The 71,430-nt window shown below is 40.7% G+C and overlaps 2 protein-coding genes and 2 long non-coding RNA genes across 6 annotated transcripts in view; 2 read left to right on the top strand and 2 right to left on the bottom strand.

Annotated features, from left to right (window-relative positions):
- Positions 1–1,091, top strand: part of LOC146768457 (uncharacterized) — a 7,889-nt gene extending 6,798 nt beyond the window's left edge. The window contains exon 2 of the long non-coding RNA XR_014953452.1: positions 904–1,091. This is a non-coding gene — a long non-coding RNA (uncharacterized LOC146768457). The remainder of the gene's footprint in view (positions 1–903) is intronic.
- A 14,145-nt stretch (positions 1,092–15,236) lies between these two features.
- Positions 15,237–26,044, bottom strand: MAL2 (mal, T cell differentiation protein 2). 2 transcript variants are annotated; one of them, XM_085573964.1, is made up of 5 exons: positions 25,811–26,035; positions 23,575–23,745; positions 19,415–19,573; positions 18,596–18,681; positions 15,237–17,094 (listed from the first exon to the last, which is right to left on the bottom strand). In XM_085573964.1, the coding sequence occupies exons 1-4, from the start codon at positions 25,943–25,945 to the stop codon at positions 18,640–18,642; spliced, it is 507 nt and encodes a 168-aa protein (XP_085430090.1). In that variant the 5' UTR covers positions 25,946–26,035; the 3' UTR covers positions 15,237–17,094; positions 18,596–18,639. The 2 variants fall into 2 exon arrangements, with proteins under 2 accessions (XP_085430090.1, XP_021402077.1); XM_021546402.4 differs by lacking the exon at positions 18,596–18,681 and having other exon boundaries at positions 25,811–26,044.
- Positions 25,693–54,201, top strand: LOC116183263 (uncharacterized). The gene is made up of 4 exons (XR_014953451.1): positions 25,693–25,841; positions 32,180–32,321; positions 33,040–33,227; positions 52,807–54,201. It is a non-coding gene; the product is annotated as an uncharacterized LOC116183263 (long non-coding RNA).
- Positions 37,776–59,728, bottom strand: COLEC10 (collectin subfamily member 10). 2 transcript variants are annotated; one of them, XM_021546399.4, is made up of 6 exons: positions 59,097–59,728; positions 47,241–47,312; positions 45,820–45,891; positions 43,730–43,783; positions 42,694–42,789; positions 37,776–41,244 (listed from the first exon to the last, which is right to left on the bottom strand). In XM_021546399.4, exons 1-6 carry the CDS (start codon positions 59,242–59,244, stop codon positions 40,853–40,855), a joined length of 834 nt encoding a protein of 277 aa, XP_021402074.2. In that variant the 5' UTR covers positions 59,245–59,728; the 3' UTR covers positions 37,776–40,852. The 2 variants fall into 2 exon arrangements, with proteins under 2 accessions (XP_021402074.2, XP_085430088.1); XM_085573962.1 differs by lacking the exon at positions 59,097–59,728 and adding an exon at positions 48,757–48,837 and having other exon boundaries at positions 38,787–41,244.
- Between the last annotated feature and the right edge of the window lie 11,702 nt (positions 59,729–71,430).

Here is a 71,430-nt window from a genome sequence, read left to right as displayed (position 1 = left end):
AGTCTCCCAAACATCCTGGCTAAAAGCAGATGGTTGTTACTGGAAATTTGCTTGATTATGATGCTGGCACTAGGCTTCTGCAGACTTGAGGATTTATATAGATTTAGCTATAACTATAAAATGAGTGTTATACCTGCTGCATCTTTAAAGCCCTTCACATAACTACTTCAATTTTCTTGTCTCCTCTGCAAGTTAATGGTCAGGGCATCTGTGCAATACCTGAATTTAAGCACTTTTTTCTAGGCAGCTCTCCCAGTGGCTGTTAGCCAGCCCTGACCACTCAGCAGGCCTTCCTCTTGGGCAGGACCCCAGGGACAGCTGGCAATGGCTCCACCACAACTTATTTCCTCTTCCAGCCACATCAAGCATCTGGCTCCCACTGTGGAGCTTGTGTACCTAGTGCTTAACCACATCCAGGATAAAGTGCTAAATATTTGTGATACGTAGATAATGAATATAAATGTAGGCAGGAAGGACTGTTAGCAAACCTTCCTTTAGACTAGTGGAAAAAAAAGGGTAAGAGCAAGTGGGAGATTTTCCTAGAGCTTGTATCACAAAGCCAGCAAGTGTTTTACATAAATTACTAATAAAGAACTCATTATAGATGCTGGAGATATTTAAAAAAAAAAGAATGTGGTAGATTCCAATGTTTCCATTTTTTAGAGTTAAATACTGCAGGAATGCTTAGAGTTTTATCTCCTTCTGTATTTTAGCAGGATATACTGCATGTGCAATGAACAGAGGTTTGCATTCCTTGTAAGGAGGTATTAAATTTTTTGAAAAAAATTATTCTCAGGAAAATAACTATGCGGTTTTATGGAAAACGTGTTTTTCTTTACATGTAGTAAACTAGATTCATTAGAAGCAGTTGACATGACCTATTTTTCCCACCATATTTTTCAGTTCTTGAGACTCCAGGTTTTGACCATCAAAGGGCAGGAAAATGTGCCAAACTTCCACTGTTAAGGACATCAGCTGTTGAAGTCCCCCTGCCTGAAGCAGTTGAGGAGCTCCAGTCCAAGTGTCTGATCCTTGCCCAGGGAGTTGCTGCTCCTTCCAGAACTCCATGGGAAGCCATAGGAAACTAAAGGTTTGTCATCACTTCTGATCTTAGACTTGCATTTCAGATAATTTAAACCTGTGTCAGATTGTTGTTTAGGAAATTAGAATTATCTCCATAAGAAACTGAAAACAGTGATGCATACACCCTATTAAAAATGGCAGGGGAAAAGGAGTTGCTAACTATTTTAAAGAAAAGTAACCATAAAAATATAGTAGGTAACCATACAAATAGTCTCGATTTTTTTTATGGCGTTCTTGTTTCCCAATAAATAAACTAAGCCTTAATGCATATGTAATACATTTTACTAGAATGCAAGTGTGCTTGGAAAAGTATAAACCATTTGCTGAAGGAAACTGGAACTTCCTGTGAAATGGAAACAATTTCAGAGCAAAATATTAAGATCATTCTTTTATTATATTCATTGGCCCTAAACTACTTATTTATGGACAGTCAGAAAAGATGGGAAAGGTCTTAGACATATCCCAGCCACAGTATGTATATTTCCATTATTGATGCTAAACCCCAAGGTATTTTAAAGAGGACTGGTGCCTTCAGCTCACCTTCTGCTTTCAATAAAAATACAATTTTCATAGAAAAACTAATAATGGCTTCCTGTCTTTCCTCCAGATTTGGATTTTGCTGTAGACTTTGGTATTAGAGTGGGCACAAGGTACAAAGTAAGGCTTTCTAATGATTGCTTTTATGCCTAGCCATATATATATGTATATACACACAGACACAGAAAGTACCATATCCTCTTTAAAGGTTAGGAGAACATTCTATGAGTTATTGATGTGGTGGAGATACACTACATGCATTGTGTATGTTCTCCAGGCCTATGAAAGTCATGGAAAGTTTCAGGCCTATGGAAAGACTTTGGTGTTCCTTGGGGAGAACCGGATCAGGCTCTACATGATTAAAGAAATTGATTAAATATTTCTGTTGCCCTAACTCACTGGATGTCAGCAATACAGAGAATATTATTGAGTGTTTTTCTTTGGTAAATTTCATTTCTTCATTGGACATTTAACACAAAGCTTCTGAGTGTTGCAGTTACTGCAAGAGATTAAATGATTATATCTGAAAAAAATCATCTGATCAAAATTCAGGAGAAAGAAATATTATCATCAGTGACAAAATCTGAACTTGACCAGAAAAAGGGAGGAAAATCCCTCAGTGGTACAGATTTGGAAAAACTAAGATAAATACCCTTTGAAAGCTACTTGAAAAATACTCAAAGAAGGATTAATAAATTGAAAATAAGGTGAGTTGCTAAGCATTCTACGGGAGACAGCAGCACTTAGGGGTGGGTGATTTCCATTAATATCTACACTCAAATGTGCATCCAACAGTCCCTGGACTCTGCAGAGAGGAACTTTCTGTGATGCATTTCAAGGCAGTACAAATATAATTGGTGTTGCAGACAGGCAGCCACTGGGACAGTCACTGGGACACTGGAAGTAAAGGGAAGAAGAGGAAGAGGTGCAGGCTTTTGAGCCCAGCACTTGATGGAGAGCAAATTTTGGTGGGGGATAGTTTGCTGCTGTTCTTTATTTCAGCTGTGAGTTTAGTCTTCTGAGTGCATACTTGAACCTTATTAACTGTTTCTCATTCTAAGGGAAATGACCCTTGGTGGGTTCAAATATTGGCTAAGCACTCAGATTTTAAAAAAACATTGTATAAACTGCTTAGGAACATTAATAGGATGGAGGATTGAACCTTACTGAAAAATAAACTGTAAATTATAGCCTCTTGTCATTAACCTATTTTCTTGGATGATTTTCTTCATAGGATCCACTAAAGGCATTAGCTAATGCCAAGTACTTCATCTGAGGTTATTGGACACTGTGTCTTGCTGTCACTTTTCTTGGAAGCCACTTGGTGTGGTTTCTCTGCCACATTACCCATGTATAACACATCTGGCACCTTTCTCACCATCCCTCTAGAATATTGCTCTTGACCAAATAGCAAATCCTGGCCCTGTTCCAGGTCAGACTCAGCCAGTAAGGGGGACAGCCACATATGCTGTGATGATGCACTGGGAGAGTCACTGCTGCTCTGCAGAATGGGCTCAGTTTGTGTGAAACTGCTCTGGTGTGTGAGCAAATGGCCTCTGTAAGTCTTAAGTCTTGTCAGCCAAGCTAAGGAGCCATGAAATACAAGGTGATTTCAGCAAAAGCCAAATGGGGATGGAATAACGCTGGAACTGGGACTTGGTTTTGTTCTGACTTGTGTACAAAGCTGTTGGTCTAAGCCCCAGCATGAGCACTTGGCTAGGAAATTGTACAAAAATTACTTGCCAGAGGCTTGCAGTTTATGCCTGTATACATTTCTGTGCCAAGCCAACCTGTACTTGGCACTTCATGGGAAGACTACTCACAAAGGTGTGCCTGTAGCCTTCCTGAGATGCCAGTGCTGGAGCCTTTTCCATTGGCATCCCAATTTTGCTTTAATTCTGGGACATTTAGTGCCTTGGAGCATCTCAGAGGCAAATTCATAATCAAAAATGTCTTTTTGGTATTCCACAGCAATGTGGTTTTGCATTTTAGCAAAAGTCGTGGTTTAACCCCAGGCAGCAGCCAAGCCCCAGCAGCTGCTCCTCACCCCCACCAGCAGGACTGGGTGGAGCCTTGGAAGGGTAAAAGCCAGAACATTCATGGGTTGATATAAGTATAATATAATAGGGAAAGCAAAAAACAGGTACACAAGCAAAGGAAAGGAAGGAATTCATTCATCCCTTCCCATGGGCAGGCAGGTGTTCAGCCAACCCCAGGGAAGCAGGTCTCTGTCCCACAGAACAGTGACTTGAGAAGACAAATGGCCTCACTCTGAAAATCCCCCCTTCCTTCTTCTTGCCCCAGCTTTATATGCAAAGCATAATGCCATAAATTATGGAATAGCCCTCAGGTCAGTTGGGAACAGCTGTCCTGGCTTTGTCCCCTCCCAGCCATGCTTGTGCACCCCCAGCCTCCTCTCTGGTGGAGTGAGGGGCACAAAAGGCCTTGGATCTGTGTAAGCACTGCTCAGAAATAACAAAACCATCTCTGCATTATCAACCCACTGTCCTGCAGAAATCCAAAACATAGCCCCATAGCAGCCACTGTTAGGAAAATTAATCCTAGACCAGCCAAAACCAGCACATAAGTGCTGAGCCTTAGAGCAGAAAAAATGGTTAAGAAGCTCCCTTTGGAAATATATTTTTCTAATCTTCTTTTCATCTCATGGCTTCTGATTAAGCTAGATGAGGAGATGCTTTGGAAAAGCCAGATTTGCCTGTCTCATTTCTGTCCCTAACAATACCTAAAGGCTGACTGTACAAGGTGAATTTGGCTCAAATAAAAATCACAAAAGGATTTCTGCTGGGGTCTGCAAAAGAGCAGTGAGGTTTCAGCAGGCAGAGCACAGCATTCTATGAAGATAGCTTCTTCTCATCCCCATGAGGACCTGCAGCTATAAGGGAACACTCAGACATCCTCCAAGATAGTCCTTTGGAATTTCACAGTCTGACTCCTAGTGAAACAACAAATAGAGTCCTTCTGCAGAGCAAAAGGCATGTGTGAGGTCAGTATATAGAACAGTAAGTCTTTACTAATGCAGTAAGGTGAATAAATAGTTTGTGCCATTTTTAAAAGTGCAGGACTTCTCACAGCAGTCAGCTTCTGAGTTGTGTTCTTGTTTGCCTTGGAAGAATTGTTCCCAATCATGGCTGTCTGCAGACACATCCCACACATTGTCCCACGTGGTGATGTAATTCTCTGACAGGGAGTTCTGCAACAGCTTGAGGGAGTAATTCACCTTATTTAGCACTGGTCTCTGCTCCAGGTCTTCCAGTGTAGCACAAAACCATATGAAATTCAAAAGCTAGACCAGATGCCAAAAAGAAGACCAAAATAGGGTATTTACTACTAAGCTGCACCTCAGCATCACTGCTGGGTGTGGGCACCAATGCCCTGTATGGAGCAATCTGTGCAGAGTCCTTGCAGAGGCACGGGGTGATGAGGCTGAAGCACTGTGGTGTTTGCAGCACCTGTGCTGTGGGAGCTCCCCTTGAGAGCAAAGTGAAATACTGCACAGGACTGTTCCAATTAGGAACAGAAAGGGAAGCACAGGGAGCAGGTACTGCCTTTTAGACATTTGATGGATGCTTCCTCATCTTTTGCACCCCTTTCCAGCATATTTTGTCACATGGTACCTTTAAAACAAAGTGACAAGGAGCTATGGGCATCACAGTGTCTCCTGGCCATGCACTGGGACTCTGCACCTGTCTTCTCATTCTGAATCCAGTTAGGAGACTCCAGTTTAGGCACTGACCATCCATATTTATGTATGGCAAAAGTGGTCATAATTTTGGCTTCTGTGCAGTTGGCCCTTCATGACTTAAAAAGACAATGGGATTTTTAGCCTTTCATATCCTATACATGGTTTTAAAAATGAGGCATGTGGCATGTTGCTACAGCTGATTCACTACATCTTCTTATCAAACACATTTTCTTATCTTTCCTGTTCCTCTGTGGATAAAAGTTGTGAAGGACTAGTTGAAAGCTGAACTAGTCTGCTCACTAACTGGCAGCACAGCTTTCTTTCAGCATCCTAGGGAAAGAGCAGCAGTAAATCTCGGGCCAAGCATCATATGAGGTAAGAGAATCTATCTGACATAATTTCTTTCTTAGAAACTTTCAGTGTTGAAAGTCTTTAGACTTTGGCCTTTAACCAAAATCCACAATCCTTACCACAAAATTAGAAGATATCTAAAAAAGAGGTCCCTTTCCAGGAATGACACAAACATAAATCAATACAGTGAGAGGGAAAAATCTCACACTGTTCAGGATAGATTAGACAGAATTAGACCCTCTTAGACTTGTGGAGCACTAGGGATTTGATCTTAAAGAAATTATTATTTTCTAATTAAAATTCTCAGACCTGAGTTCTGCTCTTCCCACAACTTATTATATCCCAGAAGTTATATTTTTCATATTTTTGCTTGGTTTCTTTGATACTGAATAAGATGAAACCAGAAGTCTGAAGAGGAGAAAAAACTAAGACGCTTATCTCTAAAGAAAGTCCTTTTCCCCTTTCTGCATGCAGCAAAATTTAGTAATTTACCAAAATTGCTATAAATACAACATTTTTTACCCAGGCAAATTCTAGCAATGTTGACCATCATTCTGTTTGGCTGAATTCTACCATATTGTTTTAGGCCACTGAATATAAAAGAATCTGCTCCTGCAAAAAAACATGGTGCAGCTTCAGGTCACATTTCCAGCTCATTTGCTTGTGGCTTTCACAGAGAGAGCTGTTTTTCTATTCTTTGGTGAGGTTTATTATACTGTGGGAAGAACATCAAAGGGGAGTGCTGGGCTGAGCTGTAGAGTGAGCCACAAGGGACACACTAGTAACTGGAACAGTCTAGATTTTTTCAAATGTTAAAGATAGGAAATATTTTAAATCCTTTTTTCCTCTTTCTGCTGGATGTGCTGCTCAGTACACCCTGCCCGTGTCTGGAGAGGGAGAGCTGCCAGCTCCCTCCAGGCCAGGTACCCTCCATGGGTCAGCAGCCCAGGGTGGGACATGCTGTAGCATCCTTGGGCTGGCAGCAGCAACCAGGGTGGAGATGTCCAAAATTGCTGTTGGAAGCAGGCTCACCTGAGACTACATTTGGGGACAGATGCCAGCACACTGTGGGCTGTCAGAAGAGTGGGAAATCCATCCAGGCTGATAGTGGCTATGGGTACTAGTAATGACATAAGAGTCCAAGGATTTGACCATCTTCTACAGCTACTAAGATTTTAACCTGTAGCCTGTCAGGGATATCCTATAGCCCTTTGGTAATAGATGACAAGGATATGATGGGAAAATTATATCACCTGAAGTTTACTGATGGCTGTCACCCTGTGAACAAAACACCCCTTTATTCACTGTGATACAAACTCAGCACGTGTGTGTATGCTTGATGAGAGCATGGTGTTTAAGGATCTCTTTGGCAGTGGGAGAGGTGAGTTTAAACCCCTGAGGTGAATGAACAATAAAAAGACCAGTCACTTAGGAGAGCTTTCATCACAGGAGGCTTATATGAAAAGGTGCAAAGGAAAGTGCTTCTTCTTAGACCTTGTTTTTGGTGAAATTCTTCCCCCTTTAGCTACAGGCTTTGTTTATGTGTGTTACCAGCACAATAGCATGAGCTAGAAGGTCACTTGTCTCCCTTTGGACTTACATGACATTACTGCTAAAGCCAGCAAGCTGGAAAGTGGAAAGCTTTCCAGGTCTGCCTTGCCTCCTGTTAAAGACAATCCAGGAAGTTGTGCAGCCTCTGTGCTGAGAGTTATAACCCAGAGATAATGGCATCCCGTGGTTACTTGCTACCCTTTAACAGATATTTGAATAAAGAATACTTTCTGAGGGAAGTGTGTTATTGTGAACCTCTGAAGTTCGTCCTCTCCAGCTGCTCCAATATGCTCATAGCTCTCTCAGAGAGCCATTGGTCTTATTGCCAGTTTTCCTCACCATCCTGGTGATTGCTAGGTAAAGAAAAACAAAGCATAAGGGTTCAAAAAGAACCTTATTAAAGACCAGGTTGGATGCTCAGATGATGTGAGATGGCACAGCTGAACAAGCCAAGACAGCTGCTCCACAGCAGCAGGAGAAGAGCTCCTCAGCTTCAGATCTCCAGGAAGGTGGCACATATGCTCAGGGAAAAGGGGTACTTTAAAGTGGCAAATACTTCCCTCAGTCTGAAAAGCAAACCTCAGTCTCACTTCAGAAAAGTGGCATTTAGATTGTAATTGAGAAAATTTGGTCATAACAATACAAACATTTTCCAGTGATGATCATTCAGCTGGAATTTTGTCAAAAAAAGGCAGTGTTTCTTCAGTGTCAAGGGGACTTCTTTGTGTGAAGGCTTTAAAGATGCTATGGGCAGAGTAGGAAGCATTGCCTATCATTAAAGAAACATAATACTTTCTTTTGAAAGGCTTTTTCAATTGCTTATGATTTCCCAGACTTTAAATCAATTCTCTATGCTGGTTGCTTGTTTTCTGCTGAACTGTCTGGGAAAGGCTTCATCAAAAGTAATCCAATCCTTTCAAAAAGAGTAACTGGGAAAAACTGCTTTGCCTATAGTGAAAAAATAATCCTGAATCCATATTGCCAAGCAGCTGGATGTTAACAAGGGAAAGGCAGGTACCTGACCACCTCTGAGTGATTGCCCCTCACCCAACACACAGAACTGTGGCATGTCCACAAAGAGTGTAACTCTTTGATTACCTGAAGTCCCACACCCCTTAAACAAAAGTGATGAGTCAATTAAAGCCTGACAACAGGGAAGATTAAAACATGACACAAGGACTGTGAGGAGAGGTAGGGAGGAAACATCAGCAAGGCATGTGGGACCCGAAAATGCTACAGAGAGGAGACTGAGACTGCATTAAAAGAAAATAAGAGATGGAAGAGAGGGGATGGCTGAACCAAATGGGATGAGGAACTGTGAGTGCATGTGTTTGCATGCATGAGCATGTGTGTGAAGATAGCCCAGCCCTTGCAGAATCATAGAAGAAAAGGTAATGAACTGGAGAGAAAAAACAAGCCAGGAAGTATCTAGGAGATAACATGGAAATTTCATTAATCTTTTTTCAGTTACTTCATACATATAATTAGTTTTGACAATTAGCTTCCATCTTGTCACTGCTGAAAAATGCTTTTGGAGAGTGTCTGAGGAGCAGTAAGGTAAGGTAGAACCTCCTCAGCTGATTTGGGCATCTTTATTGTACCTTCTACTGTTCCCAAAACTGTGTATAAGAGCATGACCTGATTTTACCTCTTGTTCTCCCATTGCCTTATGAAGGACCAGGAGCCAACAGTGTTATTCATTTGTACCAAATCAAACAAGTGTGTTTATACTAGAATATGTAAATTCCACCTTTTCCAAGAAATCTTAATTTACCTGCCTTGATTTTCAACTATCATCTGGCCAATGAACTCTGCATTTTGGTGATGGAGCAAGGACTGCATGTGCAGGGGAGGCTGTATCTCACAGGAGAACCTTGCCAAGGGGAAGAAGTCTCATGTTGCATATAAGACACAGCCTGTTGATCACATAATGAGCTCCTCACCCACTGTTCTGTTTCCCGTGGTGGCAAAAAGAAATGCTGTTTAGGAAGGCCACGTGAGGCTGGTTATGTCCTTTTCCCTAATAAACAGCATTCATAACTGATGTATTAGGCATAGTAGAGGGTATGCTCCTGCCTTATCTTTTTAGCAGAAAGACACATTTATTTGTCTAATCCCTTTTTGAACCTGCTAACTCTGTCAGCCTCCACAAGCTCCTGTGTTGGCAAGCTCCAGAGGTTCACTACTCACTGTGTCTGCAAATATTTTATTTCTTTTAAACTGATCTTTTGGTAGTCACCTCAAGTGTCCCCTAGATCCCATACAAGGCCCTTGTAAACAACAGTTGCATTTCTGGTTTAACCAACATGTTCATCATTTGGTAAATCATCACTCCACTGTCTCCTTCACTCCTGAGTGGAGTCCCAGTGTTGTCAGTCTTCATGAGGCAGCAGCTTCAACACCTCAGCTATTTTTTGCTGCTCTTTATAAGAACACACCACAGGGCTTTTTTGGAGTTTTGTTTGGTTGGTTTTTATGTAGCAGTAACATTACACCCTCTGTCCTGTTCCTAACAACTTTCTTACGAGTTCCAACATTTTATTGGAGTTTGTTTGCCATTGCATACTGAGCTTATGATTTCAGAGAACCATCAGTAATGGCTCAGAGGTCTTTTTCCTAATAACTCTCAGTTCCAGGTCTAATGTGGATAATTTTTTCCTAGATGCATTGCCCCAGATTTATCTATATTAAAGTTCATCTGCCACCTTTGAGCCAACTCAATTTGGTGATGTTTTCTTGGCCTGCCCAGAATTTGACTATCTAAAAAGAATCAGGCCCAAACAATGCAATGACAGTGACTCCATGGTATGAGCTTGTTCAGTTGTCATTTTATATTCATTGACCTGTTTAACTTTTATAACTCCTTAGGAAAAAGAAAACTCTCCAAAACCTCCTTAAGGCTTGAAGGCTAGCTTCTATTTCTCTAACATAGTGGAGCTACATGGATTTCAACCACAAATGATCTATAGAAGGCAATAAATCTAATTGTGTCCTGCAGGGAGAAGAGTGAAGAATACTGTCTGCAGCTACTTCTTACCATCACAAACAGGGACTTTGCATTGTATTTGTGTCCTGGGATTGTTCTTGATAAATATTAAGTTTGTAATACAACCATACCACCAGAAGTATGAAGTCACGGACAATGCGAAGTTGTTGCTATGTGTCCTTATAATAAAAAGATGAAAAAGCAAGCGTGGCTCGTTCAGAAGCATCGCCCGAGTTGCGGTGGGCAGCCGCAGGCGCCCGCTGGAGCGCGGCTCGCTCGGATGGGGCGGGCGCTCCGCAGCGCTCCCGGCGCCGCGGCTCCATCTGCCGGCAGCGGCTCGGCTCCCTCCCCTCCGGGCGTCTCCTCCGAGCAACACTCACCGCAAACTCAGAACGGAGCTCCTCCTGCTATCCTGTCAGCCAGCCTGTAACTTGATTATAAGGTAGAAGAAGCTTTTCATCTTAGGAGCTTTATGTAACATTGTACCTCATATACCCTGCCCGGCCTTGCTGACCGTAAACCATTCACAAACTGTAAGTCAAGTCCTCCAAAATAATGAGATTCTACAAGTGCTGGATTTTTATCTTGAAATCATGCTTTCTAAGCCTGCCATGGCCACAAAGGCTATTTGTCCCTTAAGAGCAGCAGCAACATATCCCAGCAGCAATTCACCCTAGCAGCAGGATCTTTAGTAGAACTCCAAAGGACACAAGGCCAAGGAATTCCTAATTCCATTTGTTTCAAAGGTCAGCTCTACTTAGTGCTGAGGAGAAATTCTGCTCTTACTTCCATTAGTGAAATTCCTCACTGGCAACTAGACCTCAAAAGAAGTTGCATTTGTATAACTAAAAGAACAATTTGGCTTCTTGTTCACCATTAAATTTTTCTCTGAGGTAACTCTGTCTTTTTTAAAAAACATTTGCTCCAGCTAAGACTCAGGGTTGTTGTTTGAAAATATCATTATTTTTATTTTTATTAATTTATTGCATTTATTTTTATTTTAGGTCAGTGGATAGATCTTGGACTTGGCCCAGAACAGCTGTCACTGCTGTGGGTAGATCAAGTCTATCTCAGATTATTCTATACAAGTATGAGGACTTGCACATTAGTTTTTTGAGTTGTCCAGCCTGTCTAGATCATGCTGCAGCTCTCTTTTTGCTTTCCAAAAATGGGTAAGAGGCAGGGAAAAAGGAAGAGGCTGTTTTAGGTCTTACAGAGGCATAGGGATGCTGGGGTGTTCATCTGGACCCAGGAGTCTGGAAATACTTCCAGGCCATGAAGTTTGTGAGTAGTAAGACCTGTGATATCATTAATGACATTATTAAGTTATGCTAAAGTATGTTTTGCACTTTCAAAATAATAATGAAAAAAGGTGGCTGTGATCCCTGTGTGGGACAAAACATGAGTCAGCAAATCTTCCACACTTCTATTTTCTATGGAAATAAACCACTTTTTGCCTCATTAGTTTGTTTGGTAAAGCTCATTGAACCCAGACCACTTGTAACAAAGTGATGTTAAAAGCCAATCATTGGTGGCACTGCAAGTAGAACTGCTCAAGAAGGCAATCAGATCACTGGGAAGTCCCAGCACCTCTGTACAGGGCAACACACTGTGGGAGGTCCCAGCTTTGCAGCAGTAGTGCAGAACCTCTAAGATCTCTTCCAAAGCCAAACTATTCTATGATGCTTTTCAAGTTATGCAGAGCTTTTCTCAGATTTGTTCTGATCTGCTGTTTCTTATGTCACAGCACTGGTCCAATGACAGAAACCACACCTTGCTGAGACGACCAGGAAAAGGTGTTTGGATGAGATTAAAATCTGCAGTAGTTCTTTTAAGATTACTAATAATGTTGCAACCATAATTGAACCCTGTAGTGTTCAGTCCTTGCTTAAGAGCTTTTCCATAGCCAGGCACAGCATCTGGACACAAGTGTATGAATATACTGTCCACACTCTCCAGAATATTTACTGCCATTTGCAACTATCCCATGGCAAGACATGTTAAAACCACACCTAGACATAACCTGGTTTGATCATGTTCCCTTGAAAGATAACATGACAGGTTAGTTGCCAAAACTTAGCTCAGGTTTCTGAACTGAAAGGTACTGTGTCCTGGCAGGTTCCAGGCAGGTAATGTTTTGCTAGCACCAAGAATTTAAGGCTCAAACATGTCATACAGTTGGAAGCATCAGAAACCACAGGTTCCTGAGGACTTTTATCCTCTCTTAAGATGCAGAGGGTAGATCAGCACCTCAAACAGGAACTCCATGTCTACTTACAATCGGATAACCAAAATTTGTTAGAACATCCAGAAACTATAATGTTGAAGTTAGGAATGCTGATTTGGCATTTTAAACCTCCCTTTGACTCAAAATCCTCCACAAACAATCATTCTACCTTTTAACCCCATGTGACTCATTGCCAGAGTAACACCACCATGACTGAGACAGGAGTGAAGTCAGGTCACACAGGAGCCACACTACAGTGCTTCCTTCCAGCCCAAAGTGGGCAGCACTGGGCAAGGCAACAAGGCACCAAGAAACTCACTTGAGAAACCAGGTTTCCTCCTCCTGCTCCACAGATCTCCTGAGAGAGGCCTCTGGCAAGCAAGTTGTTCTTCAGTGCCTCTGCATCCAGGTTTTCCACCTGTGAAATGGGAACAGCACTTGCCTTCTTTACAGGAGCACCTTGAGGATAAATACAGTAAATTCTGAGCTGGTCAGGTTATAAGGGTGTTTAAATAAACACCAAAATTGAGCAAAAGAAGGTGGGAGAAAAGAAAACAATCGTGCTGAATTCAGCTTTGTAAAAAAAATTTAAATACTTTCCATTTCTGCTTACTAATTTTAGTACATCAGATCTGCTTTTTCTTCTGTTTTGTTTTTTATTTTGTTTTGTTTTTTTCTTTCTTTCTGGTTTTATGTCTAAACAAAGACTACTGTGTCATGACCAGTTGTACAAATACAGCTAAGAAAGACAACATGCTCTCACTTTCAAGTTTTTCTTTTCGTAAGACTGAAAAGAGCAATATTCTCTTTGCATCTCAGTCTGAGAACTAATGGTTCACTGTTATCTTTGGACACAAACCTGGGGAGCCTTTCTGTGCAACTTAGCTCCTCCTGGCAGAAGAACATGAAATGCATCAGGATATTTTTGTTCAAAGACCAATTTCACAGTGTTTAGATAAAAATGGGACAAACAAGTTTTTAAAGGTTTAAGCTCTCTTATTTTTTGAAATACAGATGGTGAAATTATAAATGTCAAAATTCTTTAAGGTTATAAAGCAAATGCAAAATGGCAACAATTAGAGGAAGTTCAACAGGAGTCAGCACTGTCATCTGACTTTGGAAGTGAAAGAGACAACACAGGTCTAGTGATTATCCAGTGGTTTTTCTTCTATTTTTATGAAGGGCACAGGTTTGTGTAGTCACTGGTTCTGCCTCTATCTTTTAAAAGCTGTGCTTTACAGATGTGTTTTAAGGACACACTTTACAGTAGCACAACTTTACTCACATCAGGAATTATAACAGGTACACACAGCCAGAGAAATCATGAGAAACTGAACAGATTAATCCTGTGCATATCAATAATCCTGCAGGACCTGTGTCACTTTGGGTTATTTCCAGACATTTAGCAAGGCAGAAGCAAAGTCAGGACTTCAGTGCTGTGCCTATTTTCTGCCAAAATTCTAACAAAATTTTAGCTTTCTAACATGTGCACTTTCACTTCTCTTTAGAGAGAGAATAACTGCAATAACTGTTGCTTATCTCTGCACCCTCTGGAGGAAAGTCTCCTTCTCTATCCAAAACACCATTAAATATTTTCTAAGAATAGGAACCTGCATGGTACCTTAGATAGGGCTGCACTGCAGCTTCACATCAAAAAGAGATGTTTGATGAAAACACTATTAGGCATCTGTGGTCTTGTTCCTTTCATCTTAAATGAATGGAGATAAATTATCACCCTGTGTCCCCCCTGCCATGCCTTCCATTCTTTGGTGAGGTCTAAGGTTGTGTCCTTGAAGGTCATAGGCTTGGAGGAATTTTCTCACAAGGAAGAAAGATTTTTTAGAACCAGCTTGCACATTTTCCCTGGAATACCTATCACAAGGATTATATATTATACTCATATCAGTATTTGCACACATCCAGCAAGCACATACCATTTCTAAGTCACACCTACTTTTTTAGCTCCCAGTATAAAGCAATAAAAATTAACTATTGACTTTTTTCCTTTTTTTTTTTCCTGAAAGAACATAATTGCATATCCCAGTTTGATTGTGCATAGATCTTCCTCAAAGTACAGAAAAACTCTGTCTTTACTAACACAAAAATTCTATTCTTTCACTCCATTTTAGCTGTAAAAGTTGTTCTTCATTACTGTAGTTTTTACCTTTATCTCTTCTCTGTCCTTTGTTTGCCTTTGATACTTAAGAGGGAAAGTTCAGTCTTTTCTCACTACGCAAACAGTTTCCATGCTACGCTAACCACACTCTGCTATCTGGACTTCCACCAGTAGATTAAGAGACCTGAATAGCACTCACCAATCAAGGGTTTTACACCTCAGGTTTCAATTTGGAGGTTAGATACAAATGCCAACTAAGCTTGGACAGCTTTTTAATTGACTCCATGTGAAGGATTCATATTCTGTAGGTTTAAGTATGCAAAGCATTAAGATCTGCCCTCCACAATCTCACTGCTGCAGAGACTGCAGCTGTGGCGTGCACAGGGGTGTGCAGGGCACAGCTAGGTTGCAGGACACAGGAGAAACCAAAGCAAAGATCAGCATCTGTTTAAAACATTGAATGTTGAAACAGTGACTTTACTCTTCTCACCAATATCCACACAATGGCAAAGCAGCAGTGACACTAATTTAGAATATGTGGATCTAGCCCCAGTGCAACTATGCCTTCTCATGGAATCTTAGCCTCAATTTTGTATGTCTACTATCAGGTGAGTCAGACTACCAAGGTAGTTTTTTTGATACTTTCCAAAGACAAAATTAATAACCAGACCACTGCCATAAATATATTAAGTAACTTTAATGCTGCTTAGCATAAGTCTTTGTTTTATACTTTCATCCATATACTCCAGTGTAAATGTATTTTGTACAATATGAAATATTTTTAAAAGTATATGACTCTAGATAAAATGTTCACAAAAATTTTCAATGCAATGAGAGAATTAGGGGAAAAAAAAATCAGGCAGAGTACAAAATCTTAGAAAACAAGACATATGACAATGTCCCATTGTAGTAATTCAGGACGACCAAGTGGTTCCATAGGCAAAAGGGTGCTCCTCACTGCTCTGCCACCCACAAGAACCTGCCCTGGGTCAGCAGGGCACTGCTGAGGGTGGCTGCCCCTCAGAGATCCTTGTACCTGATGAGTTTGATAAAGTAACCTCCATGGCAGACACCCTTGTTGGCTCAAGGAGAGTGAGTAGGCCTGGGAATGAAGGAAATCCTGTCTTCCCTTATGCAACCACTGCGGGTCTCTGCAGAATAATCAGGTGCACTGGCAAGCTGTAGTGAACAAGTTGTTTTACAAATGACAGGGAGCCTTTATTGTCCCAGATTATCTTTTTGGCACTATTCACAAAAGCAAAAATTATTTACTAGCAAATTAACAAAAAGCTTCATTCACCATGTGCAAAATGACATGAGTCTCAGGGAGCAGAGCACAATGCTATAGTTTAGTTTTGCTAAATCAATTTCCTGTATATAATATTGCATGTCATCATACACCAGGAGGCTCAATTAAACTTCATTCATGTGAAAAGCAAACTCCATAGTGGACAGACCGTTTTGCATCCCACTGCTTTCAGCAAGATGTTGTATAGGCATCTGTCCAAATAAGAACACCTTTACAACATTGCAGCTTTAGAATGCAACAAATAACACACTGCAAGAATTGAGGTCAGACATTATTCACTATTTGGTAACATTCCATTCAAATGATAGTGACTCACATAATACCTAACAAATGCAGCACTTGAAGTGGCAAGAACAAAGCTGTACTCCAACAAAGTTAAACAGTGCAAAAATGCCTGTTAAACAAAAATATACCATGTATATACACACATAACAAAAATGCAGTGTTTTGTTTTGTAGTATAAATAGATCTGATTAAGCTAAATTCCTAAAACTAATAAATGACTGATTGGAAGTCCCAGTTGTCATAGTATGGAACACAGTAAGCTTTAAGGCTCAGGTGACCCTAACCAGACATAGCTAAAGAGAGTATAAAAAGATGTCACCGGATGGTTTCTTAAAATATTTTCTCTGTACATCAAAGTTAATAACATATATATACTAAGTTGAAATTTCAAAGTCAGCTTGGGCTCTGATCATGCAAAGGGCAGCACACCACACAGAACACCCGTGACTCTCCCAGGAGCCTCAAGGCTCTACCTGTGTGGAGTGCACTGCAACACTGCAAAGCCCTTAATCCCAAGTCTTAACAAGGGGGGAGCTTTTTAGCTGCCTGTGCAGTTAACATCTTGGCTTGGTTTCCATTTTCTTCCCCTTCTGGTGTAGCACTGGAGTTCTGTTTTCTTCTAATGACATATCTCTTTACCTCTAAACTCTCTAATACCTTACAAAGTACACTGTAAAAGTAATTATCAGAAATGGAAGAGATAGAAACTTTTTCTTCTGTTGAAGAAATCCTGATTAGGGGTTACTTGCATTTAAAGAAGATTTTGAGCAGAAAAAAAAAAGTCTTTTTAGAATTAAATTACAGTAAAACAGACAAGTAGCACTTAATTTGATCTGAAGTGGAACACGTGAACATTAACCTCTCTTCAGCTGTTATTTAGCCTCCATCTCCTTAATGCCAGGGCTGTGCTGCAACCATAACAAATAGCTGTTGCAAAGGCAAAAATCTAGAGGAGGAGCAGAGAAAAAAAAAAAGAAAAAAGTGAATCAAACATATTGTTCTACAATATTTTTCTATTCTAAATTAATACAGGAACACAAGTAATTCAAAAACGTACCTCTCCCAGTCAAAATGCTTAATAAGGTAAAGATAGGTTTGGGATTCTCTGAAGTTTTCTTGGGAACTTCTTTGTTATAACCCCATTTTACTACTTTTACTACCCATTTACCTCCTGTTACTACTTTTCACTTGCTTGATTCAGCAGACATTTAGAAATATAATATGAAATATAATTTCTGCATAAGTTATGGTGAAAGTAAATATGGGTATGTACTCTGTGTATTTCAGATCTCTTATCTAGACTGATCAAACATCAATCTCAGATGTTTCCAACAATGCCTTTACCTCAGCAAACATCAAAGAAGACATCCTTCTAAACAGCAGAAATCTTTTACTTGCAGAAACACAGAAATAACTCCAATCTGGCCTCCTTGACCAGACATCCAGCCATTAGAACAACTTCCCAGGCAATGCCAGGGAAGTTGCTCCTGCTTAAGAATTGAGTTGGACAGATTTGAACTGAAGGTCATGCCATAATGAAAGTAAATATGTAATGTACACTGGACAGAGGAAATGAGAAACTTAATTTCTGAAAAAAAAACATTTCTCATATTGTCCTGTGATAACAATGAAAACTGTCTTTTTAAATATACCAATTCAATCATCCTTTGCTTTAAGTTTTGAATAAATGCTATACCATAGAACCATCACCTGTTAAAATGAACATATATATTTCTAACCATGATATATAAATGTCATCTTAAAAGAAAGAATGCTAGCAACCTTTTTTTTTTTTTTGTCATGTGGCTGACAAGACTGTTTTAATGACATATTTTAAAGGTTCAAATTTTTTTTCTGTATGTTTTGACTTCCCAAATATACACTTCTGCAAAAAAATGCAAAGACTACATTTATCTCATTCACTGCTTTCCAGCTACTCTTAATTAAGATACTGGAGCAAGTTACAAAAGCATATTCTCTTCCTCTATCTTGACAGGGATTTGAGGGGCTTGAAGAACTGAATTCTCCCTTAAAAAATTTGTGTGGAAGAACCATTAGAGTGGTTTCTTGGAGTGCCCAGTATTCTGTTGCCAGACAAAATGACTGCAGTGACCATATATTCAGTAGGATCTGAACACTCTAAACTAGGACTGAAGAGGTACACTTAGGGGTAGAATTTAAGATACTTGCTTAGTATAAAGAACCTCCCTTCGTTCAGGCACAGCTGGACCACCACCTCTGTCCTTGTGCCAGATGTGCTCGAGTGTGTTACTGGGTGATGTGAGGAACTCTGGCTTTGGGACACTGACATACCCACTTCACCTCTTCAGGGCCTGGCTTGCTAAAGCTAAAGGCTCCTCCTTTCTGTTCTGCTCTTGCAGACAGAGTCTCAACCTTACACCTCTAGTCCATCTCTTTTTATGTTAAGATGAACTGAAAGTGCTTACTGTGCAAAAGTTGCTCTCAAGGACCACAAACAACCACACAGGGCTTAGAAGCTTAATAAATATATACAGTTCCTTGGTATGAAAATCTGTGGATAAAAAATTAAGAGCAGTGGTTTCAGTTTTTAAAATTAAGCCTGACACACCTCTACTCATCCCTGAAGGGTCCAGCCGGGATAAAAACTAAAGTCTGATATATTTGCCGATTCAGCTACGCACACCCACATCACTAAAAACATTGATTCAGTGATGATGCAACTACAGTGAGAAAAATGCAGTCTGGGCTTAGGCTATCAAGAAAAGCACTCTAATAATTGCAGTAAGAGACAGCAGGGTCCTGATGTAGTAAGTACACATATGAGCCTCACAAAGACCTGGTCCAAATTTTTTTATCTCCATGGCATGTTCAGGACTATCTAAATGGTATAAAAAAAGCAACTGAAATTTTCAGCACAGGTATAAATTTCATACCATATCCCTTGATAAAGGCTCAGTTGTTCTTTTTCTTCTAATAACCAAAACTGTTTTTACAAAACACCTTGTCTAAAAATTATAAGCTATAATGATCATACATTTAAAACACTACAGTGAAGAGTATGAACTCTATACTGAAGAGTAAGTAGCTATTCCATAAGCATTATCTTGTACCAATATTTTTGCATGTTTCTGGTTAGACACTACTTGCTGCTGTCAAAGGCAATTCTTTCTCTCACAGCTCCTCTTTCTATTCCAGTTTGCTGTTAAATTCCCAAGTTGAATAGCTGGCTACAAGTGCTTGCTACAGACTTCTGCTCCCCTGATACAAATATACAGAACACATACCGAGGCTGCTATGCTTATGTTATATTCACGACCACTTAGAATTGTCTCTTGTGTGGTGGAGTTGAATTTGCGGGGAAAGTAATGCAGAGACGTAGTTGCTGCTTGCAGTAGAAATGCTCCAAAATAAAAGACAAAAGTAGCTCCATGGAAAATAAAATCCTAAAAAGCAAATAACAGAATTAGTCTGGGCTCAAATACATATCTAATTCTTCTCATCTCAGTATAAAGGAAATCCAACACTGAAACATGAAACAAGAACTGATAGCACTAACTTGAGATAAGCAGTGTTGAGTCCATCTGACAGTTTAACCTCAATGTGTTTTCACAGCTTCTTGCAATTACAAGCAACTCCCTAACATTATTAGTGATAAAGAGCAGCTCTCCCTCTCCCCAGATCTTATACTCTTTCAAATTAAGAGGCACATGCTCACCTTTATATACACATGCTGACATTTTAGACTATCTTAAACTTAGTGGTGTTTACAGAAATATCCCTTTAGACAGACAAAAAAGAAGACACATACAGGCCAACTTGATCACAATTCAAGCAGTACAGAACAATCTTGCAGTCTCTTAAGTCCCTTCTCAACTATAATCAAAGCTTCAAAAATCTTCCCTCCAGGCTTAAATTTTGCTTCTCTAAATGCCCAGAAACAACTCAGCTTTGACCCAACTGAAATGTCCAATGTCCCAATACAAAGAGATTCAATAATTGAGGTATTTCCACAACTGTCTCTGACTTGGCTCTACCCAATAGTTAGTAACCTGACAGTTCTTCATGATATTGTGGAATAAAATGTCCAAGACTTGTGTGGACAGGTTTTAGGATTTACTTCAAATATACTTCTCTCCTGGGCCTCTCCAGGCAATTCCTTCCTCTATGATGAATGCTAACTGAATATAAGGTGTAAACACCTAACTTTCATTTCTGGGTTCCATTACTAACACACATATAAAAGGTCTGGTGCCTTTGCAGGCCCTAGTTCAGAGCCCAGTGTTCCATCAGCAAGATCTAAGGCATGTTCCAGTACAGTTTAAAATGTCTAAAGTATTCTTCCAACATCTCCTTCCATTACTCAGTCTGAAAAGCTGACATTTGCACTGCACTCAATTTTTGATCCACACAACATATACTTTGTGCCTATACCTGTGAAGGTCTGCAAAAGCCACAGAGACAATTTTTAAGATATATGCAAGTACATGTATGCTTTATGAGACCTGTGATATGCAGTCTAACTCCAGTACTAATGAGCTCTTTATCAACTTTAACTTCACTCGAGTGCAGTGGACTATCAGTATGCCTAGAGTGAGAACCCAGGATATGTGCCCAGCAGACAGCACTCGCCTGCACTAGAAATTACTGTGCAACATCCTTACCTGCTGCCTGCCTGAGAGCAGTGAGAATGTGCTGCACTACACACATATGGAGAAATGCATTTTCTCCATAGATGTGAGATTTTCTTTTAATTGAAAGAATCTTCTTTTCAAACTCATTACTTGTTCCATACTTGATGCAGCTAAAGCTACTTAAAGCACACACTAGTCAGTTTTGATAAGTTATGATATAAGCTGCTACTACAGTTCCCCATTCCACTTAGATCAGGACTGACTGCATACAGGAGAGTTAGGTAGGAGAATGAAGGAGATGAAAGAGGAGAGACTCTTTCATCTCCTTCATTCTCCTGCCTAACTCTCTAATTTCCTTCTTCTGGCAACAATTACAGTGAAGCACTGTAGCATCAGTAAGGTTTCACATTTACACGGTTACAGTTTCTCTTACCAAAATCCCCAAGACCTTATAGGGACCTTTTTTTGGGTTTTAGTAATTGTTATCATAGTGCCTAGCTCTCCCTTGTTCCCACACTTGTATAATCATTGAAACCTCACACAAAGTAGATGGAAAACACTATCAGAGCAGCATGATAATTTAGTTCTCATCTAATTTTGTAAATGATTGTGTTGTGAGTCAGGCTGTAAAGGGCAGTACTTGTCATACCATCTGGTTTAATACACTGATGTACTGAGCAATGGAGCTCCATAAGGTCCATCTTTTCCACTGTGTACCATCTTATTTTTTAAATATCTCTATTAATATGAACAGATATATTTTCAGTGTAAAGCATTACTAAATCCAGGACTGCAATTATAGCAATACAAATAGTTTTAGTGTTTCCAGTAATTAATTATTTATTTACAACAGAAGGTAAAAAAATCCCAACTTGTCAAGTGCTGATAAAGAATTTAGTGTCAACAACTTACAAAACATTTGGGTACCTGAAAATAGTGGTAAAGTGTCTTCTCTTATTTTTGTTGACAGGTGGAAGGGGCTGGGCTTCAGCTACCAAGTTAAAATTATTCCCTCTGCATTTATTTAAGATGTTGACTGAGTTATGACAGCTTTTTTGATAAAGTTACAGATGCAGTTTTTATAAAAGTCATGTATCCATTTCCTGATATAGAAGATTTTCCAGAAATTTATTATACACAAGGGACAAAATTAACTTTACAACAAACTGCCAGCATCAAGTAGCCAATGTGAAACACACACACAATTGTTACAAGATGAAATTTGTATAGCATTTTCAATCTATAAAAGCCTTGTCCTTACCCAGCAACTCTTAAATAGATGCATGATTGTAAACTGGCAAACAGTTTCAATGAAACCCACGACACTATTAATTTACTTCAGTTATGCTCAAGGGCTTTGTTGCATCATAATTTGTGAGGATGTTGCAGCATAAATCCCTGTAAAGGTCTATGATTGTAACTGATTATTAGCCTAATTATTGCCTGTATTGTGTTGGAAAGCTGATGCAGTATGTATGTTTATTCACTATCAAAGTGCTAAAGTTTTTTTTTAATAAAATCCAGTCCATTAGCACTGATGGGCTTTGATTTATCAGAGCTCCAAACTCATAAGCTTTATGATTTGCTTTAAAGAACTTTTGTTTTAAGGGCCTATCCATAAATTACCTGAACAGGCACAGTTCCTGATACTGAAGCCTGCAATTCCAGCTATGATCAAGGGAAGTGTCAATAGGAAAACTAAGCTGCCCAGGAGCAAAGTGGAGGTGATCAGCAGTTACAGGCAGACATACTTCAGTGGTTTAGAAGTTGCAGTCCTTTTGAAGAATTTTTTTTTTTTTTTTGAAAATTAAAAACTCTGATCACAGTTACACCCTCTCTTACTATTCACTTCCAGTTATATAAAGAGAGTGTGATATAGTCTCATGCTTAACTACTTGAGTACTAAAAACTCAAAGTAAAAAGCAGTTAATGACAACAAAGGAGCTTGTAAATTACCAGTCAATAACCTGAGTTATCCATGTGGTTGGCAAAAACTAACACAAAAAATTTCCTTTTTTAACAGGACGCTATAGTCTTTGAGATTACTGGCACAAACCATAACAATTAATTACAGCAAGATTCAGGCTCTGTCTTCAAAATTAAAAGCTCAGCAAAGAATACTTGTATCTGTAGTCTCACCAAACTCCCTCTAAGAAATATGAAGACATTAAGTCTCCTAATAAGATGTTAAGATATATCATAGTGCAGGTTATGATGTCTTTTTTAAGGTCTAACAGCCACTCACCATTGCTGCCCTAGCTTTGAGCAATTGACCCAAAGTCACCAGTAGACTTTCTTAGGAACTGGAGGGGATATTCTGGGTGCTGAAGTCCAGTCTGTGCTACCTCAGACAACCATATCACACAGCATGTTCACAAATTCATCCTTTCCTTTATAATATTTGATATATCTTTCTACATCTCATTATTCATGAGGTGTTACTACCACTTCTCTAATAGTCAGAAAGTATTTTCTGATTCCCAGTGCACAATAATTCCTGGCCATTTAAACCAATTTCTTTCCACACCTTTTAAGTTAGTGCTCTTCCTGCTGCTCATACATTTTATGTGTTCAGAGAGGACAAGTGTACTCCATTAAACAGCTTCAAAAGCTCCTTCAGCCTCCATCATAAAACAGTTTCCTCTGCCACCTCTGTAATCTTGTTCTTTCTTTTTCTGGTTTTGAATTCCTGTTTGAAAAAACTTTGTGCTAAAGCAGAAAGCCAGGTGCCAAGACTTAGGATCGACACGTCTCATTAAATAATTTTCAGTTTATAAAACAAAGGGAATCCTTAAACAAATGAAAAATCTTACCGCCTGGTTCCAGTTGACAGCAATTCTATTTGCATAACCAAAGAGGAACACAGAGAGGAAGACAATGGAGAGGAACCACGCCGTCACTGCCACAAACATTACCCATCCCTGCAGCAGTGCCAGTGGAATTTGGGTAGAGGCGACCAAAATCCAGACTATTGTTCCAAACAGCTGCAAGGAAAGGAATACAGAGAATAAACTGGACAGCTTTTACTCAGTACTTTCTGCCTAAGAACTGATATCACACATTACATATCATCAGATGACTCTTAGAAACCAAGAAGAAACACTTCAAAAGTACTCGGAGAGCCCAAGTCCTCCTCTCAGAAATGATAGGCACTAAGTGGTGAAAATACAAAGCCACTCTGAAATTCCTAAAGGTTCTTAAAATAGGCTTGAAAATGGGATTTACAAACCCAGGTGACTTGTGTCCTGCTGAAAATTTTATCCTTACTGCAATTTTGAATAAAATATAAGAAATGTGAAAACACAGTACACACACACACAAATCTCTCTCTAAATACGCAAATTAGCACAAAAAGGATGTACTTCTACTACTTTGGATTCAATTTCATAATGTTTCGCTTTGAAGTCCTAATCAGATGAGATACAGAAAGGAGATAAAAAGACACCCATTTTTTCAATATATTTGTAATACCAAGCTGAAGGAGGACAGAAAGCATAAAACAAAAGAAAAAAACCTAGAATACAGAATAAGGTGAGTTGTAAACTATGCTGTAAAGACTAGAAAAATATAGAAGTTTCCAGAATCATCATAACTTGGAGAAGAATTCAGCAGTGCCAATTTCATTTCAGCAGACTCCTCACGGCAAATGAGTGGTAGGGACACTGTGCTAGGGATGGTGATGGAGAATTTACACACTCTAAGGCTTCCCTGGCTTAATCAACTTTTGGCCTAAGGAACACAACTATTTCTTCCTGCAAATCCTGCCTCTTAATAAAAAAACATAAATAGATGACAATTATGATTCACTCCAAGTATGTTTGTTTATGACAGAAAGATTTAAATTCATAATCCAAACTGCTGAATAGTGTCAACTAAAATATATTTCCAAGCGCAAGTAACTTCTTTCCTGTTTGAATTCCACAGATTTACAAACCAGGAAGTCAGAGGTTACATTTTCAGATTCAGATAGCTTTCTTTTGTATCACAGTTGGATAAGAGATACCTTTCAAAAGATGCCTGCTACAAAATAAGTTGGTTCCTCTCTGGTGCAGCAGCACATGTGTAAAGATGCATTGCTAGTCTCAGTTCAAAGCTCCCATGGGTTTATGTATTACTGTTCAAGTTGTTCTCTAGGGTTCCTTTTTTATCTGTGAAGAACCAAACTTTCTCTAGTTTCATAAGACTGCAGGTGCAAGTCTGTTACTTGGTGACCAGAGAGTGATGGGCAGTGAGGAAACAAAAGGGATAGCAGAAAGTGTCTGTTAAACAAAAAACAGAGACACATTAAATGCTTTCAGTATTTTCAATGTGCAGACTTGCAGGGTTCCTTAAAAATAAATTTAGAACTGTACTGTAGAGACTGCTAATCTCAGCACCCACTGTTGTGCTACTTCCCTCACGCTACACCTGTCCACAACAGCTTGCCTGTCAGAGTACAATTGGTTGGCCAGCTGAACTAACCTTTTGTCCCTACTGCCTCTGGGCCTGATTTAGTGCCCGGACTTGTGTTTCGAGTTTCAGCTTGCTCCTTACTCAGGTACAATTTTAAAGCTTGTGAGGTGGGACCCAGCTCACAGTCTGGGACCCAAGTAGTATTCTGCTCTGACCGTACGGGAAAGAGTAAATTAATAAAGTCAGAGGGGTTCTACCAAGCTTTTTTGTTTTTCATCACCCATTAATCAGTGGCACCACAGAGCGCCATATCCAAGCTCAGCTCAAAGGTCCTCAGCCCTGCGTACTCCTGCGGGGTCTAACACACACGTGCCATTGAGCACGCTCGTAGGAGTTTGCAGAGGACGCGCAACAGGCGCGCAGACAGAACCTGGTGTAACTCTCCGTGGTGCCTTTTCGGGTCGGGAGCAGAGCGTGGCTCAAAGCCCCGGACAGCTGAGGGAGCCCCGCGAAGCCCATCTGCGTGCGGGCCGCGGCCGAGGGCAGCGAGCCGGGCGGGCGGAGCCCCGGCCCCGCACCTGCCCCTGCCCCGCTCACAAGATGGCAGGCGAGCGGCGCGGCAGGCCCTGGCGCTCCCCACCGCGGCCCTGCACTCACGATCTCCAGGAAGATGACGGCTCCCGAGAAGGTGCGCAGGATCTCCAGGCCGGAGGGCAGCGTGACCCGCGGAGGCGGGAAGTAGGGAGCGGGGTTGGGAGGCGGCGGCATGGACGAGGCTCCCCTGGGCAACATGCTGCTGCGGCGGCGGCGGCCGTGCCGAGCGCGGCCAGGTGGGCGAGGAGGCGGCGGTGAGGGCGGCGCAGGTGCGGGCGGGCCGGCCGCGCCTCCCCCGGCCCGGCCCGGCCCGGCCCGGCCCCGCCCCGCAGCCGCCGCGCCTCGCCCGGAGCGGGGCCGGGCCCGGGGCCGGAGCCGGGCTCGGGCCGTGTCCGGCCACTGCCTCCCGGCTTCACGGCAGCGCGGCGCTCCGCATTCACGAGTCCTGAATCAGGCCAGCCGGACTCGGGCGTGATTTCCCAATGCCGGCTTGCAAAAGGTTTTTATTTACCTTCTGGTTACGGATGTTCGGGCTTCGAAATTGAGTCGTTGCACTGTTTTATTTAAAGGCGCCTACTAGGTTATCCATTCAAAATATTGAAAACATTTCATTTGTATCTTCTTATTGCTCGGTCTGGCTCAACTGTGTACCACTGATTAAAAGTAGTAGAAAATGTTTGTAAAACTTTGGGGTAGAGAAAGGTATACATTCATGAGACTACTTATAATCCATTTATTTTCTTATGCTTCTTTATACAAGCATCTTCTCCAGATGGAGATGCCATCCAGCAGCACTTCACTTATTTCTCCCGTTGTGCCTTAGGCTGAGATGTGCTACCTCTGGAATGACCAAGACTGTTTCACCCAATGTTATCCCATTCAGTGTTCATACTCCACACATACGGCTGCGATTTTAGAGATAACATTTTAAGAAGGTTTCATGCAAGTGTATGTAGCTGCTCTGGAGATTGAACTGACTTGGGTATAAAGACCTTATTCCTTTCTTTTCGATGCATGATGTTTCTCGGGTATGCTTTTGTGATGACAAGAAATGCCACATCCTGAGATGCCTGTCTTCCCCACCCCAATCCAAGCCCTAGGTGGAGAGCAGTTGGCACCATAAAACAGGACTCATCTGTGTTTCTGCCATACCATTCCGTACACAAATAGATTTGTGATGCTTTTAAAATGCATTAATGATTGCTTGGCTTTGAAATCTTGGCATCTAAAGGAGGAAGAAGCAAAAGTTCACATTCTTTCTTGTGCTCTGTCTTCATCTCTATGCCTCTTGTAGCTGGATGCCTCTTGAACTCTTAAGTAGGAGATGCTGGATTGAATCCCCATTAGGCTGAAGAAGGCACAGCCTCCCCTCTTTTCTGAGTGCTTTACCCCATTGCCTATCCAATGATATATTATTTTTTTCCTCTAGACCTATTTGAAAAGTGAACCTTGTGTTCCATCCTTTTATCTTCAGGAAAAGACTTAAGGCTCTGGAAGTGCATGCCTACAGGACCTGTTTTGGCTGTTTTGGAAAGGAATGGGATTGATACTTGTGCATAAGTGATTAGGTGTAGGAGGTTTGTTCTTGGGATTGTTATCTGGAGACCATATGTCAAATAAAAGTCACAGTCTGGCCCTAAATCTGTTAAGACTGCCCTGCAGAGGGAGAAGTCTGAGACAGTGGAAAACAGGGCTGGTTTATGATTCAGAACAAGAAATGTGATTGTCCTTATCTTACACAAAGGAAGTACAAATAATACTTGGTCATAAACATTTCCAGTGTTATTATTTAGCTGCATAGTTAATCTGTGTGAACTCCTAGCAGTACTAGATTTTACTAATGATTACATACCATGTGCTTGTAAATCCTATTTCTTTTTACTTGCACGTTCCTTATAACACTTATTTTATTGAAATTTAGTTGGTTCTAACAAAAAAGTCCAAATTTCACTTTCACAATTAGGTATAGATCTACTGAGTAGATTTTTGGCTGTGCTTTTTCCTGAAGCCTAATTCTCTGCTTTTTCCTAAAGCTTAAATTAAGTGTCTCTTTAAATTATTTTTGCTGTGTTCAGGCAAGATGTGCTGCATGCCCTGTGGGATTGCTTTTATACTGATTCATGTACTGTTTGAATCTTTAAAGAACTGGATTTTTTAAAGAGATTAAGTTTCCATGCAAAAGCACATGTTTGTGTTTAACTGCTTTTTAATAGCATTTTTGTATAACTAATTGCATCTTGGCATGTTAGAAGGTAAAGTAATGATGCAGCTTCCAGTCCACCAAAGTGAATAGGTAGGCAGAAGTATATTGATTCATTGTGAGTAGGAAAGTCTGTCTATACAACCACAAGGAGTAAAAATTGCTCTTAAGCAGCTGTAAAAAGCTCTATTCCCTTCATGTTCTAATGCTATGGCAGTCTAATGTAAAGGAAGCATTGTCACAGAACTACTAAACCAGTTGCTGGTTTAGCAGTGTACATGTGTACATCATACTGGATATGAAAATTACACAGCAGTCACATGCAGCAAGATTCAGACTACCTTTTGTGAGGTATGGCATTGATACTTCTGGAAGAGCTGAATATTAGTAAGGATACTAGATAACAGGTGAAAGTAATGCCAATTTCAGAACTCATGGTCCTTAATGCCTTATCTATGTTATCAGAAGCATTTCAGGAAGAGATGTTATCTCATGTCCTATGTTATGGAGTGCACCAGGGTGGTCTGCCAAAATGGTCAAAGAGATGGAAAATACAAACCAAATAATTGACAGTAACCCTGTTTTCCTGTGGCTCTGTTTATGCACAAACAGATTCCCCAAGCCAGAGTGGAACTAGGCAAGGTTTTCTAGACAGGATCCGCTTCTTTCTTGTTCTGGAGGAAGTTGCCCCTAATAGTTGTCTGTGTTTCTTTTAGATTTGCAAAGCTGCTATTTCTTAATGTGGAATACAAACTCTCCTAAGTTAGTTACATATCAAAAATAGAAAGCCTGGAGTTGATCATGCAACACAGGCTTTTTGTTTATGGATGAAATAATTTAGCATGCTCCTGGAAATTTCATACAGGATTCTGATCTCACACTGGTACAAACTCTGGGGTCATTACCCCTTAGCCAGTGAAATTAAATTGGCATAAAACTGGCTTGCATAAGATGAATGATAAGGAATGCCTTTAGCATCATTTGTTGTAGTGTATTTAGTAAGTGGTAACAGAACTTCAGGATCATGGTTGGATCTATGCATATTATGAATTAGTGTGCAAATACCACCACATTGTTGAGGTTTCTTGTGAGGCAGTGCAACAGTTTTAATTTTTTTAACAAGCAGGGCCAAGTTTGTGAATGCATGTTGCCCCTTCTTGCACCAAGAGGAAAACAACTGTTGAAATTTCTCACTTAATCCAGTTAAACTGAGCTTGGGATGTGTGCTGAGGAGATGAAGATAAATGTGCCACCTGTTTGGTCCACCAGTGCCAGGGATGGCTGGTTACCAAACCAGTCCCTGGAGCAGCTTCAAGCAGTCTCAGAGCTGCTCTCAGCAGCATTTTCTGGCTGGCTCATAATGCTATGGTGGTACTTTGGACATGGCCTCTTCCTGCAGAAGTGTCTTCCGTGCCCAGAGCCATGGGATGAAAGGCATTTTCCTGTCTGCTTTGGCTCTCAGGGTGCCCTTTGAAGCAGGGAATCCTTTGCTGGCTGGTTAGGGGTGTTTGAGGATCCCTTCACACAGGCACCACACAGCTGGAGGCTGGCACAGAGCCAGGGACCCTGCTGGAGTCAGCTGGTGTTAGGGAGGTCAGGCTGAGGTTCCTCACCTGTTCTCATAACATTGTTTCCATGTTCCTAAGCTTACCAGCGGTTCATTTTTGACTTGGTGGCACTGCTGGTCTCTAGCAATACAGTATAGCATGCCAAGGGCCAATTTTCCTTTTATTTACTTTAAGAAATTCCTTTTAGCTGTGTAAGGGTGCAGCAAAAGTAAAAATGCAGAATCTCTTAATAGCAAAGAGGAAGATCCTGACCTGAGATGGTACAGGAGGCAAGGTGGGTAGAGAGGGACATGGCAGAGCAAAGCCAAGTTACCTAATGGGAAAATGTCTCAAGAAGTCAAGTGTTCTGTTCTTGGCATAGGTGAGCCAGGAAAAATGGTTTGCATGGATTGTCCTCAGAAGAGAGTGTTAAAGTCTCAGAAGTACAAACTGGGAGCATGATATTGTTGGAGATGAGGGATGAGTAAATAGCACTGATTGTTTAGGACAGAATTGCCCAGGGAAAACAGTGCACAGACTGCACAGCAGCAATACATTTTTTTATCCTGTCCCCTTCCAGCTTCATGGTATAAAAGAGGACCAGTTGAGCTGGTTGCAGGGGGGCTGAAGGAGGCTGTGCCAAGTGCTGCCTTTGCAGATGCAGCACAGACCCGTGCCTTTGGTACTGCTGGTAGCACAGGCCTCTGCTCACTCTGTCGGCACTCAAGACTTGGATGTAAGAACCTTTGCTCATAACGTGCTGGCAGCACGTAGGGCAGCAGTAGGTATCCATTGTTTTCATGAACTATCTGTGCTTTCAGGAAGTTTCCTCAGCTGCAGTTTGTTTGCCTTTTGGGGACTGGTTTTTTTATTGAGCAAAATCCTGGCTAAAAATCCAATAGAAGGCAAAGGATAATTAGGCAAAAGACAATGGTGACTTTATTTTGTGATGACTAAATTCAGGAAGTAGAAGCATGGAGACATTAAAATATGATTGTATAAAAAAGAACTGTAATGGTTTGAAATGGCATAAAAATGCTGCTGCAAAAGGACTGAGTTTATAGATTTCAAAGCACTCTGAGTTTATTTGTAATAAAAAGGATTTATCAGTGTTATAATGTATACACATAATTAGGACTTACCTGATGACTGTTAGTAGGATGTTAAAGAGCTCTTTGTATGTAAGTATAGTCATAATTAAGGGAATCATAACTTCTGTATTTTTTGTTAGTTTCAGATTGCTTAAAACAGCAGGGTCATATTCTAATTAAATCTGTTGTTACTTACAGTAACTACTGGAGTTCTAAGGCTGAGGGAGCTCTTCAGCTACTGAAACACTGGCAGACCTATAATCTTTTTACTGATTATCCATAATTTCAAAACTGTCTCCAAGCATCCAGGTGCCTCTGGTGTTCACAAAATTAATACATTTCAGTACTAGCAGAACAGTTTAAAAATAAACACAAAACTCATGAGTCAGATACACTGCCACATTCTAGCTTCTTTATGTACAGTACATGGACATTTTTACTTTTTTAAATGATAGATAGAAAACTATTATTGGGATTTTTCTTTAAGATAAGAAATGCTGATACAGCTTCTAGAAACCTTCAGGTGGTCTGAGCCATGCTTCTGCACCTTTAAACATCCTGTTGCTTCTCTCTTGTTTTTTTTTTGGGGGGGGGGTTTGGGGTGGTTTTTTTTTGTTTGTTTGTTTTGGTTTGGTTTTGTGGGGTTTTTTTGTTTGTTTTGTTTTTGGGTTTGTTTGGGGGTTTTTGGTGGGTTTTTTTTGTTTTTTTACTTAGAGTAAGCACAAATAATGTCCTCTAACCTTGAACTTTAGATTTTGAGTTTGCCCATCCTCTCTCTGCAATGATAAACTCTGTAGGACAGTCAGGTATTTTCAGGAGCTGGATGCCCCTTACAGAACATGAACCTTCCTTCTAATGCTTGATTTTCATATGTCAGGTTGAGCAGTGCTGCCTGCTTATGTGCTCAGATCCTCCAAAATCCAGTCCTGATAGTGATGGCAAGTTCCAAACAGTGACTCTTTCTGAGCCATCAGGTGCTGAAGCTACATCAGAAATTACCATAACACATGAGAATAATTACTTCATTTCAGGGAATTACTGTGAATATATTTCTGCAGGCCCATCTCAGCTATTTAGTTCCTATTGAACCTCACCTCAGATTCTTTCACAATGTTTTTGTAAGTATAAGTATTTGATTAAGTAGGTTTTGTTTCACAGGAAAGCAAATAGGTTTGGGTTTGGTTTTTTTTTTTCTTTCTTTCATAAATCCTAAACCAGTTAAACTGCATTCCTGTTGGCCTGACGTCCTTCATGAAGAAATAAGTGTTACAAACAGTATGTATGCAATTTCTGGATAGAAAACAATCTGTGGTTCTGCTGGCAGGTTTAGCTTACACATCATCAAGGAAGGTGAGGTGGTTTGTGCTATCCTCATGTTGAGTCAAACTCTGCTAAGATGTAGTTTAGACTATGAAAAATAAGTTAAAAACTATCTCACTTTCCCTCTACGATTTTTAATGTGACAGCCACATGAGTATTTTATTTCATTCACATGTGAATATTTCATTCACAGTTGCTGATGATTTCTTGTATTCATTAGTGTCTGGCTTTATCAGTGTTACAATTCACACGCATAATTCCTGACATCTTTCAGGATGGACATGCTTGTGCACATGCTTCTCCTATGTAGAGAGTGTTTTCATCCACTACAATGAATAACTCCTGACAGTGGACTTGCACATTGTTCTCAGATGTGTGGATGGGGTGAGAGAAAGGGATGATGAATTTGCTACCAGGTAAGTTTTGTAATTTATTTACAAGGCAGTAATTAAAGAATAAAACCAAACAAATTTTAAGTAGACTACCTACACCTTTAAACAAAATTATTTTTCTACCCTGGAATTTGATTTGGAATGGGACCTTATGTTCACATATCCTTTGGAGTGCTTACAGTCTGTAGCAGTGCATTTCAAAAACTTGAATAGCCTTGCCTTTTGCTGCCTACCAGTAGTTTTGTGGAGTTATTTAAGTAGTTTAAATTTTAATCCACAGGTATTTGGAAGAAGGATGAATCAGAGGTCAAAAAACACAGCTCATTAATTTTACATAATAGCAAAAGAATAAATAGGTCAGTATTCTGTGCATTACTTTACTAATAGGATAGTATAATTGCAGTGTAGTTAGTGTTTATAGGGTGCTTTGAAGATGTAATTTGTTGTACAGGACTAATATGCTCATACATCTCTACATCTAGCTATACTCAAAAAGAAATGCCTAACCTCACAAAAAGTCTTTTTGGGTTTCTGGTGCACAGTGAAAGAAACCAGGCTGGATTCAGCTGATCAAGTGCCTATGTGTATCTGACTAGACCCTCCATTACAAACAGGAAAGCAATAGCATCATTTGATGAACAATTTGTTTTGTATTTTAGTAGGTATCTGGATATAGATCATAGGAATCACTTGTGTCTGCTTTGTCCTTGGTTTTGCATAAAATGTATTTCTGCTTCTTCAGGTCCTGAGAAAGTTCTCTCTCTCCTGCAAACATGGACTTGCAGAAAGCTCTGGTATTCCTGAGCTATTGAATTGAAATTTCTTTTTGGACCTACTGAAAACATTTTAGATGTTCTCTGACAAACTTTAAAGCCTTTTCAAGACCTAGAAATTAGCTCAGAGTGGGAAATAAATCCGTCAGCTCATATGGTAAGCATCTGCTAAATCTGTATTTACATTTTTCTACAATGTTTTACTTAATCTTCTACTGATTAACTGAACATTATTGTGACTTCTTCCACCCTCCACATAGAGTGTTCCATGCACTCTGTTAATGTTGTGGGAAACTGATATAAATATTTCTGTTGTATGAAGCTGGGGATATTAACATCTCTTGCTAGACAATTACTGCTGAGAAGTTAAAAAGACAGAAAAACTTGCAGCATCTAGTAAGAGGAAAAAGATGAACAGGGGATTAATCACTGAAATCTGCTTTCAAAAACATATTACTTACATTTTTTAGGACTTGTTATGTTTAAACTATGTCCACATCAATAAAACCAAAGTAATGATAGACATCCGACTACTTTTTTAAAGTTACATTTGTTTTGCAAAACACATAAGTTATGAAAAATGTGACAAAAAAAGAGGACATATAATGAATTTGCATCATTTGAGGTCATGGCTCTGCAGATACATACATGATGTACTGCCTCATACTAATGAGAAGCTACAGTTCCTTGACTCCTCCAGCATCTGCAAGTCTGCAGATAAAGATAAAGCACAGGATTTTGGTGGGATTCAAGCACAGATATGGCACCAGGGATGCTGAGGTACAGCACTAAGGGCCTTAGGGATTCAGAACTCAAAATGCACAGGTTCACACACACTGCCCAGGCTCTGACAGCTCTGTGTGGTCAGCCACTGTGCTTCAGTAGGCTGCTGCTGCTGTCTGCAGAAGGGAGTGATGTGACTTCCTCGTCCCACCCACCTAAAAATCAATTGAAACTTTTCCACCCTATGTTGAAAGATCTGCATGGAGCAACATTTCCAGGCCAGGAGTGGGTGGGGCCTGGAGCTTTAGCTGGGCACACTGCACACAGCAGGTAGGCAAAAATTCTTTTACAATTTGCTGTTCTCCCTTGCTACAAAAGCATAGATGAAATACAGATTAAGCTACTACTTTGATCTTGCCCATTCTTTTTTCCCCATGTTGAGTAGTTTATGTATGACTTTAATAAATAATAAAAGAAGGATAAAAAAAAAGTAATAGTAATTTATGGCTTCTGTACACATGAAAACCTATTAAATCAAGACAATCTAGAGCAATGCTTTCCAAATAACCATGTTAATCCCTCCCTCTAACACATTTAGTATTTTTGTCATGACACATGGTGTCAAATTTCATCTCAATAACCATTTCAGCCAGCTGAACTACAATTCCAATGTACTTTTTAAGACTGTATGTAAAACTACATAGAGATGCCTACATATTCTTGTGGCTGTGGTCAAGAATCTGGAAATCTATTTCTCTAGGTGTTTTATTTTTTTAAAAAAAGAGTTATTAAAAGCAGTAAAAAAAGTAGAAAGAAAAAAATCTATCAGCTGAATGCCCATTTGAGACTGAAATGCTTGAGGAAAATGTATTCTAATGGGATATATTGAATCTCTGATCATTTTTATTAGAGTTAGTTTCTAAAACATTGTCTTTACCATAGATATCTGTCCTTTATATATGTTATGAGCCTCAGGAGAACAGAATGATAATGCTTGTGCTGAGTGACATTCCTCAGAATATGGAAGATCATAAATTCCTGGTTGTCCAAGAGCAGGAAGCATGCTGAAATATTCTTGCTATCTTAGGCAGCGATCTTGTTTTCACTGCACATCTACAGGTAGCTTTGCTAGGGGGTTGGTGTGGCTGAACAGGGAGCTTGGTGGAGCTCCAATATGAAAAGAAAGTATAGAGGAGATGGAAGCAGGGACAGGCTACAATGGAATAATTAGGAATAATTTAGAAATATTATCTGAGTTTGTAGAAGTAGCAGCAGACACTGATAAAATGGAGGCACTCCATTTTTTTAAACCTCCACTCCATGGAGGTTTATTTGCTGTCTCTACCATCAAACTATCCCATGCATCATCTGTGCTTAGGGATAGGGTCCAACGAGAGCTACCATAAGTGGATGAGTGTTTAGCTGGGGCTTACTTGAGAGAGTTTGACCAGAAAACACTATGGGAGCAGACAGGTCACATCCAAGGTGCCAAAAAAACCAAAATTAGATGTCTCTGCATGACTACTCTGTCACATCAGAAGGGTTATGGAAATCATGGAAGTTTCCTTAATAACTGGTAATAGGTAAATGTTGCACCATTTCCTTAGGAAGGCCAAAGACAATCTGGGGAGCTATAAACTTATCAGCATTGCTTTGGTCCCTGTGGAACTTAAAGGACTGGATCTTCTTGGAATGCATTTCTGGGCATATGAAGGAGAAGGTGATCAGAAACAATCAGCATGGATCTACCTCATGTAAATCATGTCTGACTGCCTGATTGTATTTATGATTCTATGACTGGATTTGCAGATGAGGGGAGAGAAGTGGCTATCATTTACCTCAATTTTAGCAAGGCTTTTGACATTGCCTCCAACAACATTCTTGTACCCCAGTTGAGATGGATGTTACGGTGGATAAAAACTCATTGATTTGGCTCAGAGGAGAGTGGTTAAATGAGTTGTTCTCTTCCCAGACAACTTTTTCCTGTTTACCTAGTAGAGTGCCATAGGGATCTAGAGACTGGAACAGTCCTGTTTAACATATTTACCAGGTGCTTCAAGGAGGTCATAAAATCCACTTTCCTCAGATTTGCAGATGATACCAAATTGGAAGGAACAGTGAATATGCTGTGGGCAGTGTTACCATACAGAAGAACCTAGGCAGGCTGGAGGAATTGGAGGAATGGGCCAAGAGGAACCTTATGAAACTCAGCAAGGACAAATGCAAAGTTCATGTCACCTGGGAATGCTGAGCCCTTCCATCAATACATGCTGGGGGGTGACTGGCTTTACTGCAAGGGCTCTGGAGAGTCCTGGCAGACAGCACGTGGCCTGTGCTGGAGAGAGAACAGCCAGGAGCTTGTGGGAAGGGATTATGCTCCTGCTTGGCCCCTGTCAGACCACATTGAGGCACTGTGTCCTTTTGAGCCCCTCCAATGAGAAATTTGAGCCAAGTTTAGCTGAGACTCCCCAGAATGGCTGGAGTCAGACCCATGTGAGGAGGAGATAAAGGAACTGGATTTATGCAGCCTGGAGAAGAGGTGGCTTCAGGTGAACCTGATAGCAGCCTGCTGGCACCTATGAGGGTATCTTCAAGAAGACAAAGCCAGTGGTATGTTAAATAGTGGGAGGACAAGAAACAGCAAGCATAAATTGAAACAAGAGCATTCAGCCTGGGAATAATGGAAAGAAAAATATGTGAAAAAGTTATGCTGGGATTGGGTAAAATGGTTTAGATGTCATACATTAACGGACCATAAATTGTGAATAGTCAGGCACCATTTCCTATGTTCTTGGCTCCATCCACCTAATGTATGAAAGACACTTTACCCACCACAGTGAATTTCCATTGGCTAGCAGTGGAAACCTTTGATGTAGCCCAATTTCTTAATTATAGCAAGCATATTTCTTCTGTAAAATATGGCAATAATATTTCAGTTAGTTAAGGCTCAAGCCTGTGCCCACAAGGCATGGGATAGGCACCTGTCTGCCAGGTCTCCTATGTGCAATGGGCTTTTTTATTTGGACTGGCCTAGGAGTTCAGCTTCTTGGCAGAATTTATTAACTGGGACTAGTCCTGCAGGAATGGGCTGCACAAGCACCTGCTCACACTTATGCCTGGCTGGCTGGAACATTGGACATCTCCTGTGCTGTCCCTCTTCTCTAGTTAGCAAAGGAACTGCCATCCCAAGTCTGCTGGTTTCAGCTGGCATAGCTCTCCCCAGTGTTCCAATAATACACAGTGGGTAAAAGGGTTGGTTTTGTTTATTTTTTTTCTATTTAAGAAAGGATGAAACTGGTGTGGTAGTAGAGTATGAGGATGGAAGAACTGGGCAGTCCCAGCCTTTCCATTGTAGAAATCCAGCATAAGTTCCTCACTCACTCCATCATCCAGCCATGGAGCCAGAGGACAGCCTCTGTCATTCCTTCCTGTACATGGAGCATAGTCCAAGATTACTCATAACTCATAGTCACCTATAAAAACCCTGAAGTTTCAATTTATAAGTGTACTTGCTGATTTTGAATGTCTTGGAGAGCAGCTGGTCTAATCTAAGACAGAGCTTGATCCTGCAGCAAAGTATTGCTCCACTTTCACCTTCTCCCAGCTCTGCGTTTTCTCCTAAAGAACAGGAAAATGGTCCATCTGTGATGGATGTAGCATTAAGGACACCTCTAAATTTTGTCAGCCAGTGGTCTCAGTATGGCCAGAGGGTTTCAGAACATGGACCTCCAGTCTCGTAAGCATGTTTTGTTGGTTTCTTGGGTCAGAAGTAAAGATGAAGTGTGCAGAAGTGATTGTGCCTACACACAGGGATATTACTATGCCACTTCTGCATGATTGCTAGGAACTGACTTGCTGTGATTAAGGCCAGCAACTTTGGACTTGAACTTCTAAAAGCATTATTTTTTTTCTCAAGAAGCTTTTTCTTGAATTAATCATTAATTCTTTAAAATTACCCATTAATGCTTCTAAAACCAAAGTGTTCAGCTTAATGAGTTTATTATAATAGATCCTAAAATGTGTAATTCTGCCTAGTTTTGAGGAATATTAATTCCCAGAGAGGGAATAATCCAGGCTGAGTTACATCATGCAAAGTGAACTTGTTTGCCCCAATACTCTCATAGCATAGAAGGGGAGCAATGAAAAGAAATGTGGTCCCACCCCTTTATTCACAGGTCTGAATAGTTTCCTGGAGGGTGTGTAGCAACACAGATAATTTACTGCTGGTAGCAACAGGAGGTTTCCTGGAGGAGCAAGTGTCAGAGAAACCAGATTACAAGAGTGGTTCTGAGTCACAGAGTTACCTGAGATGCTCCTGTGTTGGTCAATGCTCAGACCTGATCTTGGAGTCAAACAATCAGGCAAATGGTTCAGAGAATTTTCCTGTTCAAGGTGAGGTTGAGGACATATGATTGTTTGGTTGCCTTTGCAGAAGGGAGACTCTGAGCTGACCCTCTACATGATGGTAGCTGATGGCATGTCCAGCTCTCTGTATACCCAGAGGAGGACTGTGTGCACCTGGTGCTCAGTGACCTGCAGGGAATATTGCTGTGTGGTGCTGAGCATCTAGGATTCTCCTTAGCTTCCAGAGATCTTTCCTTAATTTTTAATGTTGGGTGGAAAGGAAAACTTACAGACTTGCATTGTAATGACCCTTAGGTTTCTCTTCATCTCCTGCTGTGAGAAAAGGCAAAACATGACTAAGCACTTGCTGTGTCTGAAGAAAAGAAAAAGCTCTGTCAGTATTCTCAAATATATGAAAATGTGATTCTTTGTGGGCATTCTGACATGGAGATCTAAGTATCTAGGCAGTGACAGCAGAGCCTTCATGTTCAGTGCTCATAATTTTTAGTAAGTCCCTCTGAACTGCATGACTAAGTTGTTCAACCACACCTGGAATCTGGGTTCTTGGGGGATAAAACCTGTTCTATAGCTTCTTCCTGTGTTACAAATGCATGGGTCATTTTAACATTAAACATCAAACGTCACTGGCTTCTGAATTAAGGATTTAATATATTCCTAGAATCACTTGTTAAACCAGCAATGCACATGGTACAGATTGTATTACATGTACCTGTTTACAGCCTACAGGAATGGTGTTGCTTCCTTTACACTGTTCTCTTTGTGCTAGACTTCTGTATGCCTATCACAGATTTTTGGGGACTTCAGACACTAGAACTACTGCATCTGTTTTTAGGTTGCCTACAAGCTGTGCAGACTTGTGTGCTTATGTACAATTAACTCCTCACATTTCAGGTCAGCCTGATGGCTTGGAAAGAGAGGTAAGTGAGATTTCTTCTGCGTAGATAATCATAGAATGGTTTGGGCCGGAAGGAGCCTTAAATATCACCTAGTTCAAACCCCCATACTGTGAGCAGGGCCTCTTTCCACTAGATCATGTAGCTCAGTGCTCCATCCCACCTGGCCTTGAACACTTCCAGGGATGGGACATTCACAATTTCTCTGGGCTCACCATCCTCACAGTATGGGATTTCTTTCTCATATGTAACCTAAATCTACTCTCCTTTAGTTAAACTCATTCCCCCTTGTCCTGTCACGACATGTCCTTGTAAGAAGTCTCTCTCCATCTTTCTTGTAGGCTCCTTTCAGGTACTGGGAGGTTGCTATTAGGTCACCCCAAAGCCTTTTTTTTTTTTTTTCCCAGGCTGAACAAAACCAAATCTCAGCATTTCCTCACAGGAGAGGTGCTTCATCCTGCCAATCATTTTGGTGGCCTCCTCTGGACTTGCTCCAACAGGTCCATAGCCTTTCTGTGACCCCAGAGCTGACAGAGCACTTACTGCAGGTGGGGTCTCACCAAAGCAGAGTAGAGGGGAAGAATCACAGGGCTTTGGATGCAGCCCAGGACTGGTTTGGCTTTCTGGCCTGTGAGTGCACATTGCTGGGTCATGCCCAGCCTCCTATCTACCAGCATCCCCAAGTCCTGCTGGGCAAGGCTGCTCTCGATCTGTTCATCCCTCACCTGGACTGATTCCAGGGGTTGCCCTAACTCAAGTGCAGCACATTGCATTTGGTCTTATTAAACCTCATAATGTTCCCATGGGCCACTTCCCTCATGGCATCCATATCCCTCTGAATGGCATCCCATCCTTCAGGTGTATCAACTGCACCACCCAGCTTGGTGCTATCTGCAAATGTGCTGAGGGCATGCTTTGTGCCTTTCTCTATATCATTAATGAAGATATTAAATAGTGCTGGTCCCACTACAGATCCCTGAGGAACATCCCTTGTCACTAATGTCCATTGGGACTCTGAACCATTGACCCTCTGGATCACCCATCCCTCTGGATGCTACCGTCTAACCAATTGTTTATCCACCTAACAGTCCACCCATTGGATCCATCTCTCCAAATTAAAAAGAATGTTATTGTAGGGGACCATGTCAAAAGCTTTACAGAAGACCAGATAAGTGCCTATCAGGCAATATAATTGTACAGAGAAATTAAGGAGAGTATAGCAACTTCTAAGTTTGAAGTTGGTCCTACTTTGCATGCAAGATTTAACCAAATTACCTCCAGAGATACCTTCCACCTCAAATTATGATTCTAACAAAAGAAGGATTTTTTTCAAGGGATATTTAAAACTTTTACTCTGAGCTCTGAAGTCATAAGGGAAATTACTGGGACTCCCTGTGCAAGTCAGAGATTAATGAAGGTCATGCTCTTTCCATCTGTGCACTTTACAAACCACATCAGTACTTCATATACCAATGATCTTACTATTTCTGGAACTGGTGAAATTATATTCACTTCTGCATCCTCTAAATTTTCCCCCAAAATTACACATAGAAATGCCAACCATAAAATGCATGTAGAAATGAAATATAGATTCACAACTGGCTGGATGCCCCCTGCAGACCTGTGCTGACTTTACAGTCAGTGATGACTAAACAGGAGTTACTCCTGCTTAGCCAAGTGATGTGAAGCTGGATTGAACCCTGACCCTGGTCTCCTCTCCCTGATTTGCTCTCCCTGCCATAAATGAATGAGGATGGGTTATAGTATATACAGCAGGTGCCAGGCACATTCTCTGGCACTTTTATTTCTTCTTCTTGAGGAATTCACAGACAAAGTAGATGGTGACTTGGCACTCAGAGTCATTCCACTCTCCTGTGCTGAGCATTTCCACACAGTCCTCGTGACCAGCTGGGTCATGTGGCTCCCCTTGCTTCCAGTTGCTGTAGTTCTGCAGTGGGCTGTTGTCTGCATACACAAACTGTCCTTCTCTTTCCATGTCATTCAGCCCAATGAAGGCTCGGAACAGGCCGCTGCTGGAGATGTAGTCAGCAATCAAGGCATTGGTTGCCTCATCTTTAGGCATGGCCAGTGATCCTCCTCTGTCCCTGCAGTGGATTAAGGCTTCTCTGTAATTCTTCTCTTCTTTCACAATGTAATAGAATTTCTCATCTGTCTCCCTGATACCTGCTATAACTTTCAAGAAGAAAAATTGCTTAATGGCATGTCAACAGATGCAGGTTATTCTATTCCAATATGACAATGAGATGATTTTTACATTAGAATTAATAAAAGGGAAGGAGGAAAAGTATTCCCACTAGTGTATTTATGATGAATGATAAAGACATGATCAGAGATTGATGTGACTAATGAGATCGTTAAGCACTTAGCACACATTAGGACAAGAACTATTCAGTCCTGATTGGTGAGTCTCCAGTTTTATTTCCTGGATGTCTAGTATTAATCAACTTAAGGCATGCTAAATTGTCAAATGGCAATGTCTAATTCTGGATCACCCTATTGCTTTGTATGTTCTTGAATATAGATTGTGAAAGAGTGCCTGGGGTAGAAACACAGGGGTATAGATATCTTTTCAGGCCCTTTCCATGTAGATGAAAATAAATGTGACTGCTGAGACATTTTAGATATGGCCTGATATTCAGAGCTACTATAGCACTGTAGCATTGACTTGAAAGAAAACTGTGGTTGCTCAGCAGCTTTAAAAGGCAGACCTCTCAACCAGTGAGTTTATAGCCTAGTGAATTAAGCAGTGCCAAGGAGCATGCCTGGGTTGCTAGAAGTTGATTGTCTCTGCTAATGGATTGCTGGAGTGGTCCTGAGCAGAGTTTGGCCCAGGAAAATTAACATTTGCCCAAACAATTCAGGAGTTACCCCAGGCACAGCTTAGAATGTAGTAGAGGGGTACTCTTTGATAATACATCATTCAGTTTCATAGTATTTTTAAAATAGATGGGTGTTGTGTGCTGGATGCCCACAATGACAAAGAACAGTCTCAGATTAATTTAATTTACTGATACAACCCTAGTTCTGGAAGCAGTGGTAGAGCTGTCTCTAAATCACTTTTATACCAGGAAACTCCCTTCCTTTCAGTGGGGCGGTTTGCACTGCCAATGCAACAGCACTGCCTGGAAACGTGCCTTCTTATACCCCATACTCTGGAGTGCTGGTCCCTTCTTACAGGAAAATTGTGCATGCACTGAGGGGAGCACTAGGAGTGCTGAGTCTGCAGCCTTTCTGGGCAGCAGAAAAAGGTTCTTATTTCTCTTCCTGCCTCTCTGGAGCTGACTGGCACAAACTTCTGCCTTATATTGCCTGACTGGCCACCAAACCTGAGCAGAATGATAGTGCAGAGGTGGTTAGCAAATCATTCCTTTTGCTTTTCATGATGTGTTCTCTTGTGCTGTTGATAACTTGTGGGATTTTTTTTCCTTTAGTCATCTGGTCCTTTTATCCTTATAGATGTAAGACTGCCTCTCCTTTTAGGTTTTCAGAGTGCCTGAAACAGAGGACCCTCTCTCTGGGTCATCTGTGGACCCTTCCATAGACCAACAATGGTAGAAGAATAGCAATGATATCTGTTATTGGAATCAAATAAATCCCATCAAAATACGTAAGGATCCTTACCATTCTTCACAAACTTGATGGATGTGTTAAGACGAGCAACGTTGATATTCAGTTGTCCAACAAATCTGCGGTACCTTCCACAGTCACAGACCGTGCCTGATGCAATACAAAGGAGGATTTACCTATTTAGAAGCATTTGGGTGGGTGTGTGCATGGAGAGTCACCTGTAGCTCTTCTGAAGACCTGGGCCCCACTTATGGAGAGCCAGTCTGCACTTCCGTTGATCAAAGTGTTTAATGTTTTGACACTCCCTTGCTAACTGGCTTAAGCAAATTAATACCAGCCCAAATAATCAATAACCTTCAAGCACTGAAGTTTCAGTTAATCCCCGCCCCCCCTTTTTTTAACTGGAATTTGGCTTGCTAGAGGTTTTGTTTTCTCAGAAAGAAAATAAGTTGCTAATGGTTTCCCATTAAGCACTAAATGGTCATTTTATATGTAATCTCTTAAAAATAAATACAAGTATACAAGTTCAAGGTGGGTAGCCATTCAAAGTTACTAGGGTACTAGGTTTCTAGTTCATCAGAGTGAAAGTCTCCTCCTGTAAGCAAATGCATTGCATTAATTTGACAACAGATTATGTTTCTATCTAAAATTACTTTTTCATCTACGTGCACCTATTAGGAAACTGTTAAAGGGCTTTGATACTTTGCTACTAAGAAACTTTCCTTTGATACTAAGAAACTTTCTTCTATTGTCCAGTTTAAATGAATTCTGTTGGCCTGTGTGTTAGTTTTTATGATACCAAATATTGCCCATGAATTTGGATGGCTTCACATATTTGTATGCTGGTATATTCATAGGAATCACTCATGTCCCTACACTATCCTTTATTTTGTTCAACAAAACATTTTCAGTCTCTTCCTTACATTTAATCTATTCTCCTTGAAACTCTATTACATTTAATCTATTCTACTTGGGCATTTCAATTTAATTCCCTTGGGCCTCAAAATTTCATGGGATTCCATACAAACCAACCCTGAAATCAAAGATCCATTGGATTTGACCATTCTGCACAGAAGAATGCATAGCATACCTGCTTTTCCTTTTTTCCCTGAAACCCCTGGTAAGCCTTTGGCTCCTTTGTCACCTGAATAAAGAAGGAAATATATTCTCAGATCTCAGACAGTGCATATGTCAGGGAAGCATATTCAAAAACCCATTAAATAATATATTAACAGTGTGCTTTTTATAGGAAGCTCTGATGGACTGTACTGTCATGCCAAGTTAAACCATGATTAATTCTGGTGCATGAAAATGAAAACCCTTTAATAGCTAACTCACTGATAACACAGGCATCTTGTGTGCTGCTGGTTCCTGATACCGCTTACTTTAAATATAAAGTGCAAAATGATCCTGAGGAGCTGAAAGCACTCAAGAAATCTTGAAAAGGTGAAATCTGGGTTCTCTGCAGGACAGAGCCCTTCCCCAGGTTCAGTAGCTCCATGGTGAGATGAGGCAGCAGATGTGCTCTAAGCCTCTGAATTCATGCATGCAAGACACTGCATGTGTGGGCAGCAGTTTGCACCTGCATGGAGGGAGGTCATTAAGGAGCAGCATTTCAGTTCAGTTTATGGAAATGTGATTTATTTGCATCCAACTGCTTTCCCTTTCTTTTGTAAATTATAAAAATGATAAAAATACTTCTCCAATGCTCTACTATAAAACTGGAGGTGCCCTGTTCTTTAAAAAAATCTCACTTGTAATTTGGATCAGGAACAGCTGGACTTTATCTGAAATTAATGTCAACTCTTTTATGAAGAGGTCAAAATATAATAATACTTGCTCTGCCTTATTGATGACTGTTTTTATGTATTTTTTACTTTATATGGTTATGGTTTTTAAAAGAATTTAGATGTTGTCTGTCATTTTAATTAGCAGTGCTTGACACTGCACACTTGCAGGCTGGATTTTCAGGCTTGCTTCATTAAGAGCTCCAATGTTTAGTCATAGATTTTAACAGTGACTTTTGCTTCTGCAAATAAAGAAAATGAGAAAAAACTGTAAGTGGACAATAAAGTGTGTATTCATATTGAGAGCTTGATTAAAAGGCTCAGAATATTGGTTTACTTTAAGATAAACAAAAGCAACTTGTGAGATTGTTCATTTTTGTCTCCTTTGGGGATTGAAGACATGTTAGGAGATAACTCTCTGAGTTTTCAGTTTCCTAGGTACTTCTGAAAATTAATCCCTCAGGTCAAAGGGATCCCTCTTCTTGCCTGATACTGAGACTGGCTGAAGGCCATGAGAGGTTTATTAAAAACAGTGGTTTGAGAAGATCTCCAGAAAGACTGTTCCACCTACTCAACAGTATATCCAAGTTGATGTGCTGGTTTGAGATCCCAGAACTCTCCTGGCAATGGTGGTGTCCCTGATCAGCTTTCAAGGCAGGTCTCCTTGTGGCAGAAGTAATATCCCTTCTTAAGTAGCTCTTTAGGAATATCAGAAAGGAATGCCTGAGCTTCTTCTTGAGATAAATAGAGCACAATTTCATGAAATTATTGTCCAGGCAGATTTGGAGTCTACCTTGATTTGCAAGTAGTTGCCATCCCTGCTTATGTGAGCACCTTCTTAAAATTCCTGAATTCGTTCCTTACCAGAGCACGGATGTCCTGTGCATTGTTTGCTTACATGACCCACAGCAGTGCAGGTGGCAAGGTGGCATCCTCAGCAGCAGCAGGACATTGGCTTAGGCCTTCAGTATCCAAATCAAAGGCACAAATTTGTCTCTTGGAATGTTCAGAGGATTTACTTCACAGGAACTGGGTTTCTCCCATTCTCTTTTATCACAGAATCATAGACTAGTTTGGGAAGTGACCTTTAAAGGTCATCTAGTTAAGCCCCCATGCAATGAGCAGAAACACCTTCAAGTAGATCCATCAAAGAGGATTGATGTTTTAAGTCATAAAATAAATTATTTTAGCCAAATTAGTTGGATATATTGCATGAAGAAAATAAAACTAGGGTATTTCAGCTCACTCTCATCACCAGTCTTCATGCATAACTTTATTTGGAGAACATTGGTTGTACCATTATCTAATATTGCTCCATATCTGGAGCTCTCATAAAGCACATATTTACCTTGAGGGAAAAAAACCCCAAGAAAATTCCCATACCAGAGCTTACCCTTTCCACCAATTGGACCAATTTTACCAAGCATTCCCTGGTCACCAACATCGCCCAATGGCCCTTTGTTTCCTAAGAGAAGAAATGAAGAGGAAATGAGTATGGATGGTTGCTGTAATTTCTTTTCTGAGGCACTGTTTAGGTCTCTACTGCTACTGTTTTTCCTCAGTGTGGCCAGTCTGCCTGTGTGGCAAAGTGAAGTGAGCACAGCCCTGAGGATATTTGGAAGAGAACAGCCACATCTCTGCTCCTGTAGGGTATGACAGTAGGTCATTGCACAGAATCTTAATAAAATTGCCTGTTCAAACATCATATTGTCTTAGACAAAATAGAAACTAAAACTGCTAGTGATGTACTTCACAGTCAAACCAGGCTGATGCCTTTTGGTTTTCTCCACCCCAGGCAAACACTTCTTAAGTCCTTACAGCTCTGCTGGGTGTCCTTCTCAAAGCAGGACTGCAAGTAGGGAGCTACTCATTTTGCTGCATGTATTTTCCCAGTCTTCAGAGCATAAAAAAACAGGTGTCCTTTTTAATTGATTAATAAATAGTGTAAGTTCTGAAATAGCTGCCTAATGATGACAGGGCAGTCTAGGGAATCTCAGTTTGCAAAAGGACTTTAACATCAATAGGATGCTTTGTAAATGGTTGATTCCCTGAATTCTTGTATCTTAGCTGATGTTTATTTTAAGGTAAGAATCAAAATCATAAGAATGCATTTAAAAACAGAAAAAGTTTTTTATTATAACAATAATAACAGAGTGATTTTAAAGTTTCTATAAAAGTAAAAACTTTACTAATTAGTCTGAATCTACAGTCAAGGAAGGAAGATCTTGGATATGCGTTGTCATTAACCTCTAAAGATAAATTAAGCTTTCAAATTAAAGTATGCAAACAAGGCTGACATGGTCACATCTGGTGCCTCCAAATGATATGCCCAGGTCACACTGTGGATATGGGACATATTTAATTGAGCCAAGTCCTGAAACATCTGCAACTCCTTGTTCTCTTCTTGGATGCTCTTTGATCAGAGAAACTTTTTATTTGTGTGTGTATGGCTTTCTTTGTCTGCAGAATACAGAAAACTGAAACCAAATTTTATTGAGCACCCTGATGTATTGCTAGGCAATAGTGCTCAAATTTCAATTTAAACTAAAGGCTAATTTCAGTAAGAGTAATATTTCTGGTTATGTATGTGATCTAGCACACTTATGACAGCCATATATATCTGTCTTAAGTATCAGTAGGAATTGGAGCAAGCTGTCTAAGTATTCTTATGTTTGCTGATCAATGTTTGACAAGATTGTGAAATCCACTGGTGAAACAGGAATGAAAACCATTAAACACCAATTATATGCATCAGTACAGTTGTGTATTATGATAATGATGTACCAGCAATAGCCAACAAACCATCATAAATACCTTTTGGTCCTTTTGGTCCAAGCTTTCCTTGTTTGCCTACTTCTCCTCTGTCTCCTTTTTCACCTTCATCCCCTTCCAAAAAAACCAAAAAATAAAACATCTTGGTAATTTCTCTCAGTGCAGTAAGTACAACTATACACACAGAAAGAAAATTTCATGGTTTGTTTTTTTTTTTTTTTTCCTACTGACTTCTTTTTATTTCACATTGAAAGCACAGTAGCCATGGGATAAATTTTCAGAAAAGAGATCAGGAATCTGATCATCATTAGGAAAAACTAAAAACTTTCCCTTTCAGAGAGGCTGTTACAACATGAAGATTATACAACAGCAATTCTTACTCCTGCACTTTAAGCATTATTAGCTATAAAGCAGATAAATAAACCAATCTTTTGGTATTGGGAAACTTGAGCACATAGGGGCAAACTGTCAAGGGAGGCAACAGATGTTTATTAATTGTTCCTAGTGATTCCATTGCTAGTGACTCTGTGTTCAGGGCTTGCAGATGTGTTTGGAATGAGAGGAATGTAAATATGTTGAAATAGATCTTGACTTAATAGACCTTGGCACTTAATATGACACAATTCTTGCCTTCATTTTTTGACAGATGGCATTTGTATGTTGATACAAGAAACTTGTTTTGCAATTACTCCAATGCTTGATTTTGAAAGGTCTTACACAGAGTATCTGTAAGAGGCAAAATCATTGCATTTATTCTGGTAGTGCAGAGATTTCTCTAAATGAGATTGAGACCATATTACACAGGTTCCTGTATAGCTCTCTATAGACACTTTCACTGTTGGAAGAGACAGTCTCTCAATGTGCAGCATATAGTGTAAAGGTGCAAGGCAGCAATTAGCCAGAAAGAAATGTTATTTCCTTCCCAAGTAGCCTACAATGTTGCTTTGTATGGAGGGAAGGCAGGAAGGAAGGAAGGCAGGAAGGCAGGAAGGCAGGAAGGAAGGAAGGAAGGAAGGAAGGAAGGAAGGAAGGGAGGAAGGAAGGGACTAAAGATGATTTTGTCATCTTCTTAGTTTGGAGCCAAATCATAAGAGGAAGATTTTTTTTTACTCCCTCCAGCAGAGGTGGGGAGGAGACACGCCACTCGCCTGCACCAAAGGGCCATCACTGAACATGGGCAGCCTTCCAGAGTCTCTCTCATTGTTCCCTGCCTGTGCTGGCAATGAGCCTTGCTGTGCAGTGGGAAGCAGTGCCACAGCCTCTTGGCTCGGCCAGGATCTCACGTGGTAGTGGCAGCCAGCTGTGTCTGTGCCTGCTGCCCAGAAGGGGGGAAGGCTGTCATTCAGTGTATGGAGAGCCAGGGGAGGGAGGTGTGTCCAGATGTCAGCCAGAGGGGTGAGGACAGAGCAGCAGTGTGTGACAAGACCAATAACCTGTCTCACCAAGGGTGGTGCCTGCAGCCCTAGCAGAAAGTGTCCAGGGAACTGAGGTGTACTGAGGGTGACTATGACCCAGGCAGCCACTTCCAGCCTCTCACAGCAATGGTTTCAATTCTTACCTGAGCCAAGCACTGCATTCGTTCCCCTCATGAACAGCCACTAGTGATTCTTCTCTCCACCAATTCACCTTGTGCCTTTTAAACCCATTTATACCTTTGACCCTTATAATAAACATCCTGTGGCAAATAGCTCAATGATTTTTTTAATGTGCTGGGGAGAAAGTACCCTCCCATGTTTGCTTTGAGACTGATCATTACATTGGTCTCACTTTTTTCTCAAAAAATACTGCCCACTCATTCCTGATTTGCCTTCTACTTCTGCAGTCAGTGGTAGCATGTCATGGGCTGGTCAGTAGAGTGATAGCAGATGAGAAGTGCTGCACATTAATTGCAGCACATAAAAGTAGTTTTAACTGTTTGTCACCTTTCCGTTCCAGTTACATGGACTGAGCTGAACCTTTATGCTGAAAAAGCCCTCCCATGCTGGGACTCTCTTGTGAAGAGCAGATTCACCCCATTGGTAAGGATGCCCTTTGGGGGGAAGGTCAGTAGCCCAAGCTGAGGAGGATAAAGGGCTGAACTTCAGTTCACATTGAAGGGAGGAAGCAGTTTGTTTAAAGGATGTTTATTTTTATTTTTACGTTTATTTAAGTTTATTTTATTTTAAGGGATGGACAAGAAGGAAACAATGTGGTCTGTGCTGGCTCACTCAGGTTCTTTTTTTTTTTTAACACCAGCTTCTGCAGGTAAAATAGGAAAAGTCTAAAAGCAGTCAGCAATATAAATTTTAAACATCTCTCTTTTCCCATGCTCTTTAAAATACTGTAAAAACCAGTGTATATTTCTAAAAGCCAAGCTCCTTAAATATTCAGCTGATGCTATGGGTCTGAGTGGGGAGCTGATGAAACCATGCCTGTTTTTACTGGGTTCCAGTCCTGCCAAGAAGGACATGGGGGTGCTGGTGGATGGGAGGCTGGACATAACCCAGCAATGTGCACTCACAGGCCAAAAAGTCAAATCTGTTCTGGACTCTATCAAAAGGAAAGTGGGGTGAGACCCCACCTGCAGTGCTGCATCCATCTCTGTGATCCTCCACAGAGGAAGGACATGGACCTGTTGGAGCAAGTCCAGAGGAGGCCACCAAGATGATTATCAGGATGGAATACCTCTCCTGAGGGAAAGACTGAGAGATTTGGTTTTGTTCAGCCTGGGAACAAAAAGGCTTTGGGATGACCTAATTGCAGCCTTCCAGTACCTGAAGGGAGCCTACAAGAAAGATGGAGAGAGACTTCTTACAAGGACATGTCGTGACAGGCCAAGGGGGAATGAGTTTAACTGAAGGAGAGTAGATTTAGGTTACATATGAGAAAGAAATCCCATACTGTGAGGATGGTGAGCCCAGAGAAATTGTGCATGCCCCATCCCTGGAAGTGTTCAATGCCAGGCAGAATGGGGCTCTGAGCAACCTGGTTTAGTGGAAAGGTGTCTTTGTTCATGGCAGGGGGGTTGGAACTAGATGATTTTTAAGGTTCCTTCCAACCCAGACCATTCTATGATTTGATGATTCTACTGACATCCAAACAGCAGAGTTAGGGAATGCACGGTTTACTTTTGCTGTTGACTTCAATGCTAACAGGAGGAAATTGTTCTTTCCAAATCCATGTGTGAAACCCTTGTGAAAGTGCAAAAGTCATTTTTCAGTAGTTCAGAAGTTCAGAAAAGTTCCCAGAGGGTGATAAAGGATTTGTGAAAGGACAGTTTCTGCAAACCCATACAGGGGGAAATATGTGTGATAACAGGAAGGAGGCAGTGCATGATCCAAAGACTGGAAAGGCTTGATGAATCTTGACTAGAAATGCAACATGGCAATATTTCACAAATGGACTGTGTTCTCTGACAAGGAAGGGAGATGGGGGAGGCTTTTCATGTCCAGTCTTTCCCTGTGCAATGGATACCTTTGTGTAAAATATGCTCTAATTCTGGGTCTGGTATAAAAGCTGTTAAGGGAGATTCTTTGGCCTGTGGAAAACAAACCATATTCCTGCTGACTTTCCAAACCTGGGCTTGTCATCCTGGCAGTTTTCCTCACCTTTTTCAGACCAGCCAGTTACATTCTCAGCAGGCTGCTCTGTAGAGTTAAAAGCACTGGAGGGACTGTTGTTTGCTGCAGAAGGACATTATACAAGTTGAGAAGCTGTGATTACTTTCTAGAGATGTTTTATTCCTGTCTCAGTTTCAACAATTTGAGCCACTGAAAGATCCAGTGACTTTTCCTGAGGGACTTTGAAGCAAGATTTTCACACCTTGAAGCTACGTTGTCCTGTATGGACCATCAGCCTGAGAGCTGACAGGATAGAGGAGTGAAAGTTGTGGAAAAGTTTGTTCAGGAGATTTCCAGAGGTCAGGGAGTGCCTCAATTTTTATTAAAACTTTATGTGATCCAAATTTTTGCTTAAGACCTCTAAAAACCTAAGAGAGAGGGAAATAAGTTCCATCACCTGTTTCATCTTGCTGTAAAGAAGCCTGCCATACTCTCTCTTACTTTTCATATCCAGGAAAATGGGAAGAACAATAATTTATAAGAGAGGGTAATCCTGCTTTTCTCCCCAGCTGCCATCTGAGAATAGGTAGGCCATTACAAAACAAGGGTAGAAACAAACAGTATTAGTTAGTGATACCATTTGATTGTTAATTTAAGACTAGATTAAGCCCAGTATCTGCTCATATAGTACGTGCCATGTCCTCCTTTAGCTGCTGTGTTCTGTGATCTCAAATTTTGGCATGAAATGTGAACTCTTGGCTTGTGCTTCCCTCTTGTGCTCTTGCTGTGATTTGCAACCAGGTAGGAGAGACTGTGAGAGGTTGGCTGCTTTGGGCAGGGGTTGAGTTAGCTTTATTTTTAGTTTTTAGTTTACCATAAGTATCCCTCCCTTTCCTCTGAGACCTCATGTGGACTATCCATCCCACCCTTTTTTTTTTTTTTTTTTTTTTTTTTTCCTTCCAGGAAAAAAATCTGTCCTGCTAGTACTCTGGACTGGGTTTTTGAGTTCTGTACTACTGTGCTTTGTGCAACATGAATTTTCTGATTCCTGACCTCATATGCTTTTTTTCTCTACCTAGATGATAGCCTCTCCTTTATGCTGCTTTGCATTTGGGGCAGTGTCAGGTTAAATTTTAACCTAATTAGAAGATTGTCACTTTAAAACAGTGGTCTCAGGGATGTCAGATAATATACTGCACTGGCATTTGAAGCCATGGGTGAAGAAGCCCTTGGAGTCATTAACTGAAGTAAGACTGTTTCTCAGCCTTGTTATTATTTCCTCAAGTTGATTGGTTTCTTGTGTGTCACACATATGAAATGCCAGGTTGCTAAAAGAAACACCTGAAGCAGTAAGTTACTAGAATCTTCCAGGTTAGGACCATGCAAGGCAGAAGAGCAGAAGCCATAAGAAGTAAGTAAAATTTGCAGCCATTAGAAGATTTTAATTGTAATTGAGAAGGAAACACAGACCTTCTGTAAACAAGCTCAGGAAAATGCTGAACATCTAATTACCAGCAGGATTTTTATGCAGTTGAAAGGGGCTCTGTCTTTTTTGGAGTTTGACTAAAAACCACTAAATAACTAAATGTTGAGAGGTTACCTTTGGTAAGAATTTAATTAGTAAGAATTTACTGACCTTCAAGCGACTTAGATTTGCCTGCTGAATATTTTGTAGGCAGTTATCTGGTTTGTATTCTTGAACTTAGGATGTTTTCAAGTTCACAGGTATTGTTCACAAATATTTAATGACTCTCCAATTTTTGTAATCAAGGGCTGACCATGGCTCTTGGAGAACCTGGATGTAATTTTGGTGGTTTCAGAGCCCACACTTATCTGCATCGGGCTGAGAACATATCTGCAGGCTGTCTGAAGGCTAAAAGTGAGAGGAGACTCTGAACTAGGCTTGTGCATGAATACCTCTCAGCATATTTGGAGCTGTCCTAAGAGACTCCCTGGGATCACTTTGTCAGGTGTGCTGGTGTGCCAGGGCCTCAGGTCAGCTCCAGTTCCCATCTCCTCAGCAAAAATACTACAGAAATGTTAATGTTCTCTCATCCTCTCTTTTGCAGGTATGTCTCCCTCCAGAATCCAGGACATGCCCATCCTTTCAAATGATAGAAACATCAATTATGCTGGGCTACAGCACAGTTGTCCTCCTACACCAGATAACTCTAAATTGAAAAAAATCCCAGTACCAGCCAAAGAGTCTTTGAAAAGCCCTGGGCCTAATGACTAATTTGCTTTCTATACAAAGACTTTGTATGGAATTTGTTACATGTGTGACACGGTTCTGCTGAGCTCCATTTTTCATGCTCTTAGTCCCATCTGAGGTGGCAGATGGACCCTCTCCACCTCCAGAGACTGCATGTGAAGAGTACAGGTAATTTCTGCCTTTCCTGGGCATTCTGCCTGTCCTTATCCAAACTAAAAGGATAAGGGGATGAGCATAATTTGGAGGCCTTGAGAACCCTACATGGACAACTGAATGCCTACCCTCCTGGAAGAACCCCACAGGATTAGCTGTGCAACTTGGGACACTGAGCAGGAAGAACCTTTGCAGCACTTGGGCATGCACAGTATCTACCGAGAGGGTTTGTCACTAGAGGGAGTCACAGACTTTAAGAAATAAGAAAACACAACCCAATTTGTATTTCCAATGTATGAGCATGTCACAGTTACGTCAATGGAAAGACTCAAAATTTCCTCTGATTTCACTTTCAGTGTCTTTTAGGTTCTTAGCAAATTTCCCGTAACAGTGTGCATTCTTGCTTTCATGCTGCATTTGGCAAGTGAGGACAGGATTTCTTGACATCAGCTGCCTATCTGACGTGATGCTCCCTTCCCTGTCCCTCCTCCTCCCCTCAGTTCCCAGCACTGTCCTGTGCCTCCCTTCCCTCTGCCTGACATTGAGCACTCTTTTCACCCTATTTTGAAGAAATTCATCTCCCTAAACAGAGGAATATGAATGAGGCAGATGCACAAATTTACTGAGTGGGCTGAAGCATTGCAGTGAAGAGCCTGGTTTGGCCAGAGCCCTGTGCTGACAATGCTGAGCTGGTGGGTTCAGTCCCTGGATGAGCCTTTCATGTAAGAGCTGGATGGAGTCAATGATCCTTGTGGGTCCCTTCCAACTCAGAATATTCTGTGAGTCTGAAATAGCTAAGCCAGCACAAGGTGAAGTGGGGACCACGTGGCCAGAGTGGAAGAAAAATAAGATGTTTGGCCTCCTTTTTTTGTCAGAAAAGCTGAGAGTTGAGTAGTATGTTCAGCTGCACTGTGAAAGTGCACCCATGGTCACCTTCCCAGGTGTCCTGCAGGAAAATGCAGGGCTCTTACATATGCACCATTCTTACACAGATTGTGTTTCTTCACCGAGGTTCAAATTAGACAATACAAGCCCTTCCCTTGTAAAATAAAAAGAATCTTCAAGGAAAAAAAAAATTCTCTAATTGCTTTTTTACCTCTAAATTTGACTTCATTAGAAATACCGTCCTCTCTTATTGCATTACATGAGGCATACCCAAGCTGTCAGTAGGTTCAGTGAACCTCTGCTGACTTGTATTTGAAAGTGTGGACCTTTGTGCATGAATGGAATATACATTATTTCTTTAATAACAGAGAAATAATTTCAATCACTCTTGATTCTCCTTTTACTTGGTCTGCCTGATTTGATTTTCCCAGCCTCTTGTGCTGCCATTCTGATATGATCTCAGAGACCCATGAATTATGGTGGCTTCTGTGAGGAGTCAGACTGCCATAGGTAAGAAATGCAGACCCACTATCTCTTGAATTTATGTATTTAAGTCCCCTGAGCCTTGTAGCTCAAGCTGATAATTTCCAGAAATTTACTGTGTGCTAAAATGAGGAATTTTAGAAGCCATTAAAAACAGAATTATGTATTGAAATTAAAGGACTCTTCAGATCAAAAATGAGTCACTAAGAGGGAAATTTAGTTATAGATTTGAACAGCTATAGGATGTGGTAAGGCATTTTATATTTTTGGAAGGCAACGTGGATAGCAGCATATCTGGTTTCTGAAAGAGTTTGAGATTTTCTAGGAGTGGAACTGCGTAAGCACAATTAAAGCTGAGAGATGGACAGCTATACTGGTGACCACAGTAAATGCTATTTTGAGGTACCAGCCAATGTCACAGAGTTTATAAGCACCATTTGTCAGAAATAATAATAAGGAAACATTTTACATCTAAATTGCTATGGGAAATTCCCGGTGCTCTTCAGATTTCATCTCATTCCAGTTTCTCAACCTGGATCTGATTCAAGACTTTCAAAGCTCTCGTGTCTGGATTTCAAAGAAAATGAACTGGAATCAGGGACAGATAGCAAGATCCAGAACTAGTCTTCTGAAGTGCTGAGATCCCATGAATCCACATGAAATGAGCTTCTGCAGTGCCAGCCCCTGCTCACATATTTAATGGGAGTTCAGAAGTCAGAGTTTTGGGTCATCCTCTGCTTATTTCCACCCTCATCTTGTTGCTTACTGATTTACTCAGAGCAGGTCAACTCCGGTCTCATCTACTTTAACAGCCCACTTAAAACTTCCTCTGCAGATCAGAGCTTGCAGTATCCAAGGGAGAGCAGGCTGGAGGAAAGGACAGAGCTGGGACACCCCTCAAAGGCAGAGTCCAGGGGGCAGAGCCTGATCCTCCTGATGCTGCCAGGGCCACAGCAGCTGGTGCCTTTGCTCTCACTGTGTTAGCTGCTGCCTCCCCACAGTCCCAGACCCTTTCCCAGCAGCAGCAACAGCCAGCCTGCTTTGCTTCCAGGCTTGGAAGGGTAGAAAATAAGCAATACGGCCATGACTAATTTTGCTAAGCCAATTGCTTGTCTGCCCTGGAAAATTCATTGTTTAATTTATGCTTTATGTCTTGGTTCTCTTTGGACTCAAGTCAATGAAGTATAAAACATGGCCATTATTGCCCCAGTTACTCAGCTGTGGATCAGTGTTAGCTGGTATAAGATGTAAGTTTTCAGAGTTCCTGTGCTACAACAGCCCAGCTAGGACCAAGTTGTTCCTGACATCTCAGGTCAAACATCAAAAATCCCTTGTTACAAACACTAAAAATATCTACTTTTTGTTTTTCTTTTTTCTTTTTTTGGGGGGGTGGGGGAGGGGAGGGCAGGGCATAAGAGGGGTAGGGGTGTTCCTAGGGTATTTCAATAGGAATCCTAGAAAATGCCTCACTCATTTCTGTTCCTAACTGCCATATAAGCCAGCTGGCTGTACACCTCAAATCTTTTTTTGAGAAGGCAGTACAAGACAGCCATTGCAGTGGGTTCTTTTTATTGAAAATAATCCCCTCTTTTTGAGAAGAGACCTGAGTGTTGCTTAGAAAATGAGATGGAGAAGAGTGACAACTTTTGTCTCTTCTTTTTATTTTTCCATTTTTCTGGAGTGCCCATTTGGCAAATTTCTTTGCATAATTCTTGGCAAACAGGCTTCAGGTTTCATTTGCTTGTCCCAGTGAGGGGAATCAGCAGGGACAGCAGTACCTGGTGAGCACCGTGTGAGCCACCAGAGGTGGGGCTGGAACCCGCGGGGTTTGCTGCACTGGGCACTGGAGCTCGGACACACTGCTGTCCTTGAGCACAACCTGCAAACCTGGCAGGATATTCACTGCATTCCCTCTCTTCCTGTGAGACTGCAGTTTTCCAGAGTATTTTCTAGCTCTTACTGTTGCACACAATAGCCTCTGGTTTTGCCTCATGCTTTCTGGGTGTTGGTGGGGCTGTCACAGGCACTTTGAAGACTTTTCTGGTAATCAGCCTGCCATTACCCTTTTTCTTTTTTCATCCCACTGCTCTTGTCATACTTCTCTTGTGACATCTCAGGTTTGAGTATAACAAAGAGATGTTTTTGAAAGGGAAGAATATGGCATGCACAAAGTAACTTGGACAAGTTACATGTGGATTGTGTAAGTGGTCTATCTTCACAACTGTTCTTGAACAGGAGATTTTCAGGGTGAGCATGCAAAGAGGTTGAGAGCTTGATCCTGTAGCAACTGTGAATGCCTGGAGGATTGAGTAATGCAGCCTCCACTAGTGCAGGCAATTAAGGGTTATAAATTCTGAACTCTCCAAACCCCCTCACTTCTCCCTCAGTGCTGTCCTCTCTGCTGTACTGTGTGATGGAAACAGCAGTATCTATCTGTGCTGCACAGGACCAGCATCCATCTCACTTGTAGCACACAGATTGGATCTAGACTATAGGAGAGTTTATGCCTTGCCCTGGGATAGGCAAGGTGGGACAGTGTAGGAAGTCTTACAGCTATTGAACTTTTAATTCCTTGCATTTCTGGTTGCTTTGGCCCATTAGACACTTCCATGTTCTCATGGAAGGAGGAAGTTGCCACAAGAGGAATCTAGCCTGTGTCGGGGCAAACAGCTGGTCAACATAGTGTGTGAGATCAGCACCTCTGTCTTCTGTGAGCACCACCATGTTTTAGCATAGCTGAGATGCTGAGCAGGTGGAAGTGCAGGGGTAAAACTTGTTCAGGATGAGTCAAAACCCATTTTTAAGAGAAGAGTGGACAAAGGGACACGAGAGATGTAGCACAGGTAATAAAAATGACAGCAGCAAAAGTCAGAAGCTTATCTGTTATCATGCTTAGAGTTTAAACAGCAAAGTTCTGCCTGTGGCTGTGGTCATAAGCTTGAGATCATGTGCTCTGAGTCATAGAGACAAAATGGATGAAGGAAAACTGACAGAAAGAGAGAGTTCTGGCATATTAGGTCAGCATGTTTCATCCTTGGCTACAAGGGATGCCTGAGAAGTAACAGAGTAGTTCATACACTCAGCCTGCTTGGTCTTTAATTGCCCAGATGACTGAAAGCTATAACAACCAGTGCCATTAAGGAGTACTTGTAACTGTCCTGGATGAGCTCAGCTCTAGTAAGAACCAAAATTAACCTTATAGGATCATATCACATAGCTTCCAAAATGTATTTGATGACCTGCAGTGGGTATGAGCTAGTAATTTGGAGATGATTTATGCTCAATACTCCTTCTACCAATCACAGATCTTGGTGATGGTGATCTAAAGCAGTAGACTGAGCTGTGCCAATAAACTGCTGGTCTCGTCTTGATGTCAGCCAGGAAGAATAGAACTGGTAATGACTAAATCCTCATTTCCTCAGTACTGCACTTACAAAGAATAATAATACCTACCCTTCAAATGCTCCCTATACAAGGTAGACCACAGAAGTCAGCTGGAGTCCCAGCTACTCTGTGTTGTCACGAGACTCCTCATTAGCCTTGTGACTTGTTAAACACAATTCTGTCAAACTTTGTTCTCCAGCCTGCCATTACTTAGATACTAACTAAGCCAACTCCCACTAGCTCCCTTGGGGATCATCATATCTCTCTGCATATGTGCTGTGGCAGCAAAAATTTAAGCTTGGATTGTAATCATAAAGAAATTAATTTCCTGATTAAAAATGGTCCTTTAAGCAACATGCATTTGAATAATCCATCATAAAAACAAATGAGTCTGTAGTAGTGCTCTTGACTTGATAACATTTTTCTGCTTTAAATTTAAATCAGCTTCATTTTTTTCCTCTCATTCTGTAGCCTATAGAAAAATACAATGAATTACTAAAAAGAAAGCAATAGTTTGAAACTGCAATAGCCATGGTGTGGAATATATATCTTAGATCTGTCACTGGAAGATAGATTTATATGTCATGGACCTAATAAGATACCCTTCAGACAATTCCACTGACGTTAGTTGTCTTACAGAAAAAGTAAGTTAATGCAGAAAATTCGGTTTCAGATATTTGCAAAGTGTTTTGAAGATAAAAGACCTATACATGCCAGAGTTGATCTAGCTCTTGTTGAAATCTGTAGCAAAGGTCCTGTTTAATTCAACAAGAGCTACTGGATTAGGTCTGATTAATGTAGCAGAGGTGTATTTACAAATAATGGCAGTTTGGTAATTTAAAATATTATATATCTCTCCCTATCTGTAGATGTAAACCAGACCATTAACAGTTCACAATAGGTACTTTTAAACAAGTCCCTCAGCTTGTATCTGTTAGCTGTTTTCATTGTGTGATGAGCACAAGAAATAGCAGATTTGTGTAGCTGAAGAAAGATGCAAAAAGACTCCTCTAACTTATATGAAAATATGTGACACTGTTCCTGAAACTAAAGCAATGAAAATTTAAATCTCCTTCTTCGTTTTCCCCAATTACAGTTACAGTTTACTAGATGTTTGTACAGTCTGCAATATTTCACATTTTTCATGCCCAGCCCATGCCACAAGCCCTCCAAGTCTCTATTGATAAAAAATCAGCTTTTATCAGTACTGGTCTCAACATTAGTAACCTGATAATTCCTCACCTTTTGGTCCAGGTAAAATTGTGTGTGTTGAGCAGACATCTGTTGTAGGTCGATTATCAACATCAAAACCAAAAATCTGAACTTGCAAGATAAAAAACACTACAAGGGTCCCATATTTTGTTAGCTGTTGTTCTTTCTTGCTTCTCATCCTTGCAGTTTCTCAGGAAATGCCTTTCGTTGTTGCAGTCTTAAGAAATGCAGCTGACTCAAAAATAAATGCTTCACTAACTGGAGCAGTGGAAAGCTTGGGAGCTACATGCAAGAACAGCTAAATAAAGTGAAGAAAGGAGTTTGACAATGCTGTAGTTATTTCTGTCCTGCACATTATCCAGGATATTTATTTAACACTGACAGCTGTTTATTCCAATTTATCTCTTATCTGAGTGAGACATTTAGCTGCTTTTGCCATGGAAAATTTCTCCAACATATGGGAATTTCTCTCTTGTAATTTTTTTTTGCCTCTCAGCACTGATTCTTCAAGCATTTCACTTTCTCAAGGGACAAAAGACTTTGGTATTGTATCCAAGTGTGTACTAATTAGCTATAGGATACATTTGGCTGGTTGTGTGCTGGAAGCGTAATGCAGACTTCATATAACATGTAGGGATAGATTTTCATAAAAGCTTTTTACCGAGGAGACTTAGTGACAACAGATGAGCTGCCAGTCCACTGTGGGTGGAAATCCCCGGTGCTATATCTCACCTTTTGGGTGTCAGGTACCCACAGCCCCCAGAGTAGCAAATTGTTGACATTATCCATGGGTGTTTTAGCCTGAAACCCACAAATGATGGGTTTAGGCATACAGATAGCTCCACAATGCTAGCCCCAAGCCCAGATCATGTTAGTAGACTGAGTACAGAAGGGACAAACTTCCGGATAGAAGACACAGAACAAGATGAGTTTGAATGACTGCATCACTTTCTCCCATATCACTCTGCCTACACACTGGGAGAGGCCATCTATCAGGACACTGGTGGAGCATAGATCCCAACAGAACATTATCTTTGGCTTGTCCAGAGGAAACTCCAGCTGGTTTGAATCCTGAGGTAACCTTCAGGTGTTCAGCTGGGTTTTGGGATCCTGAAACCAGTGTAGGAAGCCTTCTGGGTGGAGGAACAGGTTGCATGCATCCTTCCTTTTGGAAAGAGCTATGACAGATACCTACCTGTGTGCAATCCCTTCTAGAAAAAACTCTAGCTTTCTCTTCAGGGGAAGACAGTTACCAGGGATAGGAGGATGTTCAAGGTAGCCGGGCAGAAAAGAAAGGGGAGATGACTATTTGTAATATTTCCAGGAATTTTGTTAACTTCTGTTTTCTCACACAATGAGACCACTACTAAAAAAGCTGAACTAGGCTTTTGAGCGATGTAGTGTGTGAGAATGTGTTTGCTTTCCATCTTAGGAAAAAATGTATTTCTTATGTTAATAGCTTTTGAGCGGCTTTCCTCATTATTTAAGAGAGTATTTGGTTCCCTAGTCCTGTGTTTCAGCCTTTAGGCATACAGAATAAGTAGCAGTACTGATGTAAAAGCGAATACCTTTACTTAAAGTCTGAAGGAAGGGTCTGACTTCTGGATTTCATCTGTGATAATATGGTGGCCAAAGTCCCAAGAAGGGTCAAGATACTTCTCTCCCTTTTTCTTTCTAGCCTGCTCACAGACTGTCCCCCTTTCCAAAACACTTTTTTTTTCCCTTGTTAAACTGTGTACAGTGCTTTTCAGAAATAAATAGTGGTCTCTGTCAATCTAACATCCCCCCTCAAATGTGGCCTGGCTAACAGGTACACACAGCTAGAGGGGGAGGAAAGACAAAGCCAAGATTATAGTCGAGTAGAGTCATCCCAGAAATAAACTTATTCCTCTGTGATTTGCATTGGGCACTGTGCCTCTGACTTATACACTGTTAATTTGTTTTATTTAACTTTTTCTTCTCTTCACTTTCCATTTTGTGAGCAGAAGGTCAATGTAAGAGCAAGAATAGAGAGTGTAGGAGTGGGAAGCTAGTGCACTTAGTGTTGGAGGAGGCATTTTGGCAAATGTTGCCAAACTGACATGAATGATGCTATCTGTTCCATGGTACTGAGAGACTTACAGTGACTTGTTTGTTATTTATCAGGGATAAAGAGGGGTAAAGTGTAAATGAGAGAGGAAATAATTTGTTTAACTACTTCAGTTACTACCCAGGACTAAGCAGGGAACATTTTTCTGACAGTGGTGTGATCATTTACAAATGTTTTAAGTCCACTTTAGAAAATAAATCAAGACTCTACTCTTCCCCAGCCCCCACCTCCCACCCCCTCCCCACGTTCCCTGACAGTCACAAGGCCCCTGAAAGTACTGTGAAAAATTAGATTTAGTGGATCTGAAAACTTGGTAAATGAAAACACTTACTCAAAATGTATGAGATCCAAGTTTTAATTATTTCTCTGCCTAGTTCAAACTAGTGCTTGCAGTACAGCCTTAAGGTTATATTGCTTTATTACAAGGGTGTGTGCTAATCAGTTATGTCTTCCTATGTGTTGGATCAGGAATGCTGTCCTGGAGCTAGAAAATCTGCCTTAACAGGCAATCCATCAAAACTGATGTACTACCACTAAAGCCTGGGTTTTGGCAAATCAATATTTATCAAACCAGTTTCACTGAAAAATCTTCAAGCAGCTTCATTGCTGATGGAGATTTAATGAAGCAGAGTGCCTATTGTGAATGTTAATTCTCATTGAATCAGGCTTAAAAAATGACTGTAGGCAAGAAAGAAAAACAAACTAGGCCACATCATCCAGATGTAAAAGTCACAAAACAAATGCTTCCAAGGGCATGAATATTTTACAAGGAAACCCTGAAAAGGCACAAAAATATCCAGAAAGATTCTGTTCTTTGAGATGATTACTAGTCAGGTAACCTTTGTCTTGTCCATAGTCTATTTAGAGTCCAAGTAATTTCCTTGGAGATTTGCATAACCTTCATTTGCTTTCTCTTCAGATGTTAGTAGTTAAATGTAAACAGACTGTAAGGAGCACATACAACATCCTGAAATACTGTTCATCAAAAGGTGGCCAGACCTACAGCCAATTTTCATAATTTGTAGAGTCACAGATCCTGTGGTGGCCTGCAGGTTACTACATCCTGCTTGTAACCATGGGCTGATTCAGCCATAAGTGTTGAGAACCTGCTGGCATCATTTCTGACCCAAATTCAGCATTAAGGAGAACATTCCCCTTCTGTACCTTACTGTACTGAATAAACCTGGGAGCACCTGAATTTAAAAAAAAAAAAAAAAAAAAAAAAGGGTGTAATATTCCTTTGCTTTGGGATCCTAGATGGTTTCTCTTCTCATGTCAGGGGTCACGATGATTTGGAGTGTTTCATTCTGTCATACCAGGCTGTTTTGTAAAGTGCCAGTTTTGGTTTTGCCGCCATGCAATGCCTACTCAAGCCTGTAAACACAGTTTCCACCAGTTGTTGTTCTTCTGATTAAGATATAAGCAGTGACTAGATTTTGATATGCCTGAAAATAACTGACAAAAACAACCAACCTAAGGCCAAAATTGTTCAAAATCTTATGGCTTCTATGTTTAGTAAACAGAACCTGTAGGTCTCTAATGATTATAGATCATCATCCAACATCTTGTTGGATGTTTGAGAGACTTCATCAGCCTCAGCTGTATGGAAATTTGCACTCCACTGTCAGCTATTATCTCTCTGGTTTCTTGATGATGAGTTTGGCTCTCTGTTGAGCTGGGTGCCTTGAGGGATGGGTGTGGGCTTTTCTGGTCTGACACAAGAATGGCAATTTTGGAAAACCTTAGGTCTGCACTAGAGCTTACAACCCCTTCTTGGGATGCCCCTACCTCTCCTTTCCCACTCCTATTCCCCTCAGCTTTTAGCCCTTAAACAGAAAAGCTGACACAGGTTCCAGCTGTACATATCTGCTGTGAGGCAGGAGAACAGAAGAGCTGGTCAGCACTGAACTCTCATAAGGAGCTCAGGTTGCAGACCACAGATTTGGAGAGCTGCTGGATGCTTTATGAGGTGCAGCACTGAACCCTGGACCTTATCTGGTAAACAGACCTCAATGGTGTGTAACTTCTGCTCACTCAGGTTGCACTGCATTACAACTTTTTGTTCCTAACTTTTGCACTTAGCAAGAATGTCCTGGCTCACAGTGAATGTTTTATAAACACTTCTATTGTGAACACTTGGATTGAGAATGCTTCTCTATTAGCCTGCAGGCTTTCTGTTCTGCTGAAGACACCTTCGACATAATGACACCAGTCTTTCAGAGAGGTCTAAGAGATACTTATTGCTATTGTTTTCCATACAATCACTCAGAGAAGCTATCAAAAAATGTAAGGCATTCACATATGTAGTCAGAGATGTGATAGAAATGAAATATTCAATGTGGCTTGTAATTGTGTTTATTTAAGTGCAGCCTCTTCCTGTGTCAGAACAGATTTTTGCAAACAAGAGGGCAATGATTCAGTTCCAGGGGAAGACTGACAAAATAAACCCCAGCTTCTACTGACCATGCAGTGCTGAACAGTATCCTACCCTGGGAAAATATTTCCTGCTTAATTTTCATAAATATTTATGTAATTCCTTCTGGGAAACATGTCTTCTTCAGAAAACTAAACATGCTGCTCCCTGACATAAATTTAACTGTTTGTTTACACATGAGAGATTATAAGCATGTACCCAGCCTCAGATTTTTACATTCTTATCTCAGGCATTTCTGTCTTTTAGAGTTCTTTGCTTTCCTCCTACAGATCACATAATGTCTTGAGCTATGGAGCTCATTTCTGACTCTGGAATTTTAACATCACTGATGCTCTTTGGAGAGTTGTTATTTTGGGCTGCAGAAATAGGAACCAAATATAATGTTCTGCCTGGAATCACTCTTCTGTCCTGCCTAGTTATACCTTTCCCATCCTGGTTTGAGGCTCCTTTCTTAAAAAATTAAAAATCATGTAACCAATTAAACAGAGGATTGCATAGCTAATGAAATCATTTATATTTGGAAGCAGACCTGGACACACAGCTGTGAACTGAAATATCACTGGCGTGCAGTCTTTTGTGTTTGCTTTCTAAGTTTATAGTATGGATTAGTGGCAAAGCAGTGCACAAGTTGCCCCAAGAAAACAGATATACTTCCCACCATGACAAACTGAAAAAGGTTGATTCTGCTTTCTTTAACACTTCTTAAGAGAACAGAAAAGTGGCTGACATTGCAACACAAACTGACACAACCTTGTACAAAGCCATGGATTAGGGCAAACTGAGCTTTGCTTTCCAGCACTCTCTGAAACCCTTCCATGAAGTGATGAACTGTGTGGAGTGCTCTGGAAAAAGCGATGTGATGGGGACAGACATAGTCACAGGAGATGGCAGATGTTAGGCTTGCGTCCAGGAGAAAACCCTAAAATGACTAAGTGGTACATAGGTGATGTGCTGCTCTGTGGATTTTATATGAAACCTGTTTATCATGCAGAGCAACAACAAAACTTCAAACCTCAAGCTCTACCAGTCCTACTTGATCCTACTCTCCTGGTCCTAGAATTCAGTTGCTGTGTGGCATTTCTCATGTTACAGGTTAACCTTTAATTTCTCTTTGTTTCTTCCTTTTCAGTTCAAACTCTGTTGCATACCTTCTGAAGAGAGCTAGAGCCAAATAGCTTTTAGCTCTTCCTTTGGCAGTCTGCAAAATAAACTCCAACAAACCAGGAGGCAGCTACCTGCCCAGCAAGATCCAACTAAAAGGGAGGGCAGGGATATGAGGAAAATGAGAGAGCAGGAAAACAGAGGAAGCTTGAAACCTCCCTCCAAGCCCAGAGGCTCCTGGCCTTGGTCATTGCCTGAACTCTGCTACCAAATGTGTCTCAAAACATCTGTCCTACCCAGTGAACTTTATCTTATGTCCTAAGTTGTTTCCCTGCTGTTTGGGGACGCACAGTGTTGTGTAATGTGTTGTAACATTGGTTTTATGTCTGTGTGGGTGTCTTTCTGGCAAGAAAAAGAAAGTTTTGAGCCTCATTCTCCCGTCTTCCTAGTTATTGTCTGCCAGACTGTTTGCTAGTGTAAAGGAGGCAGGTGGTGGCTTATTTTTCACATGACAGTCTAACAAACCTAAAGGAAAAAACTTCACCAAGTTTGTACTCAGAAAGCCCTTTGTTTTCTTTTGTTGTTTGGTTCTTTGTTTGTTTTGTTTTTGTTTTTGTTTTTGTTTTTTGGTTTTTGTTTCTTTTTAACCTGCTAATGAATAAGTCTTTTTACAAGTTCAAGTTTTGTGTAATGAAGAAAGATTTTAAAAATGTAAGGCTTTCCTACTTAGTGATGATTACTGCTCGTACCTCTGGAGATTTTGACGTGTGATTTGGAAACTGGAAGGCTGGATTCCACTCCCCAATTCATATGCATGCCTCTGAATTGTAGATACTTGCTTAGGTGTACAATGTCATTATACCTGGGTTTTAGTTTACTAGTGCTTTAATATATAAAGTACAGTACTAGCACAGATTGGATAAAAGGACTGCTGTGATTTCCACCAATTTGAAGGAATTCACATAACTTGGAATAACTGCTGAGCCACCTCTGGCAAGGAAAAAAAATGAGCTACAGGGCTTACAAAAAGATTTCTGAGTGGTAATGACTTTGTCATTGATGGAAACTGTTGAGAACCACAGAGTTTTCTACATTTTTCCCTGAGGCAGGATTCTCCTAGACTTCACATTTTTGCTTGCCTCATTCCCACATGGAAGTGATGCCTACTTGGATGCTTTGCTTTTTAATCTACCTGCTCTCTGGCTGCAGCAATATAAGTACAGATACAGAAGAAAGTAATTCTCACAGTATCGTCACAGTAATTCTCATCACCAAAAACTGGGGTATGGTTTTGTTTAATGTATGGAATTTTATGACAGCTCTCAAAAGAATTTATGAGTTTACCAGTAAGATTAAATCAGTTCCAAAGACAGTTTCGGACTGTGTCCAACAGTATCAGTAAAACATTATGTAGCACTGTCATTTCTCCAAGTGTTTTGGAGATTCCAGCTTTATTCTTCTAAGTTTCAAGGTCACTTTCAGTCGAAGGGGCAGGAAATTGCCACTATCTGCTAGGTGCTTGCAATTTGATCAGAGCAGCACGAGTTGGGAGCCAAGAGTAGATCCTGGCAGGTTCTTGTACTGTTCTGTAGTAAAGAGGTCTTACTCCTTGGGCAGTTAAAAGCACATCCTTAAATTCTTACCAGAACTAGTTAAGAATAAACCTGAATTTATGAGCAGTTGGGTTAATGGTAAGAGATTACCTGTCATTAACTGGTCCTCGGCTTTACAGCACAGAAGAGGTTTGCCATGCAAAGCATCCACAGTGCTGCACCACAGATCAGTCGCTCTCTTTGCAAAGACCAACAATTTAATCAAAAGCAAAAAGGCTGTGAAAAGAGCAGGGAGAGCATGAATGTACAACCCATCACAAAAATCTGACTGCTCTTCTCCTTCTTCACCTCTTTTCTTTTCTGGTGCAGTGTATGTCTTGATCCCTTGGCAATGAAAATGACTTCACTGAGAGAAGGAGGCTGTTTGGCTGATACCAGCTTCATGCTGTTGATACGGTTCATTTACTGTTGAATGTGTGCTTACACTCCAGCCATGCTGTTGCATGCATATTCCTGGGCTTGGATTTGTGCCCTTCCTGCCCACAGTCAGTGTGGGCACACAATGGCTTGGCTGCCCATCCTTGTGCCCATGCAGCAGGATGGCTCAGTGCCTGCTCACAGAGGTGGGAAGACAATTTCACAAGGGTACAGATGAGCACTGGAAATAGATTTTGACTTGCATTCTGCTCAATGCTGCCTCTGCCAGTTCCCCAGCTGGAACTGGCTAATTTTCAATTGTAATTTAAAAAATCATAATTTCTAGGCTTAATCAATCTGAAAGTGAATTACTGCCAATTATCACTAGGAAGATATTCACATGTTTTATTTTAAGAAGAATTTGTGGTGGGGAATGAGTCAGTAACTGAATGCTTAGTGACAACTTCCTCAGACGTGATGACCTGCTGTCATGCTCTGCCATACAGACAGGCACATGTCCAGTGAGAGCTGCTCCATGGAGGGGCAGGCAGGCAATGGAATCAGAAACTGAATGCTGAGCTGCCCTTTTTCAAGGAAACAAAAGGCAAGAGATGAGATTATTTTGACTAGAGGCCCTGAATATCAGAGCAAACTTTATGGCTTTTTACCTCCGAAGATTTGCATCAATCAGCACTTAATAAATAGTAAGTAACAGGGAACCACAATAATAGAACAAGGAAAGAAAGGAATTATTCATCTTAAAAAGAAAGCAGGGATGAGACAGTGAGAAGTTATGATTTACGTGTTTTTCTAATTACATGAGATTAGAACCAGACTAGAAACATCTGCTGCTTTAATCTTGCTGCTCCTAGGATTCCTCAGTCCTTTCCTTGTAAGTGGAAAATTTCAAGTGAACAGGAGCTGACCTAAAGAATTGCATCAAACTGTATTCATTACTTAGGTTTTCTGTTTGTGCTGATTTAAAGATTTGTCCATTTCGATTTTCTTTGAATTAGATGAGCTCAAGGGAGCTCTCCAAAGGAATGTGTCATTGGTTTTCTGTTCGTGGTTTCTTATGTGATGCAATTCAATAAAACTTCATGTAGGCAGTCATTAATTGTCAAAACCAAAAATACCTCTAAACTCCCATCTGCAATTATCCATACTGTGCTATATTCGGGGCACGTTATGGTTTCTATCATTAAGAAGGCCTCCTTGTAATTCTCCATCATGGATAAAACATAGCCACAAAAATGATGCATATGCACAAAATATAAAGTGAAATTATGGGTTTCTATACTGAAATGGAACTGGCAATGATGCATATGCCAGACACGAATGACACACAGAACAGAACTGTTGGTAAACAGGGGGAAAACTATAAATATGCTTAAGACGAGACATCACACATTGTTTCAAGTGACAAACTTTGGACTAAAAGAAAGAAAAAGATCACAAATCTAGACAGACAGCGCTGCTAAGTTATATAGCTGCATGATTCATTCCCTAAAGAAATCAATGTCAAGATGACATTTTTCTTCAGGCAATACTGGCAACTGCTCGTAATTTGGGTAAACTTTCTCTGCCCTCTAAAAACAAACCATCAAACCAAAAGGTAACCACTGAAACAGCTACCACTCAACCAAAAAAAAAAGTGTTTTGAACTGAGCACAACATAAAACTGCATGAGTCAATCTACCGTAAACTTTCAGCAAATAGGATGTGTCACCAAGATCAACTTCAGTGTTTCCAATGAGCATAGGCTTATACAGCAGGCTTTTTAGAAACAGACTTTGCTCCAAATAGTAATTCCCTGCTTTCAATAAACCCTGACTGGGTGCAACCAGTTATTTCTTCTGATACACATAGCCAAAATAACTGACACATAAACAGAAGCCTATGGAGCTAGATTAATTACAGGGATTATGTATAGTATTCTGAGCTTTTAAAACAGAAGGGATCATTATGGTGATACAGGCTGGCTTCCTACTGTTGTGGTGGAGGAGATGTGAGAGGCAGAGAACACCTCAATACTGTGTAAGGACTGCCTAGCAGTAACTAAAACATCCCTGTCTTATCAACATTGTTTCTAGCACAAATCCAAAACACAGCCTCATATTGGCTACTGTGAAGAAAATTACCTCTATCTCAGTCAAAACCAGCACACCTATTATTGTGGCTTACCCTAGCCAGCAGCTAAACATCAGGCAGCTCCTAACTCACTCTCCCACTAGCAGGAGTGGGGAGAGAATCAGCAAAGTAAAAGCCAGAACACTCGTGGATTGAGATAAAGACAGTTTAATAGGGAAAGTGAAAGCTTTGTACAAAAGTGAAGCAAAACAAGGATCAATTCACTGCTTCCTGTGAGCAGGCAGGTGTTCAGCCTTCTCCAGGAGAGCAGGGTTAAATCATGTGCAATGGTGACTTGGAATAACAAATATCATCACACCGACATGCCCCTCTTCCTGCTTTCTCACAGCTTTGTATCCTGAGCATGATGTCATATGGTCTGGAATATCCCTTTTATTAGTTTGGGTCACCTGTGCTGGCTGTGTCTCCTCCCAGCCTCCCAGGCACCCCCAGTTTCCTTGCCACTGTGGCCATATGAAAAGCAGAAGAGGCCCTGGCTCTCTGCAAGCCCTGCTCAGGAATAACAAAAACATTTCTATATTATCAACTTTGTGCTCATCACAAATCTAAACACAACCCCACAGCAGCCACTGTTAAGAAGATTACATCAACCCCAGCCAAAACCAGCACATGTACATAACATATAAGCCTGGGAATTCATTTCACATAATGATTCCTGCTCAGATCTGCTGGTGGTGGTTGGAAGATGTATCATTTCTATATTACTACAAGTGAGTGAAAATGCAAGTACCCTGTTCTAATTCCTAGGTACCATTGTTTTGTAACCTGCTGGATCTTCTGAAATGCATATTTAGTAAAGTATATTTAATATACTCACCTGTTTAAATAAAAAAATTGTATTTGAAGAATTTTTAACTTTCTAGCAATTTTAGTCCCAAATGCCAACTAGTTCTACATCCTTTTTCCTAAAAGCTGATTTATCTCATGATATATTACAGTTAGAGAGCAGCTTTCTTCCTGAAGTTTAACCCTTACCAGTGAAGTTTTCCAGCCTACAGCAATGCTCAGTCTGTTTCCATTAGACAATAGTCCCAAGGCCCACTGCCTTGACTTTCTGCAGCATACAGTATTCTTGACAACTCCACAGCTATTTAAGTTAGAGCCTTGTCTTACTTCTGTCTTTTATTTAGAAAGGTGGCTGAGATGTTGTTCTTATCAACATAGGGTTGATAATATAGAGATTTTTTTTGTTATTGCTGAGCAGGGCATATGCAGAGCCAAGGCTTTTTCTGCTTTTCATGTGGCCATAGTGCTGAGGAAATTGGGGGTGCCTTCCTTTCACCATGACCTGGGTCGCTCTCACATGATGCTCCATTTTGTCTCTCTTTAAAAGAAATGGAAGTCTCAAACCAGGACAGAGTTAAGATATTTGTAAATATCTTTATCTGAGGTTAAAACCTCAACATTTTGCCCAAATAACCTTTTAGATGACACCGACAATTTGCTTGATAAAGGGAAGAGTCATCCCCCATTATGCAGGGGAAGACAATTTGGTTTGCAGATCAACCAGTGCAGTGGTTACAGAGAGAGCTAAGATGATCCTGTGAGTCAGTCTGCATCCAGCACAGCCAAGAAGTTTTGGCACAATGCCACAGTACTGCTTATGCAGTTGTTCCCAAGAACAGTTCAGGTCCAGAAGTTGTGCCTGTATTTTTCCTTTGGCTGTATCTCATAACTCCAGAGTGGAGAGTTGATCCTATTAGATTTCCATAAATAATTTGTCTTTGTCCTGTATGTGGGAGAAGCAAATTTCACTATGAATGAGAATAAGAAAGCCAGGTAGCTTTTGCAGACACACCTTGATAGGTGTGTGACAAGGGCTGGGAAGGATGCATGATGCAAATGGAAAAGACATGGGAGCAACCAAGAATATCCCAATTTTTTTTTTTTTTTTGAAAGAAGAAATAGGGTAAAGAGAAAAAATAAAGGGAAGCTACAGAACTGGAATGAGATTCTCTAGCACGTCTCTCAATACAAATGAATGCAAAACTCCCATCAACTTCCCCGAGTTTTGTACCAAATCCTTTGTGAATATAGAATGGGAAAAGGAGTGTTTAAATATGAAGAGCCCACTACACCTCTTCACCAGGTTCATTTCAATAGAATTATGTAAATTCACAGTGGGAACAGGTAGAAGAACATAAGAATGGACACGTCAAAGGTCCTTCCATTAAAAGTTACTGGTTTTCACTTGCTTTGGAAAGTAGAAAAAATGCAGGGTGAAATCACATGACAAGTAATATGATAAAGATAGTGAGACTTATGAGGAAAGGTGCCACTGAAGACAATTTTGTGCTTTTGCCCAACAGTACAACATTTTGTCCATAACAGCTTTTGTTTTGGCATGGCTTAGCAGTTTGTATTGTTTTCTTTAGAAGTTTTAGATATTTCCAAAAAGGAGAAATCACAAAGAGTTGTTACATTTAATGCAGATGAACACTTTATCTATTGTCAACATCCCCATGAGGATGCAAAGTATAGTTTATTTCACCTCTACTGAAGCAAGGCAACAGATTGGATTATTCAGTCAATCCTGCTGGAGGGCAGTAAATGGGGCAACATTCTCAGTATTTAGTCAAGTTCACAGAATTTTTCTAGTTTGACTTGGTTTTTTGTAAA

The sequence above is a fragment of the Lonchura striata genome, chromosome 2 (assembly GCF_050655825.1).
Source record: "Lonchura striata isolate lonStrDom1 chromosome 2, ASM5065582v1, whole genome shotgun sequence".
In the NCBI taxonomy this organism is placed as follows: Eukaryota; Metazoa; Chordata; class Aves; order Passeriformes; family Estrildidae; genus Lonchura; species Lonchura striata.
This window is presented reverse-complemented; position numbering and strand designations above follow the sequence as displayed.

Coding starts and splice junctions, on each gene's coding strand:
- COLEC10 (XM_021546399.4), bottom strand. CDS start 59,244: ATGAGAAGCAAGAAAGAACAACAGCTAACAAAATATGGGACCCTTGTA. Junction 47,313..59,096: donor AATTTTACCTGGACCAAAAG/GTGAGGAATTAT, acceptor TTTTTTTGGAAG/GGGATGAAGGTGAAAAAGGA. Junction 43,784..45,819: donor TGGTCCAATTGGTGGAAAGG/GTAAGCTCTGGT, acceptor TTCTTTATTCAG/GTGACAAAGGAGCCAAAGGC.
- MAL2 (XM_021546402.4), bottom strand. CDS start 25,945: ATGTTGCCCAGGGGAGCCTCGTCCATGCCGCCGCCTCCCAACCCCGCT. Junction 23,746..25,810: donor CCGTCATCTTCCTGGAGATC/GTGAGTGCAGGG, acceptor CTTTCCTTGCAG/CTGTTTGGAACAATAGTCTG. Junction 19,574..23,574: donor CTGTCAACTGGAACCAGGCG/GTAAGATTTTTC, acceptor TTTGCTTTTTAG/GATTTTATTTTCCATGGAGC.